Genomic DNA, 71626 nt, shown 5'->3' on the forward strand with positions numbered 1-71626 from the left:
GGCATTGTTGAATAGATCAGTTCTCTCGTGCATCCTGTACAGTAACAGGGACATCGCCCCCACACCCACATGTCCCCGAACAGGGAAACGTGACAGGGAAACGTGGCCAGCCCCCTGCCCCACCAGGGAACACAGCACTGGAGACAGCAAGTAGCGAGATGGCCACAGCCTTATACAGAGCTCCAGCAGCTCTCGCAGCCACAGCAGAAGGGAACAGCTGATTTTCTTGTGACATACGAGCATAAGACCGGCCGTCCCGGGTCAGCCCAAAGGTCCATCGAGTCCAGGGTCCTGTCCTCTGACAGTGGCCAGTGCCGGGTGCCCCAGGGGGAATGAACAGAGCAGGTCATCCTCAAGTGATCCATCCCCTGGCGCCCATTCCCAGCTTCTCATTCTTGTTGGAATCGGTGTTGTGTAGGTCCTGCACAAACACAGAGACAGGCCCTGCCCCAGGAAGCTGACGGGCTACGCAGACTCTACTTCTAAGTTGGCAAGTGGATACGACGATCAGCCAGGAGAGCCCACGATAACCACGCGATGATTCTGATCAGCACTCACAGGAGGGAGGCCACGGATGCAGCCCCCCAGAAGGACAATGTCCCCCGAGTCGTCCCTGCCCCTGTCTGCGTGACTCCGTCCCTGCTGGCGTGACCTCGCACGTGACCGCACAAAGGATGCTCTTTTGCTGAGCGTGCCAGAGGCGTGCGAGGGTGTGCCACACAGCGGATGCTGTTTTGCAGAGGGCGCAGAGTGTGCTGGGAGCAGGCGAGGTCATGCCACACGGAGGATGTCATTTTGCAGAGCGTGCTGCCCTGCCCCCCCACCATGGCTTGACATGTGGCAGGTGAGGTCAGCACCCGCTGCATGACAACCTCTGTACGGGATACCAGACACAATCCAGTCTGGTTTTATATCAGTACCAGACAGGAGCCAAACCAGACGCAACCAGGGCCGTGTGGCTTGAAACTGGCCGAACGGCCTGCCGAATTCAGCGCACGCCCGCTGCTAACCTGTCGCACCCGCCTGGTTTTAGCTTTGCTTACTGCCCTCACGGGTGTAGAGTATGGCACCGAGGCTCGCTCTTAACAGCACGTACGGCACGTGGAAAACAGGGAAAGAGGCTGCACCAGATCAGGACTCAGCGAATTAAAATTGCAAATAATAACAACTGGCTGGTGATGCTACAGATGCTGTTAGCCAAGCGAGGGGCTTCTGGCTTAAACCTCAAACCCAAGGCCCTGCCAGCTCTGCAGGGACGTGATTTGTTGCCACTGAACCTTGTGTGGGGGGAGCATGAACAGACATACATGGCCAGGAGCCAAAGGCCATTGCAGTCAATGGAAAGACACCCCCACCCCACACTGGCTTCAGTGGGTTTGGGATCAGATTTACAATCCCCACTGAGACTGGTGTCCTGTGAGCTACTGAGCGAGGGCGTCAGTGGGAGCAAAGGACGTATTCAGCACCTTGCAGAGCTGGGCCCGTTGTCCTGCCCCCCAAGTCGCTTAGATGCTAAGGGCCCAATCCGGTGAGCACTCTCAGTTACAGCTCCATGGGAACTGGGGGGTGGGAGGGACAGCACTTTGCAGGAGAGAGCCCTAAGGGGCTGCACCCCTCTCTCATGCTGTGTTGTCACTGCTGTATGCCCCTGCCCCCTTTCTGTGGCGCTCACGCTGGCTGTCACAGCCACAGCTGGGCAAGTGGCTTCACTGCGCCGTGCCTCGGTTTCCACCTCTGTAAAGACTGTGGAGAGACTCGGTGCTTCCCAGCCCTTCTTCCCACGGGCGGTGCCTATCAATGTGGGGAGAGTGCCAGAAGCTCCCTACGTCACTGGACTCCCCTAGCTCTGATCCACTGCCCGAGACCAACCTTTAGTTGATTGGACTTTGATTAGAAGAGATTTTAGCATTTGCCTTAGCAAAGCAACGTGGGAATGGCAGCTCCAGTGACCTTGGTCCAGGTCATCGCAGGATCCCTTCGCTTCCGTGGTTCTTTTAAAGAGAGGAAGGGCCATGTTCTCAGCTGGCATTAATCCTTGCCACCCCCTCACACTGGCTGATCCCTAGTGTCTATTTACAGCAGCTGTCCTTGACAGCCTGTGTCTCTGTCCCTTTTCCTTGCAGGCAGAGAACTCAAAGTCTAACTCAATTGCTCGGGAGCGCTTGTAACTAGAGGAGCGATTTTTCCCCTCTAAAGGGCTAACAAGGGGTTCGCCCCTCCTGCAGACCTTGGAAGGTCCATAGAGAGGGGAGAGGAAAGCTGCTTGATCTGTGCCCCCCGCCCCCAGCCTCCTCTTTGTAAAGCACTTTGATGCAAGTTCAGAGCTATATGTGCAAGGGATGTTAGTTACTACCAGAGTCAAGTGAATTTTCCCTTCCAGTTACCCCGTGTCTAAGATGAGTAGGAAGCGACTGGAGACTTCTTACATTTCTGTGGCATCTCCAGAATGATTACATCTGCCCTTGCCGTTCCATTCTCGGTGTGAGCCAGTCCGATCCGCCCCTCTGAGGCTATTTGGATGTTATATATCCTTTAGTTTCTTATCTTGCCAGTTGCACAGCCAGCAAGTTTGGGACTGATTTGGGAGGATCAAAAGCTTCTGTGTCTGTCTGGGCTCTCTGATCCCCAGCACTGCCGTGGGGGCAGGGATGTGGTTTCAGGCTGGAGTGGTATCGCGAAAGAAACTGGAACAAAAATGGTGCTGATTTCATGGCTTTCCCTTCCCTCCCAAACATCTCCTGCCGTCTGGCTGCAGTACATGGTGCATGGAGTGCACGCAAACAGCCAGCAATACCCTGCCTTCGGGAAACAGGGCCAGATTCTCCTCTTCGAGACAGTGGTATAAATTGGGAGTAATTCCACTGTCACGCCATAATTGCACGGGTAACTGAGATCAAAATCTGCCCCGTACTGGGTAAGGGATCTGGGACAGGACAACCAGCCCTGTGGAATTAGAGGGGGAGACCACTGTTGGAGTCAAGGATGTGCTAATCTCCCCAGAAAATTCAGCCTGAGGATTCCCTGCTTGCACACCTTGGGTGTATGACAAATGGTAGCAAGCCCACTGTGCACACACTTCACTAGGTTATGACTTGGGGAGCCTCAAGCTAAGCGGGGAGGCGAAGGAGAGGGAAAACAGCCCAGCCCTGCTGAAAATCGGGGCCAAGAGCACTTTCTGCCTCAGTTTCCCTGTTTGTGTATTAGGGCTAATAATGTTTCCCTAACTAACAAGCACTCTGCGGAGCTTAATTAATTCCCATTTGTCAGGCCTCAATGGGGAGGATTCTAGCAATGCAACGTACTGGTAGACACACGCCCCACCGTGCCGGGACTCGTTACTTTGATGCAATATTGAAAGAGACCCTGCACTCTCACAGCAGGTGTGTGTGTGTGTTGAATGCACACGCAGCACTAAAGTAAGTGTGCTTTATACAGAGAGGCCCAGAGCCTCAAAGGTATTCAGGTGCCCAATTCCCACTGAAATCATTCAGCTGGAGTCGTCCGGAGCAGAGCGCCAGGAAATATTTTCAAACCCGCAAGAGCCCCAGCGTCTCCCGTGGGGCTGAAAACCCGAGCCCTGGCGTACCCTGAGCCCCAGTGTGCTCTGTGGGACTGAAGCCCTGAATGCTGGTGGCCTCCCAGCCCCGCGGGGCTAAAGCCCCGAGACCTCCTGCCCCCCACAGCTGAAGCCTGGAGCCCCCAGTGGGAGATGGGGGGCTCTGGGAAATAATCTCTGAGAAGTTAAGCACTGAATGGGGAGTTAGACGCTTAAATGCCTTTGAGGAGCTGGGCCAGAGTTGCCATCAGGGAGCACAGGAAGAAATCACCCTGTATAATGGATGCTGTATTAAATTCCTGCCTGGAGGAAGTCAGAGCATCAGACCTTGGCATAATTTACTGTGTACTTAGAGGAAAAGTAATTAAGATAGCTACACCGATAAGCTAGGGAATACAGTTTGTCATGCTGTAGGTGTCTATGGAGAGCTCATTTTATCGACAGCATCTCGAGTTATGTCCAGCAATGGCAATATGTCAAGAAACCTTGGACAGCAGCAAACTAATACCAGGAGAGTCTCATGGCACTGAATGCCGAGGAAGGCAGGGGACTGGCAGATTTCCCCAGCAGAAGGGGTGACAGGCCCGGCATCTCCCTATGACACAGACCAACATTTGCCCTCCCTGTACTGTCAGAAGGGCGGCACGTGTCGCATACAGGGTTAATGGCCCGGGTGCTGCCAGGGGTCTAAGGTTAACACCATGGCAGGGGTGTCACTTAACGGTGCGAATGGAGCAAAAATTCTTTAAATCCGGGGTGGGTGCTTGTAGAGGAAAACCACAAATAGCTCCGTGAGCCAAGCTATAGACCAGCACAGGTCTCATCCACTGGGCTCCAGTGTGCAGTTGTATTAATTTAGCTGGAACGTCTGGGCTAGCGGTGCTAATATAACCCGTCACTGTCCACCATTAACCAGTCTTAAACAAGGTTTGGGGTTTGGGACACAGAGATCCCCAGCCTGCTTAGCACTACGGCAAACCCACCGTGACCCAGCCTTTTAACCCTTTCCGGACGATACAAGTAGGAAGGAAAAAGGATTTGCAATGTAAAAGAAGGCTTTTATTTTACCAGCATCTCGTGTTCCCGTTCCCTTTAGCTGGAGAGACAAAACCCCTTGTTTAACAGGCCCTACAGTGGTAATAAAACTGGCAATAGCTGGCTTTAGGGGGAACTGAGAAGAAGGTAGATAAGAGCGGTCACTGCGGCTGTTGTTAAAGTCCAAGCCCATTGCCTTTCAAACACACCGAGACACAAAAGGGGAAATGAACAGCGCAGAGAACCTGCAGCTTGTGACTCTGGTGCTCTCTCTCACTTGCAACCTCGCTGCTGGAAAAACAGCCTTAGCACATGGGCTGCTCAGGCACTCTGAGCCCTGACCAACTCGTACCAGCTGTTTAGGGCATGGCTTTTCCATGGTCACAGGCTTATAGGAGTGTTGCAGAATATACAGTCTTGGCAGGCTAAGCCAAGCTCGTATTAGATGGAAGGAAAAAGGCGAGAGAGAAGAAATGAGGTGGGGAAGGAGAAGGACACACTGCTGGAGGGAAGGGGGAGGAAGAGACAAAGTTTCACATCCCAGGTGGTGGCTGGGATTCACCTGGTGCTGGTAAAGGTGGTGCCACCTGGGTCCCGCTCTTTGGCCCACTCAAGACATCTCTCGGGATTAGGATGAAGATGGTCTGGGCGGGGTCCTGGGAGACCGGGCGGGCGATGGCAGCCATGATGGCGAAGTTGCTCCAGAAGCCAACTGTTCTCTCAAAGGCTCTGGCTTTAAGGCCCCGCAAAGGCGTGCTGGGTGGACTAGCTCACCCCCTGCATTATTCTGTCCACTAATTAGGCCTAGTTTCCAACACTCCAATGATGGTTCACTGGTTTCTGGTTCCCCACTTTTCTTGTTTACAAGGCATGAGTGTAGCACAGCCCTGGAGTTCTAGCAGGAGCCCGTTTTGGTTGCGCTAATTCAGGCTTTGTCTCCCGGGCTGTTTGTGCCCACCAGCATTTGCTATTATAGGTTATAGTGTCATCATCTGAACTTGCACTCGCTTTTCACACGTGCGCTCACCATTGGGGTCCCTGTGTAGGCCCACTTATCACACCCGAGCCCCGTCCCAGGGAGGAGACAACGGCTACGGTGACGTTCTCAGTGACAGTATAACGAGCTGGAGCCAGAAACAGCAAATCAGCTCCATCACCTTGGCCCTCCCTTCACCCGCTTCGTAACAGAAACATTGTGCCAATGAGCCCACAAGAAACCCTGGTTAATTGCTGGAACAGGTTCCAAGTTTACTGAACTGCATAGGTTTTAACTCTCGTAACAGTACTCTCCTGTACTGCACTCAGCCTTGCAAGATACCCCCTAGCCCTAGTATAAGGCTCTCCCATCGCTTTCCAAAGGCTCATTATCCCCCATTGTATAGCTGGGGAAACTGGGGCACGGCAAGGTAATAGGATTGGCTCAAAGCCCAGTTCCCCCTCTGTTCATCCCCTAATTGTTTCATGACCAAACTAAGCCACAAAGTTAAAAAAGAAAGGAAAACGTCCTAGTAGGTTCGTTCCTGGTGGGTTAGAAGCACCTCACACGGCCGCACAGCTAGCTGGCTTCCATCCTCTATACTGGCGAGGGTGACTTTCAACCGCGCTACATGCAGCGGACCAAGCGGGCGAGTGCCTATGCTCGCTACTGCCCCCCACTGGATGGAATCGAAGCTGTGGACTGGCATTCTGGATTCTGCACCGCTAACAGAGGCTTGGTCGACACTTAAAACTTGAACTCTGTTGGTCAGGGGCAGGCAGCGCAGCGGTCTTTCTCAGTGCTGCGTGGCCACATTATGTGGCCGTAGAGCTTTGTTACAGTGGATAATCTGAGAGGCCCTTTGCGAGCGACTTGGTAGATTTTCATTTAGCCCCGGGAACCGCGGCAGTAAAAATCATTTAGCTTTAATTTATGGATCAGGCCATTTCAACCCCCCAAACTTTATTTCTAATAGAACGTGATTTATTTGTAATGTGACTAACACTCCTTCCTCAGTGCGGGCGCCTGCTTTATTACCCCAGGGCTGGTGCTTTAAAACTGATGGGGATTTACGGCTTAGGCTGGCCCACTTTTTTATTCTTTTATTGCACATGTACGCTGAGTCCCCGCTCCTGGAGGCAGCCTGTTATGGGAAGTCGTGAAGTTGTGGGACCCCAGTGACAGCTAACTGACCCGGATGGGGCGGCGCGGAAGGGAGCCCTGGATGTTAATGGACTCAAAGGGATGGAAAACACACCAGGGAAGACTCTGTTACCATCAGGACTGCAGCTTTTGCAGCAAAAGCAGGGGCGTTGGCATTCTGCACTGAAAGGCAAATACCTTGGTGCCCTCTCCTTGGCTGCACAGTGTTTCACCTTGGGGGTTAGAGGACACCAGGGCACAGTCCCTAGGAAGGCATGGGCCAGATTCCCAGGGAGCAGCTTACATCTCACTTATTTCCCGGCTGTAGTCTCCACCACAGCCCCTGTACAAATAGAGCACCCTAGAGGCTGGCTGTAGTAACTAAGTGCATGTTCATACACTGCAATGTAAGCCTAGGGTTCGAATTCAGACACAAGCCTAACCCTTCCTGCCCTGCCGTCTACACAAATCCCGCACTCACCCAAGGCTCGGACCCAGGGTCCCAGGACCCCATAGTGATAGCATGGCTGAGCCTGAATCAAGCTGGGGCCCGGGGTTCAAGCCTCTATTGCTTTGCCATGTAGACACAGCCCAACTGGCTTTGTGCCCTGAAAATCCACCAAAAGTATCCCAAAGGCTGACCTTCTTTGTCCTTGGGACAGTCACGTGTTCCCCACATGCACCAAAAAGGGCTGGAGCAGCCCTATTTTGGGTGGGCACTAGGAAGTCTGAGATATGGTTGGCCAGACTGGGGCCCACGTACTGCAGTGCGGCTGCTGAAGCCCCAGATTGGGATTCATGGGGTCAACAATTCATAACCTGGGATGTGTTGTAGACAGTCAGGCCCTAGGTTAACACAGCCAGGGGCTGCTAACTTGAGTTCTGCTAACTGGGCTGACACTGTTGTGTGGCCAGACCCTAAGGGACTGTATGCTGAGCCGCATGGGTGCAGAGCAGAGCTGCACTCCACCACCTATGCTGTGGTGGGTACGTTGTGGATCGCCGGGATCTGGCTTTACCAGCATTGTGTCGGCTGAGAGCTCTCCCACGCCGGGATTAAGCTCACTGGAGCAGCGGGCCCAGCCTTGGGATCTTTTGCCCACTGGGGTGGTGCTGCAGGTCTGCAAGAGAGGGGCCGAACCTGGCCCATACGTCACACCCAGACCCCTGTAGCAGGGCTAGTGGCGTTATATGATCTTGGGCGGACAGGACAACGGCTCACAGTAAATATTGAACCAACCCTTTTAAATTCAGATTAGTGCCACTCCTGTGGATGGCCAAGTTCAGGCCCTTGGATTTCATCAACTGGGGAAGCTGATTCAGAGGGAATGGGTCCTGTCCTGCCCTCCCTGCTGTTACCTTCTTTCCCCAAAGTCCTGAGATGCTACAACTGAGGGGACAGAGCAGATGGCAGCTACAGCTCCAGGGCCAACGGTGGCTGGGCCAGGGGGCCTGGGCAGCAGGGGTTGGAACAGGCAGCATGGGGGCTTGATGGCTCCTGTCAGTGTCTGTCTGTCTTGTGTAAGCAGGGTCTGACTGAGCTCTCCCCCGCCGGCAAGCCACGGAGGGGCAAAGACTCAGGAGCCGCCTGTTTTCACATGAACACGGCTACTCTGCCTAGGTATCCAGCAGGCAGAGCAGCGTTGCCCAAAGTGATCCACTTTGTTGGGTTACAAATCAGTTTAGGACTGAATGCAGGGGTAGTGAAATGTTGCTATCTGTATTGTAGGAGTAAAGGGCAGCAGAACTGTGCATAGCCTGTCCTGATTGTGGGGCTCAACCGCAACTGAAATGAACTTGCTAAGCCAGGGGGCTTGGATGCAGACCAGGTGCCCCTGCCAGGAGGTGTGGGCTCTATCCCAAAGCCCCAGGCATGGTTTAACCTGCCCCTCCCCACTGTTCAAAGACAGAGCTAAGCAGGGCTCCATCAGGCGTCTTTGGCTAAGTGCTCACTACAGCTGAAATCACTTGTGGGACAGCATTTCTGCCCAGCTTGCTTCAGCAATGAAGTTCCCCCACTAGGAGCTGACACTGGCTGAGAGCATAGGCGCCGACGCCGTGGGTGCTCTGGGGCTGGAGCACCCATGGGGAAAAATTGGTGCATGCTCTGCACCCACCGGCACCCAAGCTCCCCACCCCGCCCCAGCTCACCTCACCTCCGCCTCCTCCTCTGAGCGTGCCGTCCCCGCTTCTCCTCCCAGCGTTTGCCGCCACGAAACAGCTGTTTTGCGACGTAACAAGCTGTGGGAGGGAGCAGGGAGGAGCGGGAATGCGGTGCCCTCAGGGGAGGAGGCAGGGAAGAGGTGGGGCTGGGGCCGGGATTTGGGGAAGGAGTCCAGTAGGGGCTGGGAGGGGGCAGAGTTGGGGCGGGGACTTTGGGGAAGGGGTTGGAATGGGGGCAGGGCAGGGCTGGAGGGCGTGAGCACCCACCGAGAGGTTGGCGCCTATGACTGAGAGCTGAAAATCACAAAGAACTGGGGGGAAACGACAAGAGACCAACCTGCAGAGGTCGCAGTAGAGAAGCGGGCCGCAGCAACAGGTGTGCAGTGCAGTGGCTGGCAGGGTGGCCAGTCAAGCAGCGAGTGGCCGGTGGAGTGGAACGGCGGCTAGCGGGGAGCCCACCGAAGTGGAATGGTGGCTGGCGGGGTGGCCAGCCAGAGCAAGTGCTCAGATGGCGGAGCAAGCCAGGGGCCTTTTTTCCCCCGCCACCTGCCAGGGTGGGAGGTGACCTCACACAGATGCACCTCTGAAGCCTGGGGCCTCCCTGACCAAGGGCAACCACTGTGAGCGGGGTGTGGTGAGGGAGCAGCGAGGGGCACAGAAAAGGGAAAAACGGCTATTCACTGTCTCGTAACTGTTGTTCTTCGAGATGTGCTGTTCACGGCCATTCCAATCCGCTGTGTGCGCACCGTGTGCACGGCAGCCGGAAGATTTTTTGGGCACGATGAAGGCGCGACTCCAGGGGGCGCCCAGACTGACCCTGTGGATACTGCTCGTGGTACAAGCTTCCGGCTGCCGTGCACGCACTTCGCGCACACCTGATTGGAATGGCCACGAACAAGCGCTCAGAGGACTTTGGATTGTAGAACTCAAGAACATGAGACAGACGACTCTGTCCCCACGCACTTGGGGGTGGGTGTCCGGCTCACTGGTTTATGATTAGAAATCCTACTTGTGGCATTTTCCCTAATTAATGTGGGGTGACTTCCCTCCTTTCATTAAAAGTTCCTTTTCTACACTCAGACTCTGTGCGGGCGAATGGGGAAGTATTGCCTCTCAGAGGTGCCCAGGGGTGGTGTGTAAATTTCCCAGCTTACTGGCTGGGGACTCGAGCCGGTTCTGTGTTGTATTGTTGGAAAGGAACCCCTAGATATTGAACCTGGCCCTGGTTGCTGCCAATGCCCCGTGGCAGAACGGTTATACTTGGATAAGCCCAGTAGTGCGTTTGTTTCTGGCACCCCTGTCCCTCTTGACTGATGATTCTTGTATGGCAGCTAAGCGGTGTGAGAGGTGGGAGGCAGGTTCAGGAGCAAATTCAGCACTGTGTTGGCTTGAAACAAACCACTGCCTTATGCAGACAGCTTACGCTGGCCCCACCTGAGCCCTGTTCTTATCAGGTGCCTGCCGGCTGTCCTGAATGAAGCGTGGCTGTGGGTGGGAGCAGCGTCCAGAATTAGCACTTCACGGACAGATGGACGAACCTACCCCCCGAGGGGTAATGAAGAGAACCAGTCAGGGAGTGAAGTAGGCAGGGTCCCTCCCAAGTGATCCCATTCATCTCGGCCACACAGCAAAGTATAAATGGGTGTTGTGGCCCCTGGGCTGGCATCCTGTTTATCGTGTATATCAAGGCTTGTTTGCAGAAACCACATTCCTTCCTTTGGAGGCCATGGTTTGAGCTGGAGTTTGATTTCAAAGGAAACAGGACTGGCCTGGTGGGCAAGCAAAGTAAGCAGTCATGGGGTAAGAGGGAAGGTGCTCTCATGGACTGGTAACTGGTTAAAAGATAGGAAACAAAGGGTAGGAATAAATGGTCAGTTTTCAGAATGGAGAGAGGTAAATAGTGGTGTCTGTACTGGGCCCAGTCCTATTCAACATATTCATAAATTATCTGGAAAAAGGGGTAAACAGTGAGGTGGCAAAATTTGCAGATGCTACAAAACTACTCAAGCTAGTTAAGTCCCAGGCAGACTGTGAAGAGCTACAAAGGGATCTCACAAAACTGGGTGGCTGGGCAACAAAATGGCACATGGAATTCAATGCTGATAAATGCAAAGTAATGCACATTGGAAAACGTAATTCCAACTATACGTATAAAATGATGGGGTCTAAATGAGCTGTTACTACTCAGGAAAGAGATCTTGGAGTCACTGCGGACAGTTCTCTGAAAACAGCCACTCAATGAGCAGTAGCAGTCAAAAAAGTGAACAGAATGTTGGGACTCATTAAGAAAGAGATAGATAATAAGACAGAAAATATCATGTTGCCTCAATATGAGTTCACGATACGCCCACATCTTGAATACTGCGTGCAGATGTGGTCGCCCCATCTCAAAAAAGATATACTGGAATTGGAAAAGCTTCAGAAAAGGACAAGAATGATTAGGGGTATGGAACAGCTGCCATATGTGGAATGATTAATAAGACTGGGACTTTTCACTTTGGAAAAGAAATGACTGGGCGGGGGGGGGATATGACAGAGGTGTATAAAATCATGACTGGTGTGGAGAAAGTAAATAAGGAAGTGTTATTTATTCCTTCTCATAACACAAGAACTAGGGGTCACCAAATGAAATTAATAGGCAGCAGGTTTAAAATAAACAAAAGGAGGTGTTTTTTCACACAGTGCAGTCAACTTGTGGAACTCCTGGCCAGAGGATGTTGTGAAGGCCAATGCTATAACAGGGTTCAGAAAGAACTAGATAAGTTCATGGAGGATAGATCCATCAATGGCTATTAGCCAGGAAGGGCAGGGATGGTGTCCCTAGCCTGTTTGACAGAAGCTGGAATAGGTAACAGGGGATAGATTGCTTGATGATTACCGGTTCATGCCCTCTAGGCCACTGTCAGAAGACTGGGCTGGATGGACTGGGCTGGATGGACCTGGATGGACCAGTATGGCCGTTCTTATGGCACTTGTCTGGCCTACATCCCCCTAGGATCTGAGCCCCTCACTCTTTAATGTGTTTACCCTTGCAACTCCCCTGGAGTAAGGCTGTCTATTGTCCCCATTACAGATAGCGTCTCTGTGCCTTAGGCCTATAAATGACTTGCCCAAGGTCACAGAGGAAGTCTGTGGCAGAGCAGGGAATTGAATCCAGAGCTACTGAATTCCAGGCTAGTGCTGTAACCGCTGGACCAGCTTTCCTCACAGGCATAGTAGCTGCAAAGCTGTCTCTCTCCCTCCCCTTTGCATCCTGCCTTGCCCTGCAGTGAATGCTGTTCTGTTTAAAGCGATTCATTCCTCAGGAAGAACAGTTCTCTCTGTTACCAAAAAAAAAAAAAAAAAAAAAGGCAAGTAGGAAAACTTTTAAACAAGAACTTTTCCCTCCACCGGTGCCTGCAATTCAGGTTCCAAGCCTCTGGCTCGAAATGGGAGCAGTGTGGGGATCTATTCAGTATTTAGTACCAGCAGGCCATCCTGTCCTGTGGGAGTAGCAAGCTTTACAAGCTACCATGGCAGAGGTGAGGATGACAAGAGAAACCCAATACTCCTCTTGGCCTGGACGGAGCTTAATTTAAAGCGTGGTGGCTCGGTTACAGGATTTTTTTCCATTTGCATCCTCGCTTCATTCCTCTTGCAAACATAGCAACTGCCCCCTGCTCGTGCAGTGGCAGCAACTGCTGCGTTGGCTGCAGCTTAGTCTGAAAATGCAATATGAACTCACTTGCATGGAGAGCCCCAACTTTTCATCCCCAAATTACCCAGCTAGGTGAGCTAAATCCTGCAGCCTTTATCCAGGCAAAACTTCAGCGGAGTGCCTACCCTGCTGCTGAACAAATGGAAGATCTCTTTTCTCCCACTGTGCCCACACCTAGGCCTTGCTCAAATCCCTCCTATAACCCACCTCTTCCAGGAGCCCCACATGTGGAAAAATATACCTAAAAAGAAAAGGAGTACTTGTGGCACCTTAGAGACTAACCAATTTATTTGAGCATAAGCTTTTGTGAGCTACAGCTCACTTCATTGGATGCATCCGATGTATACATCCGATGAAGTGAGCTGTAGCTCACGAAAGCTCATGCTCAAATAAATTGGTTAGTCTCTAAGGTGCCACAAGTCCTCCTTTTCTTTTTGCGAATACAGACTAACACAGCTGTTACTCTGAAAAATATACCTGTGAGCCTAATAACAAGAAGCAGCATGTTTAGCTGAAGGAATGGCTGCTTCCTGTTCCATCTGTGATCCCCTCAGACCTAGGCAGAGACTCATTTCACATTGGCCAGATAAGCATCAGGTGGGAACTGTATTTGGGAACTGTTTACCTGGGCTGGGCTGGGCTTTGCTTGAGCCAGCGACTTTAAGGTGAAAGGCAAATGTACCTCTTTACCTGAGCTTTCCAGTCCCTTGTAAAAATAGAGGACATTAATTTTAACATAAAGCTTGGGGTTAGGGCTGTGCACATTTAGCTAATTTCTACAGATTTTTACAATGGGAAATTTTTGATCCCAGGGCTGCCCCTTGGATCAGTAGCATTCAGGGTATGGAAGAAGTTTATATATTCATGAACCAACACTAGCAATAACCCTGTATGCTCTCCTATTAATAGTTATAATGCAACTCGATTCACATTGATGTTAATTGATCCTTTGAGCCACACCACTGTCATGATGCACATTGTTCTCAGACAGATGCCTTTAGGCAAATAAAAAGCAACTCCCAACCCACTCATAATGCTTTATGCTACTTTTGTTTCCAAGAGTTCTGATTGCACTGTTAAAAACTGTATCCATTCAACGGACAACTTCTGAAGTTCAGTAGAATTCCTACCTTCAAAAACAGACTCCAACGAGAGACTGCTGAATTGGAATTAATTTGCAAACTGGATACAATTAACTTAGGCTTGAATAAAGACTGGGAGTGGATGGGTCATTACACAAAGTAAAACTATTTCCCCATGTTTATTCCCCCCCCCCCATTGTTCCTCAGACGTTCTTGTCAACTGCTGGAAATGGCCCACCTTAAGTGATCACTCTGGTTACAGTGTGTATGGTAACACCCACTGTTTCATGTTCTCTGTGTATATAAATCTCCCCACTGTATTTTCCACTGACTGCATCGGATGAAGTGAGCTGTAGCTCACGAAAGCTTATGCTCAGATAAATTGGTTAGTCTCTAAGGTGCCACAAGTCCTCCTCCTCTACCTGCACAGAGTAGAGCAATCGATGCCCCCTTCAAGTTATGCTCTGGCCTTGTCTAGAGTAGGAAAAAAAGCGTGTTCTTAGCACATGTTGGCTAATGTGGTAAAATCTTGGTGAAGACAAGGTAGTTGTAGTTTTAATGCTCCTTAACAAGCTATATTCTACAGCCAATTTAAGAACCACCCACAATGCAGAGGAAGGCCAAAGCTCCGATACAGCAACAAGGTCAAGCAAGGCCTCAAGCAATTCAGCATTCCCATTGACAACTGGGAAAATCCTGCCCATAATTGCTTAGTCTGGAGAAGCCAGGTTAAGACTGCTGCAGTCACTGCGGAGAGCCATCAGACAGCCCAGGCTGAGGCCCCCAGGTGAGCCAGGAAGCAGAGTGTGCTCCAACCTCCATCTGGCGAGTGGACCAGTAGCCACTGTGGGAAGGTTTGCCGCTTGTGCATCGGGCTCTTTTCCCATACCATTGCTAAGCACCACTGACAGACCAACTTTGTCGCATCTCCTTTCATCTGTCAAGATGTTGGACAGCCATACAACAGGGTGATGAACCACTGGCACAAACTAGCAAGGGAAGGGGTAGATTCTTCACCTCCTGCAGTCTTCAAATCAGCTGGATGTCTTCCTGGGAGATATGTTTTAGCCAAACAAGGTATTCGGCTCAATACAGGAGCCTGTGTTATACAGGAGGTCCAACTAGGGAACATATGGTCCCTTTTGGCCCTAAACTCTGGGAATACACCCTTTTCCCTAGTGTGGACTTATTCTTTTAGTGAGCTGATTTACAGCAGTTGTTTGTTGAGGTAAGGGAGAACAAACCTGAGGGAACAAATAGCTCAGAGCTGCTGGGGAGGATCAGGGTCTAAACTGCCAGCTATATCATATAGTAAGGAAGCACTGGGAATACTGCGACATAAGCACTTACATAGAACCTCAATGGCTCATTTCTCTATTGCCTGCACCTGGTGTCATCGCTTACATCAGTGCAAAGTAAGCACCTCAGTGATTTGATAGTGCTTTACGCTCACTGTGCACCGGCATGAATGATGGCACAAGGTGCAGGGCAACAGGCCGTCAAGTCCTACAGCTTCAGAGCAATGTGCAAATGCGAGTCAATCCGGGCAACACTTGTGTGTGTGCTATAGATAGCATATAGCTATAGATGAGGGATCCAAAGCAGGAGTCATTTGCCAGAGGGCGTAAAGGGAATCTAATTCAGAGCAGGGCTTAGACATCAGGAGGTCCTGGCTTCCAGCCCTCTGCTAAGACCGCATTTCTCTCTAATGTGATGCAGCAAATTCACAAGGTTCCCCAACAGAGAAGAATTACTGATGAGTGAGTTACACCCACTATTTTACCTTGGATCTGACTTTTTCTTTAAGGCGTGTTGGGGTACTCTTTATTAAAAAAAACAAACTTTTTGAAAAAAATGCAAATATGCAAAACCCTTTCTCCCCATAACGTATCCACATGTTCACAAAAGGGACACAAATGCGCTAAATGAAAGGTGTCATATTTCAAAGAAGAGGTTTAAATAATAAAACATTAGGCTGTGTGTTCACTGAATAGGCTTACAAAAGCACATCGCTTTCAGATCAAACCATCTCTGGAATCCTGCAGCCCTCTGAGACATTCCACAACTCCGTACGTAACTTGGGCGAGCTTCACGGCAGTTCTGGTGTGAGCCCTGCTATCAAAGCACAAGGAAAGGGGACAAACTCTGAGGAACACAAACCAGAAAAGGAGCCAACTTGCCTCTTGCGTGCACTGCTTTTACATGCTGACTTCTGTGGAAGTTACTCCTGATTTACATCTCAGTGTAAGCGAGAGCAGAATCAGGCTCAGAGTCGCTAGAAGCAAGGTGCAGGCTTAAATTTAGCACCCAGCCTCATGGCAAGGTTTCTGCATCTGAAGAGCTCTTGCTGCAACTCAGCAAACTTTCTGGGTTTCTTTCCCCACTGCTGCAGATTGCCAAAATAGCAGAGTGTGAGCAGGAATGACTTCTCCTCCCCCCAATGCTACGTAATCATCGCCAGAGTGGAAATGTACATATCCATAGCAGTCTAATGGGGGTTTGGTACAATACGATTCAGCCTTCATTATCCAGACCTCAGCTGTTCAAAATACCATTAACCAAAAGGGCTATGTCCCCCGTGTTTATGGCAGAACCTAATAATGTCATCAGCTGTCCAGACCTTTCATGACATTTGGATATGGTAGATTATATGTGTTGTTGTTTTTAGGAGTCACAGCTGGCTCCATGATTTGCAACACCACAAGCTGTCACAAGGGGGAGAATGTAGGCCACAAACTGCCTCTTTCTTAGATTCCATTGGTAGAATGAGAAAAGGAGGACTTGTGGCACCTTAGAGACTAACCAATTTATTTGAGCATGAGCTTTCGTGAGCTACAGCTCACTTCATCGGATGCATGCCGTGGAAACTGCAGCAGACTTTATATACACAGAGAATATGAAAAAATACCTCCTCCCACCCCACTGTCCTGCTGGTAATAGCTTATCTAAAGTGATTATCAGGTGGGCCATTTCCAGCACAAATCCAGGTTTTCTCACCCTCCACCCCCCCACACAAATTCACTCTCCTGCTGGTGATAGCCCATCCAAAGTGACAACTCTTTACACAATGTGCATGATAATAAAGTTGGGCCATTTCCTGCACAAATCCAGGTTCTCTCACCCCCTCACCCCCCTCCCAAAAACCACACACACAAACTCACTCTCCTGCTGGTAATAGCTCATCCAAAGTGACCATTCTCCCTACAATGTGCATAATTAAGGTGGGCCATTTCCAGCACAAATCCAAACTTGGAGAGTGGTCAGTTTGGATGAGCTATTACCAGCAGGAGAGTGAGTTTGTGTGTGTATGGGGGTGGGGGGATGTGAGAAAACCTGGATTTGTGCTGGAAATGGCACACCTTAATTATAATGATAATCAGGTATAAACTGGCATAGCTCTGGTGGCTTCAAGGGAGCTACACTGACTTACACCACCAGAGGATCTGGTCCAAGATATTTAAAATCAACAATACGTGCTCTCAGAACACTGATAAGAACCTGTATTTTTTCTTCTTGGAATGTCCTTTCTAGGTCTTTGAGTTGGGGAAAAATTGGATTCTCCCCCAACAAAATTAGCCCTCCTATTAGGGTCAGCAACCTTTAGGGAACTCTGGAGAATTCTCTCAGGGGCGAGTTTTTGATGCCAGCCAAAAGATCTGGAGACCAGCGGCTAGACTCTGATCTCACTAAAACTGGAATAACTCCATTGCCTTCTCTTGTTACTCCAGCTCAGAACCTGATCCAAGGATGAAGAAGTGAGTCTGTAGCCTGCTTCTGAAATGCATGATGGTGAATCCTCTTTTTCACCTACTGTTCTGGATAGTGTCGGAGAACCTTCACGCCCGTGGAATGAAACACAATTAATCAGAACGAGAGGTGCAAGCTAATGGGCAAGGGAAAAGAAGATGCTTTTAAAAAAGGCTTTGAATGTTAAGAAACAGAGCAACTCTATCCAAAAGCCACTTACTACCCAGTTCCTATGCTATGCCTTTGCTGGCAATCTCTTCCGGCTGGCAGGCTGCCTGTTGATGCCTAATTGGCTTGCAGCTGATGTCACTTGTCTTGCTGACTAAAGTGCCGGGCTACAAGGATACTGGACAGAGACACTAGTATTTTCAGATCAAAACTCCTAGTCACTTTAGTTGGGGGACACTACCAGTGTGGTTGGTTTTTTTTCAGTGTCTTTGCTGCTGTTGATTCCAAGACAGACCAAGAGCTAAACTGCATGACAAATGTGTGAGAGCAGGCAATATGCTGTCTTCAGCTGAGGCCCAGAGCTAGCAGTCATTAGTCTGAAGCAAGTCTGGCTGATCTTGGGAGTAACCTGCAAGCCCCACTTACCAGCGGAAGCAATCCTGCCACAGCCGACTCAAACAGAGCACTCAGAGCCTAGGACAGGCAAAGAGCAAAATTCCATACCAAGTTCATTGCAGATGCTGGCAAGCAGAGCTAACCTACCTGTTCAGCGCATGGGTACCACAGTGAAGAGTGCTATTAAAAAAAATCCACCTTAGACAGATAAATATCAGTGTGCTACTTCTGGCCACTTAAATTAATTACAGACACTTAGCTTTAGCCCCCCTGGTTTCATAAAGCAGAACTTAAGGATGAACTTAATATGGTGAAAAATGTCCTATATTTACAGATAAAGAGAGCAGCATTCAGATACGGGGCCTGATTCAACGAACTCCCACTGCAACTCATGGGCGTTTTGCCCATATTAAGACTGCAGCATTGGAGCGCCATAGTGTGCAACAATTGCCTGGACAGTATTAAAAGGTTATGAGAACCCATTTCTTGTTGACTCTTACCACCAGGAATTTGCTGAAATACAAACTTTCAGTCCTTTGCAATATAAGGTTCAACTCTATTTCTCACCCTCTCCTGCAAGTGCTAAGGAAATAAAACAATCTGGGAGAATAGCTACATAATGACGCCCCGGCTGCATTTCAAATCACTGGAGCTACTGTTGGATTCTCCTCTGCTGCACTCCAAAAGTATTTTGAATGTCTTGCTTTAGTTCTTCTCTTGCTTCTGCTGCCTCAAAGCTTGTAGGAAGATCTCCTTCACCTGGCCCATTGTCTCTTGGTACAGTTTGAAGTCTTCCTCTTTCATGTTCACAGTGCTCTCCAGGGCAGTCTTCAAGGCTTCATTCTCATCCAGCTGGATCACAAGCCTATGTGAATGCAAAGGGGAAATTTTCATTCCCACTGCGGCGTGCTGGAGCAAATGGGAGCTGTGCATCAGCCGCAAGGACAGAAACACATGCTCACTGGGAATCTTACAACAGGAGTGGGAAATATCAGGCTTTTAAGCATTTGTTTCCCATCCCCTTGATACAAAGGGGGATAGTCTGAAGTCGGGATTCTTTACCCTGATATCGCTGAGAACTATTTTGCCACTGACAAACATCCAACTCCCATTAACATTCATCAGATCGATGGGTAATAAAAGGCTCTTTTCTTCTTAGTGGTTTATGTATACTTAGCATTCATGAAGCTGTGTTGGTATAATTATTAAGAGATTTTAAGATGGGAGTGGATGACCGGAGATGGATTACTCGATAATTTCCCTGCTCTGTTCATTTCCTCTGAAGCATCTGGCCCAGGCCACTGTCAGAAGAGAGGACGCAGGGCTAGATGGACAATTGGTCTGACCCAGCATGGCCATTCTTATGCTGCTGTCAGATTCCCGCCAACAAAGACAAAAGCACAGGGTATATCAGAGAAGCTCCCACTGGAGCTGATTTACACCAACTGAGGATGTGGCCCAGAGAATCATGACCCTAAAAGTGGGGTTGGTTTAATCTACATGAGGATGGGCTAATCTTAGCCCCATGTCAAAGAAGTTGAAAGTGACAAAGAATACGAAAAGAAAAGCCATACCTTGTAGTCAGTTCTTCTATCTGAGATTTTAGTGGCACCTCTGAGAGTTGTGCTGCAGTGAGATCTTTCCTATCACTTGCAGTCAAGGTATGTCGGGAGCTATCAGCAGACTGACCTGTAAATTTAATCACAGCATGGAGTTCCGTTACAGGACAAAGGCAATTCTTTGCAGTCAACAGCACACGGCTTTACAGTAGAACTCAGGAGATGGAGGATAAATAATAGGAGGGGGTTGGTCAGTCTGAGTACATGCATTCATTTAATGTAAATACATAGGGTAGATTTCTGTAATCTCCTTTCAGTGAAATTGTAAACATGATTAGTGGTGAGTTGAGCGAGGAAAGAATAAAATGATTCTATATAAAATAATGTGCAAGTGGCCAAACCCCTGGGAGGTGTGAAAGAATGTGACTATTTTTTAAGCTTATCTTGAAACTGTATTTCACTCCGTACTATAGTGCCTGGTGCTCTCTAAATATCCGAGAGAAATGAATATCTGTGGTTATTCATAAAGCACTTTGGGATCTTCACAATGAAAGCAATTATGGCGTCAGTTCAGGAAAGTACTTAAGCATGTGCTTAAAGTTACATGCTTTCCTGAACTGGCGCCTGTATGAACATGAACGTTCCCAACAATTAAAATAGACAGGGAAACTAATTGCCAAAGCAATTCTGAAAGGTGCTAGGTCTTGATCCTTCCTTTTGGAAATGCAGCAATTGGTGAGTGGGGAGGGAAGTAAACTACATGAGAAAAACTTCAGAGTGGAGAAGATGCCTTTGTCTTGCTATCTTATCTCAGAACTGATCAGCAAACACTACAGTCATTACCTATACCCCCACTGGATTTTACTCAGCAAACTGCTCTCCATTTTTTTTCTTTGAACAAGGAAAACAAAAACAAAAACAGGAGCAATTTTACAGACAAACAAATGTGTTGCTTTCGTATTATACCAACAATGCTCTGCTAGCACTAGTACCTACATTCTCTGCCTGCGAGAGAATAAAAGCATTAACATTTGCAATTAGATCAGCTCTTCCCAATTTAGCACTTTGAATAAGGAAAGGGAACATTAATGGGTACAGTAGTCTCTCCTTTATGCAGTTAGTTTTCCTGAATTATCTGGCAGAAACACCATTAGGAGAAACTAAGTTCTCTGCTAAAGGGGTATTTTTAAGATTTGTCAATTTGCTGCTTGTATAAACTCCAGAGTTTGTTTAAATCACTAGGAGGGCCTGAGAACAATTTGAAAAAACAAAACAAAAGAAAAACCCAACAGACTTTGGTGAATAGGGTTGCAATCCATTCAGGTTATGTTTAGGCCCAGAGCCTCAAAGGTATTTTTAGGGTCCCTGTTCCCATTGATTTCAATATCTTTATGTACCAATTCCTGTCATTTAATAGCTATGATATGAGTCTTTATTTAAACAAAATGCTGGTTTGGTCCCGAAGTATACAGTGATAATGAGCTAACTTTTAATATACACAGAAACTTTCATCCCAAAGTGCCTTACAAACTGATATGCACAGGCTGTGCTTCATCCAACTATGAAATGCCGACAGCTCTGGGGTGAAGCACAGAACTGTTAATGTAGCACAATAACTGGATAAAATGGCTTAGGACAGGAAGTGCAGAAAACCATCTCTATTTGTGACTCCAGGGGAAATTTAAGTGGGTAGCATATAGCAATACATCTAAGGGCACAAGCGGTCAGGACCTCTGTTTTACATCTCCTCCAAAAGATAGCCCCTTCAGCACCACAATGCACTCTAATAGTTTATGGGGACATGGACTCAGAGGGACATCCAGTGAATAACCAACACCACTCCCTGCATCGTATAGACATTCCTTAGAGCTTTCTCAGTTAAATATGGACCTGACCAAGTACACCACACCTAGATCAGATGAACTGCAGAGAAGTGTGCTGTGGCCGCAATAGAATCTCTCCCTTCCATCAAAACCAAGCAAACTACTCCAGGCCTAAAGAGCAAAAGTAAGTGTGTGTAGGGAGAGGAGAGAGATGGACAATGTATAGAGAACATAATGAACCAAAAAGAAAAGGAGTACTTGTGGCACCGTAGAGACTAACAAATTTATCTGAGCATAAGCTTTCGTGAGCTACAGCTCACTTCATCGGATGCATTCAGTGGAAAACGAATGCATCCGATGAAGTGAGCTGTAGCTCACGAAAGCTTATGCTCAAATAAATCTGTTAGTCTCTAAGATGCCACAAGTACTCCTTTTCTTTTTGTGAATACAGACTAACATGTCTGCTACTCTGAACCAGTTAGCAAGAAGGAGATGAGTTCCTTACCAAAGAGAAGTTCTGATCCCTGGTAACATCCTCTATATATTTAAAGTATATACAAAAAGGGAAACTATTGTTAAAGTTTCCATAAGAATATATACAGTTTTATTGTTTTTAGACATTTTATAGGATTATAGCCCATAAGTAATAAAAGGATCTAATCAAGGAAATAAAAATTTTACAATCCACAATGAACTTTTCTTCTTTAACTATGTTAGTGAGGCTTTCATATTTATAGCAGCAGATTATCATGTTTTAGTGGTAATAAATGACACAGAATCTAATTACTTAAAGACCAGCAATAGTTTTTCATAGACACTGACAGGCCTTACATTGGGATGTATCATTTAATTCTGTTCTCAATTTAACCTTCAGCTGAACCTTTCACGCGAAACAGCAGAGAGAATACAGCGTTAGAATTGGTGGCCCTTATCCTGCAAAGGCTTGCACAGTGTGGGTGAAATCCTGGCCCCACTGAAGTCAATGGGAAGCTCCCCAAGTGGGGCTGGAATTTCTTCGTTAGTAGTTCCACTGGCTTCAGCAGAACTGAGTGTGTGAAGTTAAGCACACATATAAGTCTGCACAAGCTCGGCGTTCTAGATGTTATTCACATTTCCTGGCTACCAAATGTGGAAGTGGACTAGATGACAGACACTCCCTAGCACTCCTGATACCATGCTGCTCCTCACCTGTTTTGTTCCTCGGGAGGGGTTTCTGGGTGTTTGCATTCTTCCCTACATCCATTTTCATTTTTTCAAGACGCTGCTCCAAAATGACTGATCGACGTCGCTCTTCTTGAAGCTTCTTCTCAGCTTCCAAAACTTTATCGCTGCTTTCGACCACCCTGATGTTCAAAACAAGTGTTTAGGTTTTTTTTATGCTCAGGCTATCAGGACTCCAGTCCTGTCCAGTCTTAGTTTCAAATTTTTCCCTTGGATGCACAGCTCACAATAAGATGAATGGATGCATGCGCTTGTCTCCCAAGGGCAGATATTCCAGATATTCATCCAAAAGGCATCCGCCATGTTTGCAAGATGGAGTTGGCTAATGAGCATGGGGTTCAATTATATTTTATAAAGAATTGTTTTGTTGATGGAAGTTGCCCAGGTCCCTCAACAATGGACACCACTGTAAGCTTCCCATACAAATAACCACTGATGTTACAAGTTGTTGAGGGCAGACCAATAATTATGTAAGTAACAAACTGCTTCTATTTTTAATGCATTGGACTAGCATAGAAGCAAAGTCGTAAAAATGGTCTAACAGCATTATCTGACATTTACTTGTTCTGGTCTCCTATGTAAATAGCAAACATTTCCACAAGCATCTCCTTGAAAGGAAGAGAAACTCATAGACTTCAAGGCCAGAAGGGACCATCACGATCATCTAGTCTGACTCCTGCATGCTGCAGGCCACAGCACCTTGCCCACCCGCTCCTGGATGTTGCCTTCTATTACCTCAGCCACTCGAAAATACTTTGGAAAAAAGTATGCATGGGCCTGAAGGCAATGAGACACCATGAGACTTTACACAGCAGTTAATGGGCAGCATGCAGTGCTGAGCTGTTGAAGGTCATTCAGTGGGAACACGTCTTTATTTCATAGTTATCCCATGCAGCATCTTAAGCGATTAATCAGAAAATCTCACACAGGACCACAGGAGCTGCCAAACTGCATCAGACCAATGGTGCATCCTACCTAGGGTTGCGGCTGATACCAAATGATTCATGGAAAGTTGTCAAAACTATAATGAACCTCACCTATTGTACAGTGCTATACAAAGGAAGAGCAATTTCCTTCTTGACCTCTGGGGGTGATCGCTGCTTACTTCTTGAAACAATAGATTTGGTTATTTTTATTACTCCCTTAGCTTGCCTAGCTAAAAGTGTTATAATAAGCATAAAATTATACAGTTCCTTTAGCAATCAATCCAGAGTAGGACAGACTCTGACCTCTTGTAGCAGTGAATCTCCACAGGCTGCTGACATACTGCATAAAATAGTATATCTTTTTAGTGCTTCTCAATTCACTGCCCTTTCATTTAATCGAGTGTGCCCTAGCTCTCATATTAGACAGAAGGGGTGACAGTGAGGGACTGATCCATTTTTGCAAGAGCTTCCACCAATATGAATAACTCAAATCAAGTCCCCCCAAGCTGTTCTCTTTTATGAAATCAGGGTTCAATCCTGCAAATATTTACTATTGAGTATAGTTTCATTGACTTCAGAAAGTACCATGTTCAGTGGTTAAGTGTTCGCACAATGGAGTCCTAAATCATGGCAATCTGTGCAGTCTCTCATCAAGTCCCACTTACCTAACCACTTCCATTGCTCTTTCTTGACCTTAACCTTATCTACATTACTTGAGTTTAGGCAACCTATCCCCCAAGTGTGTCGGGGGGAAGTGGGAGTTAATCATTTTTCTATACATTAATGGTAAAAATATTAATGGAACACTATAATATTATCCAGAGGTCTTGTAAGTGAATTTTGTGAGACTTTTGCAATAAGTCTTGGGAGAGCCCATGATAATGTGTGAGGATTGTGGAATTGCAGTGACCATTATATGGTACACATCACCATTAGCTGTGAATTTCATTGACTCTGGCGGTTTTGGTCATTATTTCATGTTAATTTGAGCCTAATCCTGCAAACACTTACACGTTTATCCTTACCTACTCAAGCAGTCCCTTTTAGTCATTGGGACTGCATGCGTGAGTACAGTTGCCTGTGTGTGTTTGAAGGCTCGGCCTGTAAAGAAACAGTGAGTGATACCTACTTTTTTAAAGTTTGAAACTGTATATATAGCTGTCTACAGTGGAGTTCACACACCAAAATATAGGCAAGTGGAATAACACACAATATTCAATGTAAAATAAGTAAAGAAAGCAAACAAACTTACTGCACTACAAAGCAGACAAAAATTTAGTGTGTAGACTAGAGAGAGTTTAGGATTTAGAGCATAGGACTGGGAGTCAAAACTTCTGGATTTTATTCCTGTGCAAAAAAAAAATGCATCTTGAATGTTTCTAAAGAGCAAAGGGTATGTTTACTTCACCCTCTTATAACTCAATTAGATTAATGGGTTTTACTAAAACTTCCAGAAAAAAAAAAAAAAGAGAGTCGCCATTACATTGAAGCGACGCATGGGAAATATCAGCTGGAAAGGAGAATTACCAAGTAAGTTATGAGCATGTGAAAAGCAAAGGGTTTGGAATGGAAGTTGGACTAGAATTGAAACTAGAGCATTTGCTGCTGCTAAGTACTGTAATATTACTGCATGCATAGTCCTGCAGACACACCAATACACCAAATTCTGGGCCTAACAAGCTTGATGATGTCTCTGTTTTTTTCTGCCCTTCATTCCAACAGGACGAAAAGGAAGTAATTCATTATATGGTGAGCAAAGCAAAAAGTACCCACTAAAAACAAAATATCACACCAACTATATCTGATGGCATGCTGGGTTACATACTACAGAGCGTTTCAAATGCCTGTAGGTCTAAGGATTTCTTAACCACTAGATATAATAATATCACAAAGGGAAATATCAAAATCAGCTGCTACCTTTTCTGCAGGACAGTGACTAGTTCTGTAAGCCTGTCTCTTTCCACCTCAGCAGCATGGCAAAGAGCCTTGTACTCTGTGATCTGTGTTTGCAACACTTTCAGATCTGAGCTCTCGGTGTCTGCAATCCTAAGAAACAGCAAAAACTTTAGGGATCAGTTTATTTCCCATGATAGAAAGCAACTGAAACAAAGACAGGCTTGAAAAATGTACCAAATGCCTACGAGCATGGGGACTAAGCCTAGTAGCCAGGGTACAAAACAGAGGTGCCACCAATCTCTGAGCCCACCGACTCCAACCACCACCCAGCCTGCACTATGGAGAAATAAAACAGTTGTGGGACTTCACTTAGAAGGGCCTCTCACCCTTCACTGGCTAAGCTTCTTTCTCCAACTTCAGATCTCTCCCTCAAAATCACAGGTCTTTTGTTAAACCTTCCAACGCTGATCTACTCACCAACACCTGCTCCCGTCCAAGTGCTACAACCCATTGTAGTGAGACTGTTCTTGTATTCTGCAAAGCACTGGGCATACCTACAATCATCTATTAAATAACAGCATTTCGGCTGGCAATGATTTTCCCCAACAGAAAGGCTTCAAACGTTTAGTGCAGGGGATTTACATTCTTTTGCCTGCAATCTGATGCAAGAAGCCAGGCAGATATCCCAGGTACCCCATCGAGCGCTTCCCTCCCATTGACATACACAGGAATGTCTAGGGCAGATGCCTGTACTGCGAGCACTGGGAGGTGGGATAGAAACCCAGCATTTATTTTCAGAAACTAAGAGAACACAAACAAGAGCTAGCCTGAGCCAAAACACTGTGATGTGATCAACTAGAGAGGAGCATTTCTGCTACAAAGATCAGGGCCCCTCACTAGGTGTAGGGTCATTAGCTGATGCAGACAAGGCTAAGAGTATGCTGGTCTCTGTCTGGTGGATGCCAATGAAATTCTCCTCATACCTATACAAAAGACGGTAAACGTACCTCCCAGATGCAACACTGTTACTTGGAGGCGAAGGCTTTGTAGCTGAAGATTCTACAAGTGTGTGTCCCATCTTAGACACAGTGCTATGAGGAAGAAAACAAACAACTCTACGTCAGCCGTGTAATAAAGTTTGAGAACCCCTGCTCTACATAATAAAGTCCTAGGTCTGGTACAGTCTGCGGTCCTACAATGTGTGTGTTCATCACTGCCCTCTACTGGACAGAATGTCAGACCAGCTTATGTTTCAGAGTAGCAGCTGTGTTTGTTTGTATTCACAAAAAGAAAAGGAGTACTTGTGGCATCTTAGAGACTAACCAATTTATCTGAGCATAAGCTTTTGTGAGCTACAGCTCACTTCATCGGATGCAAGCTTATGTGCATGTGATCATGTCTCCCCTGCTTGGGGCCGCCGCCAACAGGAGTAAAGTAAGCTACAGTGCTACAGAACAAGCACAAATCTCTCAAGGGTGACAGCTGGTTAATCCTTTTCAAGACTAGGTAAGGCTGGTAATGACAACAGTGCTCTGAGCACAGATGAAGTATTTCAGGTTTGGAATTCCCTAGGGTTGTCTGTATCCCCTCTTTATAGCATTTTTCATTTGATCTTTTCTGTAAGTAAAAGAAGATCCACTTTCAATTTTTTTTAAATAAATGGAAAGGATCGTGCATCAAAATATTAATAGTAAGGGAGCGAGCAGTGCCCATTAGCTAACAACAGCTCTTGCAGGGTTTGGCCTTGTTCAGTGCACACCTGGTATATAAGTATTTTCTTTACATAGCTATGTGTTAGGCTAAAGTTAATGCATTGCACCTGGGTGCTTTTATAAAGTGCTTATCAAAGTCAGGAAGCTTACTTAGCCTAATTTTACTGGTGGCCTTCCTCCTGTGAAGAAAGAGTTGAAGCAATTTGGATAATATACAGATAATATACAGGTTTGACACCTAAAAGCACGAAAACTTGTTTTGGGGAGTTACAAGTGAGAGAATCAAAATGATAGGGGCCATACCTCTGGAGACACTTCCACTCCACAATAAACCACGGCTCCCAAATCAGGGCCGTATCAACAGTGTGAGGGGAAGTGCTTTAGCTGCAGAAGGATCTTTATGTCTTTTCTAAGCTACAAGCCAGTACAAAGCAATATGCTCACAACACACACACAAAGATTGTGATCCTGCTTCCATTAAAGTCAATGCAGAAACCTACCATTGACATCAAAGGAAGCAGGATCAGACCCAAATCTATCCAAAGCAAAAATTGTTCACAGTTTTATTTAACCTCAGCGGTCTATTTGCTTCAACTACAACAGGTGCACGTGCAAGGATATTTTATGAAAACCCTGGTGGCCTGAGTCTCAGTTGCACAAAGGCCACTTTGTACCACACTAGCAGCACACAGGAGCCTTTAAGTGGTTGCTAACATAATTTACTCGCATTTGTATTGCACCTTGACACACTGCCAGAGTGCTGTAAAGCAGCCCAAGCGTAAATGAGACTCAGACCCTGTATTTGTTGCAGAATGACCATGGTAAACAAAAAGAAAGCTCCTTAGGTAGGGTTCGTTGGTGGGTACTCAAGAAAAACAGATTACTGAATGTCTTAAATCCTTCTAATTTCTGTGATGAAATCCTACCCAAAGCAGCTTTATTGATTTATACAATACACAACTGATTTATAGCTTATGTAAAACAGAGTTTCATATTAATTTTCAAGGCCACCTACAGAAGCCTGCCCATTAGCTGCCCTGTTTCTCTCAGTCACAAAACCAAAGGCACTTAAGCCAACCATGGGAATATTATCTGAGTCAGAGAGAGAATGAGCTGTACTATAAACATGCCAAATGCATAATATCGGTGGATAAGTGGATCTTTCTGTGTCCCAGGACAAATGTCTAAGTGATAACATGATTAAGAGATTCCCTTATAATGCAAATGAGCTGCCACAGTCGTCTTGAAGCTGCAGTATTCTTTTGAATAATTCATATCTATTTTAAAGACTTAAATTAAGTTTTTTTTACCAAGCAGACCCAATCCTTCCAACATGATCGCCTGCTGATGCTGGTGGTTTGATTAGAGTAAAACTCTGGTCTTCTAAGTGCTCTGAAGATGGTGTATCTGCAACATCTGAACTGCCCTCCGCAGTGGTCTCTTTCTTCTGATGCTGCTGAAGCAAAATAGAAAGCTAATCATGCTTTGTGCAGGTTTGGCTCAGCTAATGCAGCAGACCAGAACTGGACCCAGAGCTGATACGTTGCTGATACGAGTTTTTGGTTTACAAGGTTTCATGGGAACCTTTGGTTCCTGTCCATCGGGGGAAGTTTCTACCCCAGGAGTTCCACTTTGAGGTTCAGGTTTGAACAACCCCCCCCCCCCCCAAAAATTTTAAGTGAATCAATTGAAACTCCAGTTTCATATCAAACCATAATCTGGGTCCACAAAATTAATATGTATTCTGCTCCAAGTTCTCTCTCTCCGGTACTTATACGGCTCCCATGACTGCAGTTTCTGAGCACCTCACACTCTTTAATGTAATTATCATCCTAACACCGATGTAAAATAAGCCAGTGTAAAATAAGCCTATTAAAATGTCTCCAGTTTACAGATGGGGAACAAAGAGGCTATGTAGCTTGCCCAAGGTCCCTCAGGAAGTATTTGGTGGAGCAGGGAATTGAACCCAGATGTCTGAAAACCTAGGTTAGTGCCCTAACCACTAGACCATCCAAGATTGCAAGGCATCCCAAAACAGATGAATGCAATAGCCCAGGAAGGCTATGAAACTTTCATTATATTAGTCTGCTGGCAAAATAATCCAGAGACTAGTAGTCACACGAGAGGACTAACTGCTCCTTATCTCACACCAACGCAGCTTTTTTACTTTCTTTACAACTGCAATTTAACAGCCAGTATGACTCCACGTTTTGAGTTTTCCAGACTTTGGCTAGTTTGTGCCACAGGTTTTATAGTATTTACATGTGGCTTTTCTTTTCTGTAACTCAGCTTTGACGATCACATTGCAAAGCTTGGATGTGACTTACATTTAAGCCACCTCCACCTCCCAAAAGCTTTGAAGAAATGCCACACAGGTGTGGAGGAAACTCAGAGGAAGTCTCCCTGATAGATCACCCCTGGCGCCGGTGGAAGCTATTGAAACAGCTGAGTGCTGGTATTCTGAACTAGCAAAAATCTCAGATTAAGTGGGGAAAGGAGCATTTTTAGAAATGGGAACAAAATTCCCTCATGGAGTTGCTGTTATAGTTAATATCTTTTGCTAGGTTTACCTGAAGTGTGAGCAGTCCCATCTCCTCCTCTAGCTCTTTAATCTTGGCTTCTCGTTCAGCCACCATCTGTTGGAGCTGCCCTATGAGACTGCTCTGTTTCTGAGCCTCGCTGTTCAAATGCTGGCCTAGACTCTGCTGGGACTCCTTGTTCTTCTCATCCTGCAGGCTCAGGTGCTTTAAGATCTCATGCATTTGCTTCTGCTCATTCTGGTGAAGCAGAAATGACACGTGGTATGTTCTTTTTTGTATATAGTGAACATTAAACATGCATAAAATGGTATTTCCCGTCTAAATCTATTCCCACGTAAGACACATATTTTGGTATCAGTAGTGCAATACATGGCCAGAATCCATATCTTGTAGTACTAACATACCATGCCAAACTCATCCCTGGTGTAAGTCCATTAAAGTGAATAATGTTACTTCAGGGATAAATTTGGTCCACCACATTCTCAGCTCCTACTGTAATAGTGCTTTGGGACCAGCTTGCCTGTCAAGTACTTTCAGCATCTGTCCACTGCGAGGATTTCACATTTTGCATAATGCAGAGCAACATGCTGCAGAGCGAGATAATTCAGTACTCAGAGGTCTCGATCTTGTAAAGCCCTGCACAGTGCATGGAAGAGTGTGCATGGCTGATGTGCAAGTGTGAATGGAGCCTGTACATGTAGGTACAAGTAAGGTTAAGTGTTTGGCAGAGTTCTACACAATGAGTGATAATAATGCATACTCCTTCATGATCATACTAAAAAGGGGTGGGGCCTGGGCAAAGAATGTACAGTCACTCCTCGCTTAACATTGTAGTTATGTTCCTGAAAAATGCTACTTTAAGTGAAATGTTGTTAAGCGAATCCAATTTCCCCATAGGAATTAATGTAAATGGGGGGGGTAGGTTCCAGGGAAATTTTTTTTGCCAGACAAAAGACTATATTACATATATATATATATACATACACACATATACTTTTTAAACAAATGATTTAATACTGTACACAGCAATAATGATTATGAAGCTTGGTTGAGGTGGTGAAGTCAGAGGGTGGAAGAGGGTGGGATATTTCCCAGGGAATGCCTTTCTGCTAAATGATGAACTAGCACTCGGCTGAGCCCTCAAGAGTTAACACACTGTTAATGTAGCCTCACACTCTGCAAGGCAGCACGAATGGAGGGAGGGGAGACAGCATGGCAGAGAAAGACAAACACACATCATGTGTGAGAGAGATGCGCATTGCCCCTTTAAGTACACTGCCTTTTTAAGTAGATCAGCAAGTTGAGACAGCAGTTGCTGCCAAGAAGCTCCCTCCGTCCTGAGCCCTGTCGTGTCCCCCCGCTCTGTGGAGATGGGGTAAAGGATAGGTGGGGAGGGGGATACATGATTTTGGTAGTTGAATATTCATGGCCTGTGATGGAATATTAGATGGGGTGGGATCTGAGTTACCAGGAAAGAATTTTCTGTAGTATCTGGCTGGTGAATCTTGCCCATATGCTCAGGGTTTAGCTGATCGCCATATTTGGGGTAGGGAAGGAATTTTCCTCCAGGGCAGACTGGAAGAGGCCCTGGAGGTTTTTCGCCTTCCTCTGTAGCATGGGGCATGGGTCAATTGCTGGAGGATTCTCTGCTCCTGGAAGTCTTTAAACCACAATTTGAGGACTTCAATAGCTCAGACATAGGTGAGCGGTTTTTCGCAGGAGTGGTGGGTGAAATTCTGTGGCCTGCGTTGTGCAGGAGGTCAGACTAGATGATCATAATGGTCCCTTCTGACCTAAATATCTATGAATCTATTAGCACCCCTCTTCCCTTGCCCCTGCACAGCGAGCAGGAGGCTCCCGGAGCAGCTCCAAGACAGAGGGCAGGAGCAGCACACGGCAGTGGGGGGAGGGACAGCTGAACAGCCTGGCAACTGATAGCCTGCAGGGCAGCTGCCGCACAGGGAACGTAGGGGAGCTGATGGTGGGCTGCCTGCCCACCCAGGTTCCAAGCCCCCACCAGCCTGCTCCAATGGGCTGCTCTTCCTGCAAGCAGTGGACAAACCAGGTGGCTGCCAAACAACATTATAAGGGAGCATAATGCAACTTTAAAAGAGCATATTCTCTAATTGATCAGCAACATAACAATGAAACAACATTAACTGGGATGACGTTAAGTGAGGAGTTACTGTATTATTGTTATCCCTATTTTGCAGATTGAAAAACTGACACACAGAGCTGGGACTCTCTAGATTCCATTCCCACTGTGTGACCTGGAGAAAAACTTTCAGTGTCCTCTGATTCGGACTGCCAGCCTAGGCCTTTATTTCAGAGGTCCTGAGCACTTACAACTCCAACTGAAAGTCAGTGGGAATTGTAGTGGCTCAGCACCTCTGTGAATCAGGCTTTGTGTATCTCCAGTTGGGCAACAAATAATTGAAGCGCCCAAAATTAGTAAGCATTCCTGACAAATGTTGATGAAATGCCCAGGATCACACAGTGAGTCAACAGCAGAGCTGGGAATAGAATCTAAAGAGTCTTGATTCCCAGTCCCTTTTTCCACCCACTAGACAATCCTGTCTCCACCTTTTATTACAATTCTGCTGGACATTTCTTATGAAACATGCAGCCCATAGCCACCTCCAAATGTGTCACCCTTTCCTTTGTGCCAATTCTAAATCTTTACCAGTGTCTGAAGACAATTCAATATAAAATGCAGAAGTTTTGGATCATTCTTAAACCTAGGATTGTGCCATGGATTTTACAGGCCTCTAACTATCGTAAGTGTATATTTTGGTCACTGTGTTGTAGTATGTCTACACTATCGCTATTTATAGCTAGAGCACTAATTCCGGAATGGCAGGGTGGGATTGCAGTAGTCAGACTGTACCAGTAAGGCATCTATGAGCTCATCGTCGTGCTTTCCTTTCTCCAGCAGTGTTAAGATTTGTCCTTTCAGAGCTTTCACCTCATTGGACAGCACTTTGTTCCTGGCTTTTGATGCATCTAGTTTTTTTTTCACATCCTCATGATCTTTCTGGAGAGCGTTATGTTCCCCACTGAGTTTCTGCAATTATGTAAACAAATAATGTGAAATGACAAAGAGATCAATCATATCATAGTCTACATGCATCTTCTCAGTTAAGGGAGCACAGGGAAGCAGACACAGTCCTTTAGAATCCAGAGCTGTGCACTGGCTTGGCAGTCGAAAAGTGACTCACCTCTGTGTAAATAGACATATAGATATATTGTTATTGCATGTTTCACTCATCACTTGCTCACTGGCACTGTTTGGATTTAAGCAGATTCAGTTTTTGCAATGAAGCAAATTATAATTTTGTATCAAAACCTGAAGCATTGTGTTCCTGATCTGCCATTTGCCCCATAATTGAAGTGACTACACTGTTGATTAACATCCTCCTCTGAAGAATAAAGAGCATCAAAATATAAATACATATAATTATATATTACAAACACACTGGCGACACTGATCCAGATTCCAATCTCAGTAAGACCAGTGGAAATCTGGAGGAACCCCAGACTGGTAAACTGGGCGCAAGCAAACACTATGTGTTTTAACAGAGCTAAATGTAAATGTATACCTCTGGGAACAAAGGAAGTAGGCCATGCTTACAGGATGGGGGATCTATCCTGGGAAGCAGTGATTCTGAAAAACATAGGGGTCATGGTGGATAATCAGCTGAACATGAGCTCCCAGTGTCACACTAAAAGAAAAGGAGTACTTGTGGCACCTTAGAGACTAACCAATTTATTTGAGCATGAGCTTTCGTGAGCTACAGCTCACTTCATCGGATGCTGTAGCCAGACAGCCAGCCCCCCCCCCCCTCAGACCAGCATTGCTGGAAACACAGGAGGAAGCCGGAACAGGGCACTTAACATATATTCCAGCACAGCCTTTGAAGCTGTGAAAGCACAGGTGTGCTGCTACAATGTGCCTCTGGGAACAGATAGGACGATTAAGCTCACAGCAGGCAGAGGCCCTGTGACAGACATGGCTCTTAGTCCCTACTAAATAGCGTGATGCACACACACCAACATCCTAGGTGGGAAAATATTTACCCTGATAAAAGAAATGTCCAGTAGTCTAAACTTATTGTTTCTCTCCCTTGCAAGTGTAAACTACTCTTGCGAAAGCTGGTGTCACCCGGACAGACCAGCCTCAATTTGGCATAAGAAAGGAGAAAGAGAATAAAGGAGTACAGAGGTATAAGTAGGGGACCTACAGCACCATGATTTTTGAGTGCTTTTCACTATCTATCTGCTGGTCAGATAAGTGACAGCCTCCCAAGGCTTCTGCAGCTAAGAGGGTCCCTACGCCTTGTCCCTTATTCGTCTTTCCGCGGAATTGAGTGACCGATCCTGGCTTGGCACCGCTGGAATCGAGAGATGCAAGGAGGGTAAGAAGCACCCACACCTGATCTCCTATCTTTAGTGTACACATATTTTGAAATAGAGCTCTATACTTTGTTTTCTTTCTTTGGGATTGTGGCTTCAGTTTTGTAACTTGTTTGTGTGTGTAACATCTCTACATTTAAATAAGTAGGCACTAGCAATTTTGTAACCACATGATTAGAATCTAGCTTAATAAATTTTGGTAACCATTTATGCATAAGCCTGACTTGTTTTCTCTGGTTTACTGTAAAGCAGCCAACACAATTAAAGAATCTCAGCCGTTTTGGCTCTAAAGCCTGGCCATTAGGTGAGAGTACTAAGAGCCTAGCGTTGAGTTGTGCCGCCTCCACGGGGCAAACTCTTGGGGCACCTGTCAGTCAATCCTGGCTGCCCGCTGCAAAGGAGCTCTGAGCTCTAGCAGTTAAAGTCACGGGTGTGGAGAGGCTCTTAGTGCTGCCATTGGGGCACCTGTCAGTCAGTATTGACTGCCCGCTGCGAAGGAGCTCTGAGCTCTAGCAGTTAAAGTCACGGGTGGTTAGGACCTTGGGGCATCCGTCAGCCTAGCCCGGGCTGCCCGCCGCGAAGGGACAGTGCGTCCTAGCGGTTAAAGTCACGGATGGTATAAACGGGCATAGCTGGCACCTCACCAAACATCCTTGGCCGTCGGCTAACAGATGCATGCCGTGGAAACTGCAGCAGACCACAGCATGCATCCGATGAAGTGAGCTGTAGCTCACGAAAGCTCATGCTCAAATAAATTGGTTAGTCTCTAAGGTGCCACAAGTACTCCTTTTCTTTTTGCGAATACAGACTAACACGGCTGTTACTCTGAAACAGTGTCACACTGTGGCCAAAAGAGTGAATGCCATCTGGGGATGCATAAACAGGGGAATCTCAAGTAGGAGTAGAGAGGTTATTTTACCTCTATATTTGGCAGTGGTGCAACCGCTTCTGAAATACCATGGTCCAGTTCTAGTGGCCACAATTCAAGAAGATAATTGATAAATTGGAGAGGATTCAGATAAGAGCCACAAGAATGATTAAAGGATTAGAAAACGTGCCTTATAGTGACAGACTCAAAGAGCTCAATCTAGTTAGCTCAACAAAGAGAAGGCTAAGGATTGACTTAATTACAGTCTATAAGTACCTACACGGGGAACAAATATTTAATAAATGGAGTCTTCAATCTAGGAGAGAAAGGTGTAACATGATCCAAATGGCTGGAAGTTGAAGCTAGACAAATTCAGACTGGAAATAAGGTGTAAATTTTTAATGGTGAGAGCAGTTAACCATTGGAACAATTTATCAAGGGCCGTGATGGATTCTCCATCACTTACAATTTTTACAATTTTAGATAGGATGCTTTTCTTTAAGATCTGCTCTAGGAATTCTTTTGGGGAAGTTCTCTGGCCTGTGTTATACAGGAGGCCAAACTAGACGACCACAGTCGTCCCTTCTGGCTTTAGAACTATGAAGTTCCACTCTGAGCAACTATTGTGAATGGTGCCTGAGACAGGAAGACAACAATGGAGTTATTCCAGATTTACAATGGGGTAAGAGCAGAATCTGGCCCATGGGGTATGTAATTGTGGGCAGCAGAATGCCAATTTTATCCTCATTGTCAAGAGTGAGAGGCATATGTACACCTAGGTGCTCAGTTACGCCAGCTACAAGGCTGAACTGTGGTGGGGAGGGGAGAAGGAGGTTCTCAGCCTCAGTGCTGGTAGCAGGAGGCATTCTAACAACTGGTGGTGGGGAGAGTCTATAGAGAAGTGCACTTGCTGTACCTTTGTACTGTATGTAGCCCATGCCTCTCTGCACATCTTGCTGCCATGGCCCTATGCATCCCCCATACCCGCTGGGGCCACTAGAGCATTCAGCAGTGCTAGCCACTTCTCCAACTCCTGGGCACTGAGACCCTACTTATATTTAGCCCCGGGTGGGTGTGACAGTGCCCTATCCCTTCTCTAGTGCACCTACACAAAGGGAGGCAGAGTTCTTACATATTACGTATTATATGCAAATCTATCACAACTCCCCGTGCCTTACCTGCAAGGCTTCTTTCTTTTCTTTTTCCAAGCTGCGAATCCGTAACAGGTTTTTCTCTTGGGCTGACAGCTTCTGTGGATCTGTAAGGGCCAGCATTTCCTCATCAACATTATTCACTGATGCTCTGCTCTTGCTCTGACCCAACTGATTCTCCAGCTCTCGAACCTAGGGGAGAATGTGAAAGTACACTCAGGACCTAACTCCGGCTTTGGCTGTGTATGCATTGCTTCTATTGATGTCAAAGATGCCAAAGGTTGGATCTGGTCCAGAGCGGAGAGTCATGTCATATAGTTATTGACATTACAAATCACAGTTAACTGGCACAGCAGCAGGGCCCACTCTTTCAAATTCCCGTTCATAGATGTCTACACCAGGCAGGTGGGCACAACTAGACACAGGAAGGTATGTCTTCAGGAGGGAAGACCCATTTTGGCCACAGAAAAGCTGGAATTTACCGTTTTAGCCAATGAAAGTGAAAAGTCCCTGTTCAGCTGCATGCACCTAACTGCAGTGGAGTGACAGCTCACAAGAAAACAACCAGAGAGAAGCCTTATGTCCTGTGTCAGCAGCTTGTCTCCATTTCCCAAGTGGCAGTAAGGTGGATGAAGCCCCTCAGAAGTAATGGAGAGTTAAAGATGTCACTAGAAGGTTCATTGCTAAGCATCTTGGACCAGGATTCTCATTGTAAGTGCAGGATTCCCAGTACCAATGGAGCTGAAGTTTGAAATAGTTTAATTAAGAAAAAGAAAAGGAGTACTTGTGGCACCATAAAGACTAACCAATTTTGCAGTTGATAGATTTCCACTCCATACGGCTAAATGCAGTGCCTTGCATAATGACAGGTTTCAGAGTAACAGCCACAAGTCCTCCTTTTCTTTTTGCGAATACAGACTAACACGGCTGTTACTCTGAAACCAGTTTAATTAATGTAACACAAAATTTCCTAGGGTGGGTGTGTTTAAAAAAAACAACCAAAAACTCAAACCCCAGATTTCAATATATTGTAGAGCTGTTTATTTTAATGCCTGTTTATCTGAGCACTAAATGACTGGCCATTTATTTGCATTAAATAATTTCTGTATACTTGGCCACATGCTGCAAGCAAGTGATGCTCCTGCAACTGCTACAAATTAAGAATTAAATAAATTAGGGACTAGCAATCTTTCTTCTTCATTCTCTCCCTTACTCAGTCACAACAATATAGCCCATGGTTATGGACAGTGCTCCAGCACCTGACTTACACAGCACTAGATGCTGCAAGACTTTTTAAAAGGCAGAAATCAAACTTTTAAAAAAATGTATTTTCTAAACAAACCAACCTTCTCCAACCCCCCAAAATACATGTCAAGTTTTCACATCGCTTTGCTTTAAGGCGTGATTTTACGCCTTATATGATCATAACATCATACCATGCTTGTAACACTATCATGAAAACTTACCAGCCAAATACAAAATTTAGAATCACGAAATGTAAGGTAGGAAGAGACTTTGAGAGGTCATCCAGTCCAGCTGCCTGCACCGAGGCACGACCTAACCTGTTCTTAACATCTCCAATGATGTGGAGAACAATTGATTGCCTTCCTCTTTATAACAGCATTTAACGTGGCTGAAGACTGTTATCAGGTCTCCCTTCAGTCTTCTTTTCTCAAAACTAAACATCCCCAGTTTTTTTTAACCTTTCCTCATAGGTCAAGTTTTTTAAACCTTTGATCATTGTTGTTGCTCTCCTCTGGACTCTCTCCAATTTGTCCATTTCTTCCCTAAATGTGGCAACTAGAACTGGACACAGTACTACAGCTGAGGCATCACCAGTGCTGACTGGACCAGGACAATTACCTCACCTGTTACTCTAGAATGACATTAGCCTTCTTTTTGTGACTGCACTACTTGCCTAGCATTGATTGTGACTTATTGATAACAAGACAGCTAGTGATATTTACTTGCTCATCAGAAGAAAAAAAAATACTCACCACAGGTGAACGAACAGGGTGGGATTTTGCAGGACTGCACTATACAATATGTCCATGTTCAAAATGTCATAATTTCAACAAACATGGAGGCCCAGTATGTGTTTGCAAGTTTGCACTCAGCTCTAAACACCAAAAAGATAACTTTACATATAGATTAAGAAAAAGACCCAGAGTAGTAACTTACCTTGCCTTGCAGAACAAGTATTTGCTGGGCCCGTCCACGCCAACTGCCAGAGATGGTCAAGAGATTCTGAATGTTCACATCTTCACCAACTTCACTTGCTAAAAGCTGTGAATAAGCCATGAATATTAACAGAGAGACTGGGCTATATGTGTGTGTGTGTGTATATAAATGTGGCCCTTCTCCTAGCAAACACAAAATACTGAATTTATATACATACTTATTGTATCCCTTTGGTGCCTGTAACTCATATTCAGCCCATATGAAGCAAGCTCTGTCAGATCAATACTACAACAGAGAACTGTTTGTGACCAGATTTTGGCTAATATTAATGGCTTCACTGGGAACCAAAGTACCAACAAATTCTTGCTGAAATGGGTATTTAAATACAATTCAATATTTAAAGGTTGGATATTCTTCTTTCTTTAGAAAGGAACCACTCAATAAAATGTCTGAACTGTCCTTACAGTGAAAGGTGAATCAATACTATATATATGTGGAGGGGGCGTTCAAATTGTACTACATGGCCACCAGTATTAACAGATAAAAATCCCTTTAGTAACCATTATTAACAAGGAAGTATCATGTGGGAACAGTGCAGAATAATGCACTAAGGGGCCACAGTGAATCAGGAAGGAATAAATTGCTCTGAAGCCCCAGTTCAGCAACTATAAGCATGGATTTAAATCCCATTGACTTGAATAAGATTTAAGCCTATGCTTAAAGCTAAGTATGTGATTAAATGCTTTGCTAAACAGAGATGCGCTTAGGCACATGCTTAGCGTTAATCACAAGTTTAACTGTTTTGTTGAATCAGGGCATAAATGTCGTACAAGATTCAGAACTGTACCATCAATAGAAATATTGGAAAGTGATGGTGGCATTGTTAGATCAGGAATTACATGTAGCTCAGTGTTCTCCACTTTAGAATCCAACCAGTGTTATCACCGCTCTTGTGCCTTCCTTCCTGGTGCATCAAGGAGACTAATCAAAACCAAGAGAAAACAAAGCACCATTCTTGATTTAACAAACAAACGGTCTCCCTTACAGAAACCAGGCCCAGATCACGATGTACATTACAAGATGTGGACTAGTACCTTTTGCATCATCTTTAGTTCCTGTTTTGTGGTTTGGAGCTGATTGCGATACTCCATTGCTTTAAAGTTGGCTGCAGTTAATTTTTCTTGCAAAGCTTTCAACTCTGGACTTTCAGGCTTTGAGAGAAGGAAAATGTGTTTGATAAGGATGGAATCCACTATAGAAAACAGAACTGACTACCAGAAAGGACAATACATGACCAAGAGGAAAGCTCAGACGTGTCTCAGAATGGGTTGATACAGAATAGCAATGTACATGTACATTCTGAGAGATATAGTGACCTTTCAGCAAAGGAGGTCTCAGTCTACAAATAGCTCCTGATCAAACCCATCTGTCTTGAGGAGACAGAGGGACACCCTTCATCACAGACTGAGTGCAATATCTCCACTGGACTCCAAGTCCTAATCAGCCCGTTCGCCTTGCTTGTGTAGCAGTGGATTGTGCTTCCTCTAATAATAATGATACTCTGTGCATCTTGTGAATCCTCAAAAGTGCTTCTGCAAACAATAATGAATTAACCCTCAACATTGACGTGAAACAAGTAACTGTTATTATACCCCTTTTACAGATGGGGAAACTGAGTGTTCAGTGGTTTGCCCTGGATCCCACAGTCAGTCTGTGGCAGAGCCCGGAATACAGCCTAGATCTGCCTGACTCCAAGTCCTGTGTTTTAGCCTCTGGGTCATCCTGCCTCTCCAATGCCTCTTCTACCATCCTTCCACTAGGCTCCCAAGCTGTGGAATAACCCCTTAACTGAGTTGTGTTATTGAAAGAAAATAAAAACAAACCACAATGCAACTCTGACAGAACTTGGCAGGGACCTCTTAAAATTAACAATTATTGTTTCTTTTATCTATGGAAATAATTATCAATTCTCCTGTAAACCCCCCCTCCTCCCCAATTACGATGGTATGTGGTAGATCATGGTTTGCTTGGTGAGCTCTGAAGCTGACATGTACTATAACCCTTGTTTAATCGGAGGCCCTGTAAAGATGCAGCAGGGAGAAAGGAAATATCAGTTGACCAGGTCACAAAACTTTTTCTTTTCCAACACTATAACCACCCACTCAAACTCACTCACTGAGTTTGAACATACAGCAATTAGGACAGATTATAATACCAGTGGCAAGGATAGATGATTTCATCATGATGAAAGAGACTGTACAACAGAAAGGAACAAATTATTAGTTGTCATTTTGAATTTTTCTATAAAAAACATAGCTCATGAAAGCTTATGCTCAAATAAATTTGTTAGTCTCTAAGGTGCCACAAGTACTCCTTTTCTTAATTCATACCGAGTTTCCTTCCATCGTTTTCAACATCGATTGCTTGATTCCTGAGTCATTGCCACCAAGAGACTGGATTTTTCCGAGGGCTGTTTGCAGCTGAAACACATGCACACATTACAGAATGCATACAGTGACCAGAGCATAACTCCAAGGAAGATTACGCTGAAGAATAACAGTGACTTCAAAAGCATGTGTAGCTTTTAATTACTCCAGCAAAAATGTCTTCATCTTCCATTAAACTTTCCAGGTAGCCACATAAATACATATTTCAAAAACACATAATTAAATCTTCCCTGAGAGAAGCTGTGCTATTTTACTAAAAGAAAGAACCGCAACCAGCTGCTGACTTGCAATTGTGGGATCAGTCGTCAAATGTGGGCACCGAGGATGCTCACATTCAGGAGTTAGGTACATAAAGCAGGTATCTATGTACTTAAATGCAGATCAAGTCTAATAGAGATCAATGCATGGGATCAGAACATCCTATTATGATGCTGTCATAAACATACAGCTAAGGGTAGCATAAAATCCCTCCTTTACCTGTAAGGGGTTAAGAAGCTCAAATAAACTGGTTGGCACCTGACCAAAAAGACCAATGAAGGAAGAAGATCCTTTCAAATCTATGGGGGGAGGTTTTTTGTTTGTGTTTTCTTTGTTGTTCTCTCCGGGACAGAGAGAGACCAGGGCAGAAAAAACACCCCCTCCTAAAACCCTACTTAAAATGAGCATCTAGATTACAAAAATTGTAAGTAAAGCAAGGAAATGCATTAGATTATCTTTTGTTTTAGCTTGTGAATTTTCCCTAAGCTAAGAGGGAGGTTTATTCTTGTTTTTTTGTAACTTTAAAGTTTTGCCTAGAGCGGAATCCTCTGTGTTTTAAATGTTATTACCCTGTAAAATTACCTTTCATCCTGATTTTACAGAGGTGCTTCTTTTACTTTTTTCTTTATAATAAAGTTCTGTTTTTAAGAATCTGATTGGCTTTTAGTGTCCTAAAAACGCAAGAGTCTGGTCTGTGCTCACCTGGTTTACCTATTTGGTTGGTATATGATTCTCAAGCCTCCCCAGGAAACGGGGTGAAGGAGTTTGGGGGGATATTTTGGGGAAACAGGAACTCCAAGTGATCCTTTTCCTGAATCTTTGTCTAGCTCATTTGGTGGTGGCAGCAGTACCCATCCAAGGACAAGGAAGGATTTGTGCCTTGGGGAAGTTTTTAACCTAAGCTGGTAGAAATAAGCTTAGGGGGTCTTTCAGGCGGTTCCCCACATCTGTACCCCAGAGTTCAGAGTGGGGAGGGAACCCTGACAGATGCTCACGTCTAAAATCGGTTTGCTCAATAAAATGTAGACTTTTGAATTCCAATTCACCCATTTTATATGAAAATCATGCAAAATTGAATAAAAGAAATTATTTTACTTAACCCTATGACTCCATAGGTATTTTAAAGGGGAAAAATCCTACTGTGTAATACCCCATGACTGAGCTTCAGGAAAGTTAGGGCTCCTTTTGGATTAGCTGGGACAGTTCTACAGGTCTGTGGCCTCATTCTCCAAGGTGCGGAGAAATAATTCCTACCAAAAAAGAGCCACCCCAGAAGGCATAACTAGAAGATTGCTGTGATTACCCTTTGGACAAGCACCTGCATTTTCAGATTTCTAACTGGCATTTCATGAATCTCTGGCTCATTATACCTCATTCCCATCCTTCCAGAAAGGATGGAAACTGCTAAAAGAATGAACCCATCTGTCCTTCCAAGGGCAGGGATGAAAAGAACCCATGGCAAGAACTGATGCTGTAACAAGCCGACCAGTAGCAACAAGAATCAAAACCAGTTTCTCAAGCTGACATTGCCCTCAGAAAGCTACTGGCCTGATTTCGAAGCTCTACCATGACAACAGAAGAGACCGTACTTCTTTTTCAAGCTCTTTGACTTTGTTATTCAGCTGTTTCACTTTGGCTTTTTCACTCTCTGTCTCAGCAGTTAGCTCACGATTCTTTTTGGACAGTTCAACAATTTTAGTAGCTGCAACATCCCCTGCTAAACCAGACATCCCTGAAGAAAAAAAAGAGAAATACATAAAATGAAGGAAAAATCTTAGCTGCAGGATCCAGATTAACTAATGTTTTTCTTCTCTACCAAGAGCATACTGTATTTTTATGACCAAACCTCCTTCATTTAGATCTGTACTAAGCACAACTGCATGGTTAAAGAGAGAGTGCATAGCAAGGGAGAGAGAGAGGCATTCATGATCCAACTTATGCCACCCAGCCCTCAGTTAGTGCTCACCCAATATCTTATCATGGTGCTGGAGGCACTATGTTCCTGGAGGTACCGTCTTTGGCATGAGACATAAAGCAGAGGCCCTTTCCACTTGTGGTCATGAATGCCTTGTCCATGCTAAGCTATAACCCACATTTCGACAAACATCAGCAAGAATGCAGCTGCTCTAGGAGTAGCAATGGCGTAAGCACTAGTATAGACAAGGCTCAGCTAGTTTGCTCACGGTATTGTGAGAGCCTGTTTTGAGTAGGTTTTCGTGACATGGTGGTGAAAATACCAATGCCCGGTTTGCACTGGCAGCTTAGCACTGGAGCAGTTGCTGAACCAAAGGTACCAGTTTTGCTCGATCCCTTCACTGTTCTAAAGGGTTAGAGTCCTGACTATATGCCAAATGGGTAATTACACGGTTCCTATTAAAAAACACCTTGTACTTTCACATGGGTTCTTAATAGTTCCACAATGTTACTGTACACTGTCAAACAGATGCTACATTCTCCCGAGTTGTAGATAAAGTAATCTTTGCATACCATTCAGACTGTCATGTAATTTAAGTGATGAAAAGGTACTATGTACAAGTACAATAATAATTAAAAACATGTACAAGAATATCTCTATCTCTACAATAATACACAGGAAGTAAAAACCCTGAGCAGTAACTCTTCCGCAGGTATATGAAGATTTTGCTGGGCTACTGCCATTAGCTGCCAAACCCCCATAGTTCTGCTGATCTGTCCCCTCAGCGTTTCAAGCTTTGTGATGACCTGTTTGCCAATGTCTGTAAGGATCCTCGGTATCTCATACCACATGAATTCTGATGCAATGTATGGAACCCCAATTAATTCTAAATCTCTTACGAAAATGTTATGCCTCGTACAACTCAATTTACTTAAAATGGATTACACAGAGTGTGGGTCAGGGGAGAAAGTGACCCCATATGTGTTACTATTGAAAATCCTTGCAAAGAAACTAATTAATCTATTATTGAAAAATGTGTCTGCATCATTCTTGCTCTTTTGATCTGGTATAATACTTCCTCCCATCTCCGGGAACTATTACTCCTCCTCCTCCTCTTCATAATAATTAACAATTAGTGATAATTATTATAATAAAAACAAATAAATAGCATTTTCATACAAGAGGCTTAAAGTGCTTTATACCTCTGAGAGATGGGTGATGATCATTATCTCCATATTACAGATATGGAAAATTGAGATACCGAGGCCAGATTTTTAAAGGCATTTAGGTACCTAATTCCCATTTAAATCAATGGGTGTTAGGCACTTAAATACCTTAAAAATCTGGCCCAGAGTGACTTGCCCAAGGCTACCCTATGTGTCAGCTGCAGGAGCAGAAACAGAATTCAGGAGTCCTAGCTCCCAGTTTCTAGCTCTAACCATTAGACATACTGTCTTTTGGTTATTAAATATAAAATGCAAGGAATAAGAAAGCATGAACGTATAAGGTATGCGTCATTCAGTCGTGCTTATTGCAGTTATTCTCCTTTCCTATTTTGGTCATCGCAGCTACTCTGGGCAACAATGACGCCTGGTGGAAGAAGCTAGGACTGCATGTCTAAATTGTTAAACACCCAGTACCATTTAAGTTTTATGCAGTTTTAATCATAGCTGTCCACCTAGCCAGGGCCCCAAGTGTGTGTGATACAAGCATTTAAACAGGGCAGAGATGCAAAATGAGGAATGCAACACAAAATAACAGAGGAGGAATTTAAGAGTCTGTGGCATTTGTTTCTTCAACATGAATAAAGTTTCTAAAATTTGACTTCCAGGATTCATCATTTTTGATGTCAGTAATAAACAATTAACAGATCTGTGTGAACTGAGGTTCGTTTATGTCTCAGATGTGCCTCCTGTAAGATACAATAAATAAAGAATAATATTTTGCCTTTTTAGAGCACCTTTCATCTAAGAATCTCAAAGCTCTTTTACAGACATTAATTCTTAAGTTTCAGAGTAGCAGCAGCATTAGTCTGTATCCGCAAAAAGAAAAGAAGGACTTGTGGCACCTTAGAGACTAACAAATTTATTTGAGCATAAGCTTTCATGAGCTACAGCTCACTTCATCGGACACATTCAGTGGAAAATACAGTGGGGAGACTTATAATTCTTAGAATATCCTTCCCTCTGACATAGGAAATATCATTACCCCCATTTTACAGATGAGGATACAGAGGTTGAATGACTTGTTTAAGACCACATAGTGCATCAGTGGCAAATCCAGCACTAAAACCCAGAGGTCCAGGTGCCCATTCCTCTGGACAAGAGTATCAGAATAATGATTCAATGGCAGTGACATCAAAGACAAAGTTTAGGAGCACAACCTCTAATCCCCACCAGCAATTCCACTATGTCTCACTGTACCTGGAACAGGCACACATAAGTTCCCTGTGACAAGAAGCCTGCTGTAGCCAACATGAAGGCCTGTGGTAGCTGAAGAAAGATGCTTTTGGTAGCCAAAAGGAGAGGCCCACAGTAGTCAGTGAAAAAAGGCCCAAGGCAGCACACTGAAGAGGCCTGTGGAGGCGACAGTGAAAGGCCACTGGCAGCTAGTGGAAGAGGCCCAGTATGACCCTAAAAGGATTCAGCCAGGGGAAAAGAACAATACACATGCAGCACAAAGAGCATTTTTTCCTCACATGAATAAAAGCACAGAGTGCTGCAGAGATGCTGCTCATCAGCCGTGACTACACACACGCCACTTTTTGATCTGCTTTCTCCTCATTTTAAAGATGTTCCGGCCTGAAGTTACTGGGCTCGCTCTCCCTGGCTGCCATTTCAGTTGCAGGAATCAGCCAGAGAGTGGAAGAAAAGTGACGTGCAGCCTAAATTTGATACCACCATTCCCCAATAATTTCTGATATTCAGGAAGAAGAAAAGCCTCTAAGCACTCTCACATGATTGTTGAGAAACCCTAAAATATAATAGCAATCAGAAGAAAGAGGGTCCCTTGTAACACACCTCTGTGATATAGCTGGGAGTTAGGGACAGCTCCAAATCCTCTCAGGCAATTAGTCTCTTTTAAAAAGGCCTAACTAATTCACCAGACCCAGAGCCCTCAGTTTCCCTCACTCTCTCATACAGCATCAGTGCAGGGGAATTACTATAGCCCTAACACCGCAGGGCATGATTTTCAAAAGGCTGAGAACCTGCAACTCCAAATGAAATCAATGGAAGATGTGAATGCTGAAAATCCATAGTCACTCCTGCAGGCTGGGTAGTGCTACGTGGAAGGGATGAAGGTGCAGAGTATTGGGATCAGTACCATGTAGGAAGTGAAGAGATGACATATGAAATCATTGTTATGAACTAAACTATTACCACAGTCCTGTTACCAGCTATTGTTATGAGCATCAAGCAACAAGTTCCTACAAGATGGCCTGTCTTGCTGCAGTAGTGAGTCTATACATCTGTTCCGTTTACCTTTCAGGGCTAATCTCTCCTCCTCTATTTTCTTTCGAAGCTGCCGGATTTCAAAATCTCTCTCCTTCACCAGTTTGTACAGCCTGCCATTTTCATCTACAACCTCTCGAAGCTGATCCTGAAGCTGCTCGTTTTCATCCTCAAGCAACCTAGAAAACAAATCAGCAATTATGGCAGATACCAGCTTCAAATATATGCTCACAATAATAAAATTAATAATAAGTTTGATTACACATAAAACCATACCTAATGAGCTATGTTCACTAGGGGTAAGTAAATTAAGTTTTGAGAGTCAATAAATTCAGTTAACTTCAGTGCTTCTGGTCTTTGTCTGGGACAAGAAGTGGAAATACCACAAGAAAGTTAGCTCTGGTAGGACTCCTGACTAAGTTACTGAGTTAACTTTGTCCTATAACTGCACAGATGTTCACAGGCCACTCTACCTAGAGTGGTCCCTTACAATATTATACTAAACAATCTGCTCCACCTGTTGCATTTACTGTGATGCTGGGAGTTCCTTTCTCACACCTGAAGAAGAGCTCTGTATGGCTTGAAAGCTTGTCTCTCTCACCAACAGAAGTTGGTCCAATAAAGATATTACCCTAACCACCTTGTCTCTCTAATATCCTGGGACTGACATGGCTTCAACTACACTGCATACAATGGAACTTAAGATCTTAGGTACTTAGATGGCTCCCATCCCCACAGTACCTGAGCACCTCTCAATCTTTAATGTAGTTATCCTCACAGCACCCCTATGAGGAAGGGCAGCGCTATTATCCCTATTTAACCAAGAGCCACAGAGAATCTAAGTGACTTCCCAAAATCACACAAGATGCTGGCAGAAGAGTAGGAATTGAACAAGGATCTCCCAGAGCCCAGACTAGTGCACTAGCCACTGGACCATCCTTCCTTGCCTTTCTTAAAGGGTCCCCATAAATGTCAGTTTCTGAATGGAGACCAAATCATGCCTGTGCAAAAAAAGATGCGTTTTCTCTGCCCAAATCAATTTCTGGTTTTAGGTACATATTCCCTGTATAAATATAATAAGCAGAACCAATTTAAGGAAAGCTTCAAAACACTCATAATTAAGTGGTATATTCCTGGTGTAAACCCCCAGATTAAAGGGAATTCAAAGCCTTCTGCAATATTCAAAAAGAAGAAGAGCAAACAATGCCGCAATCCACTCAGAGAGGTGATTCCCAGGTTTCTATCCAATTCCATAGAGACTCATTCTCATACGTCATTCCCAGGTTTCTATCCAATTCCATAGAGACTAATACAGTAAAACAGTACCGTTTTTTGCTGGACATAAACTTGTGCACAAATACATTTTTAAACAGTTATGAAGTTAATCAGGAATAAAGTTTCAAAATCTAACCCTCCATTTCCAACTTTCCACATAGGTTTTCTTCAGAGCTGTTTTCCAAAATTTGACCAAAATTAGTTTTGCCAGAGGAGGATTAAACTCCTAACAGCATATAAACAAAAAGAAAAGGAGGACTTGTGGCACCTTAGAGACTAACAAATTTATTTGAACATAAGCTTTCGTGAGCTACAGCTCACTTCATCGGATGCATTCAGTGGAAAATACAGTGTGGAGTTTTATATACATCGAGAACATGAAACAATGGGTGTTACCATACACACTGTAAGGAGAGTGATCACTTAAGGTGAGATATTACCAGCAGGAGAGCGGGCGGGGGGAAGGGGGTGGAGAACCTTTTGTAGTGATAATCAAGGTGGGCCATTTCCAGCAGTTGATAAGAACATCTGAGGAATGGTGGGATGATGACATCTTCATCATCTGGACCCATGGAAAAGAAGCCCTTGAGGAATTCCACCATGATTTCAACAATTTCCATCCCACCATCAACCTCAGCCTGGACCAATCCACACAAGAGATCCACTTCCTGGACACTGCGGTGCTAATAAGCGATGATCACATAAACACCGCCCTGTACCGGAAACCTACTGACCGCTATTCCTACCTACATGCCTCCAGCTTTCATCCAGACCACACCACACGATCCATAGTCTACAGCCAAGCTCTACGATACAACCGCATTTGCTCCAACCCCTCAGACAGAGACAAATACCTACAAGATCTCTATCAAGCATCCTTACAACTACAATACCCACCTGCTGAAGGGAAGAAACAGATTGACAGAGCCAGAAGAGTATCCGGAAGTCACCTACTACAGGACAGGCCCAACAAAGAAAATAACAGAATGCCACTAGCCATCACCTTCAGCCCCCAACTAAAACCTCTCCAACGCATCATCAAGGATCTACAACCTATCCTGAAGGACGATCCATCACTCTCACAGATCTTGGGAGACAGGCCAGTCCTTGCTTACAGACAGCCCCCCAACCTGAAGCAAATACTCACCAGCAACCACACACCAGAACCACTAACTCAGGAACCTATCCTTGCAACAAAGCCCGTTGCCAACTGTGTCCACATATCTATTCAGGGGACACCATCATAGGGCCTAATCACATCAGCCACACTATCAGAGGCTCGTTCACCTGCACATCTACCAATGTGATATATGCCATCATATGCCAGCAATGCCCCTCTGCCATGTACATTGGTCAAACTGGACAGTCTCTACGTAAAAGAATAAATGGACACAAATCAGACGTCAAGAATTATAACATTCAAAATCCAGCTGGAGAACACTTCAATCTCTTTGGTCACTCGATTACAGACCTAAAAGTTGCAATTCTTCAACAAAAAAACTTCAGAAACAGACTCCAACGAGAGACTGCTGAATTGGAATTATTTTGCAAACTGGATACAATTAACTTAGGCTTGAATATAGACTGGGAGTGGATGGGTCATTACATAAAGTAAAACTATTTCCCCATGTTTATTCCATCCCCCACCGTTCCTCAGACGTTCTTGTCAACTGCTGGAAATGGCCCACCTTGATTAACACTACAAAAGGTCATTCCCTCTCCCTCCCCACTCTCCTGCTGGTAATAGCTCACCTTAAGTGATCACTCTCGTTACAGTGTGTATGGTAACATCCACTGTTTCATGTTCTCTATGTATATAAATCTCCCCACTGTATTTTCCATTGAATGCATCCGATGAAGTGAGCTGTAGCTCACGAAAGCTTATGCTCAAATAAATTTGTTAGTCTCTAAGGTGCCACAAGTCCTCCTGTTCTTTTTGCGAATACAGACTAACACGGCTGCTACTCTGAAACCTGCATATAAACAGACTTTCCTCTGAGAAACATCTCCATCGTATCATATCGCTTTATTAGTTAGATTTGAGAATAAACTAAAGCAAAAAGGAGGGAGTAGGTCACAGTGTAGTAGAGATGAGCTGTGGAGAGCTAATGAAAAGCATCAGTGAGGCCCTGGGCCTTGGCATGAGTTGGCACCTGGTCTATAAGCATTACAGACAGCACCTCCCTCCCTCACTGGGGTGTTATGAGGATAAATACATTGAAGATTATGAGGTACTCAAATACTACACTGATGAAGACTTGATAGCCCTTCAGATAGATTGCCAATCCGTGATGTCAGTAGTGATTTTACATATTAACGTCAGTGGGAGTTTGTAGGACGAGGTGCTAAGTATAGTTCTGTATCCTTTCTAACAATGTGAATTGTACCTTTACCTTTTGCTGATCTCTTCATTTGATAGTTGTCCATCTACTTTAAACAGATTTAAATCATCCTGGACTCCAAAAGTCTCCTTTGGGTTGTTGCTGCTGTCTTTCTGAATGTGCTGCTTTTCTTTCTTTTTCTCCATAAGATTTTGTAGCCTCCTCTGCTGTTGCTCCTGTAAAGCCTTAAACTGGATTTTTAAATTTTCATTCACTCCTTTGTCAGAGTCCATGGTTTGCTAAAAACAAAACAAGAAAAAAAATCAGAGCAGAAGATTACAGAATGAGAACCTTTTCAAAACTAGCCTCCCATCTAACTGGCTTCTTTGTATCCTTTCCCACTCTCTCCTCTGCTCTGTCATAGATGCCACAAACCAATCTTCCCCTCTGGTAGCGGTTTACAAACCAGACCGCAGGTAGCCTTCCCCCATACTTGAAGTTTAAAAAACAATGAATTAAATAATCATTTTAAAAGACAATCCAAATAAAAACCACAGTACTAACAAGATATATGCTATACTTTACTGATTAATAGGAACATAGGAATTGCCAGACTGGATCAGACTTGTGGTCTTTCTAGTCCAATCTCCGGTCTCTCACAGTTGCCAGTACCAGATGCTTCAAGAGGAAGGTGAAAGAAACCTCACATTAGGCAGATGTGGGATAATCTTGTTAGGTTTCCTCCTAATTCTCAAAAGGTAGAGATTTACTTAAAGCCTGCAGCGTGTGGGTTAGTATTGCTTCCAAAATCTTTTAGCATGAACTATTATAACTCTGGATATTCCTGTTATCCATAAAAATGTCCAATCCCTTTTTGAACCTTGCTAAATTTTGGCAATTTGTGATCACTGCCTTCTGCTGCATTCCACCGCCCTCCCTGTGTTTGACATGAATCTAGAATGTAAGTTCCCTGGGCAAGGAGAGTGTCTTCAAGTATTTACAATGCTTTTGGTACAACATACATAAAAGATAATAACTTTTAAAGTCATGGCCTCCAAAAAGTAATTTATACAAATATATTTATCTTAGAGCAGTAGTTCTCAAAGCTGGTCCGCTGCTTGTTCAGGGAAAGCCCCTGGCGCGCGGGACCGGTTTGTTTACCTGCCGCGTCCGCAGGTTCGGCCAATCGCGGCTCCCACTGGCCGTGGTTCGCCGCTCCAGGCCAATGGGAGCTGTGGGAAGCGGCATGGGCCAAGGGATGTGCTGGCCACAGCTTCCAGCAGCCCCCATTGGCCTGGAGGGGTGAACCGCGGCCAGTGGGAGCCGCGATCGGCCGAACCTGTGGACGCGGCAGGTAAACAAACCGGTCTGGCGCGCCAATGACTTTCCCTGAACAAGCGGCGGACCGGCTTTGAAAACCGCTGTCTTAGAGAATATTCCATTTTTCTTGAATGAAGCCTTTAGTACTGTTTTAATGAAGAATTAACCAGAAGTAACGATTAAGGGATTTGTTAATTAGAAAACCCTCCACTCCAAGGTCAGTGGTTTGTGTGAATTAAATGAGTTTGGTGGCCTAAGTCCAGTGCCCCCACCCATCCCCTTTTTCGGCAGTATCAGCAGGGCTATGAACTGAATCAGGCCATGGAAACTGAACTGCCTTCTCTCACCCCATTAAAGTAGAGCTCACCAGACCCAAACGTGATTGTGGCTCCATTGTGCTAGGTGCTGTACAAATTGTTCGGTCTATAATAATCTCACTCAAGTTCCTAACAAACGTCATTCCTTGCAACCTGTGACAATTTGGGGAATCTGTTTATGTACAACTTATGAATTCCGGTTAATGTTGTGAAGTTATTGTTATATCATGGAATACACCTCTGTGTGAATGTGGAACCCACCATTTGCTGATAGGGGCTGTAGCTCATTCCCACCAGAGCAGGGACAATGCAGAGTCATTAACCTTCATGCCTGTGCTCTTACCACACAATGGGTATACTAAGGAGGCTGCCTGAGCAGAGAAGCAGGAGCGGAAAATCCTCAGCAGAAGAACAAAGAAACAAGATGTAGGTAAGACATATAAACTTGAGACACAGAGACACACACACAGGAGAAAGGAAAAGACAGGAGGAATGCTTTCATAGTGGGGGTCCAGTTTAACTGCAAGACCAGCAAAGGATCAGAAAAAAATTAGCTGACTTATTCAGGCTCTATGTTTCTGGAGAGAAACCATGAGGTGGAGGGAAGGATTTCAGACTTCCCAGAGTGCTCTGCTTAAGCCCAAAGAGCTCTCCAGAGGGGTACGAAACTGAGGCAGGGAAACATACACCTGTGTTCATTATTTTGAAAAGATCTTTATGTTGCTTGTGCTAAGTAAAGAACGATGTTTAAGAATCCTGTGCAGAGTCTGGGTGTCTGTTGGTGTTCACTGTCACGGGCCGCTGAAGAGGTAAAATGTAAACCAGAAGGTTCACACCTTCAGTGGAATTCTGGGGAACACAGAAGTGCTGCTGGGAAGGCTTGGGGGAGACAGCACTAGTTTCAGAACTCAGGCAATTGGGCTGCAGGGTCCCCCCTGCCAAGAGGGGTGTCAGATGTGAGGTCTACAGCAGGAGTGCATGTCTAAAGACCCAAAGTCAGAAACAGTACCTAAATTCTGTCCAGCTCCAGCAAGCTAAAGGCACGTGGGATTCAGTGTTTGGATCCCTTCATGACAAACGGCTGAGTGTCCAGCAGGGGAAGCATGACCAGAACTGTGATACAACCCCCTGACAGTCAGCTATTGTGCATCCTTCTTGACAAATAGGTTGATGATTTCACAAGCATGAAGAACAAAGTACACTTTCCCTCCAGACAGTCTGATCAAAATAGGATTGAGGCACTAAATAGGGCAGTGTGGGGAAGGCTGTACTGCTGTTGTCTGCGGGTAGCAGATTTAAATCTCCAGGACGGTCTACCAATGCTAGACACGTTCCAAGAGTGTTCTTTAAAAGAAAAAATAATTCAGACACGTTCTTAAAAAAACAACAACCCCAAGGTAAGAAAACATCTACAGTGATGAAAAATTATTTCATATATTATACATACATATATTATATATGCGAGCATATAAACACACATCTGAATACATGAATGGCAACCATTCTTCTCGAAAGACGATGGTGTAAGTGTTTGTAGTTCAGTTACTGTGTGTCATGTTGCATCATTGCAAGCAGCTAAAGAGTCCAGTACATATATAATGTAAATCTCCACAGACATATGCAGGGGTTCAGGGGGCAAACGCACAGAGGTATAGCAATTATTTGTGGCCATATTGCATTACACAGGCATCCTACATTACAATTCAGCATCGGTGTCCTCGCTTAGCACCCCCCGCCCTCAACCCAGGTGTATAGGCTGAAGCCAGCTCCTGCCACTGTGAAGGCACTGGCTGGGGACACCCCCAGCGCACAAGACAGTGCCAACCCTTCCCCGCAGGGGCAGAGGGAGAAGTCCTCGCCCCATGGGCATAGAGAGGAGTACTCCCCCTCCCCCGCCACAGAGGCCTGGCCTGGAGCCACCCCTCCCGCCAGGGGCACAGAGAGAAGTCCTCACCCCCCCACACAGGCATAGGGGGGACTACCCCCCCAACCTCGGAGGCCTGGCGTCACCCCTCCCCCCAGGGACACAGAGAGAAGTCCTCACCCCCTCCATAGGCATAGGGGGGACTACCCCCCCACCCCAGAGGCCTGGCCTGGAGCCACCCCTCCCGCCAGGGGCACAGAGAGAAGTCCTCACCCCCCCACAGGCATAGGGGGGACTACCCCCCCAACCCCGGAGGCCTGGCGTCACCCCTCCCCCCAGGGACACAGAGAGAAGTCCTCACCCCCTCCATAGGCATAGGGGGGACTACCCCCCCACCCCAGAGGCCTGGCCTGGAGCCACCCCTCCCGCCAGGGGCACAGAGAGAAGTCCTCACCCCCACACAGGCATAGGGGGGACTACCCCCCCAACCTCGGAGGCCTGGCGTCACCCCTCCCCCCAGGGACACAGAGAGAAGTCCTCACCCCCTCCATAGGCATAGGGGGGACTACCCCCCCACCCCAGAGGCCTGGCCTGGAGCCACCCCTCCCCCCAGGGGCACAGAGAGAAGTCCTTGCCCCTCCATAGGCATAGGGGGGACTACCCCCCCCCACCCCGGAGGCCTGGCCTGGAGCCACCCCTCCCCCCAGGGGCACAGAGAGAAGTCCTTGCCCCCCCATAGGCATAGGGGGGAGTACCCCCCCACCCCGGAGGCCTGGCCTGGAGCCACTCCTCCCCCTAGGGCCAGAAAGAGAGTCGTCCCCATGGGCACACGGAGGAGAGACCCCCCCCGGGGCACGGCCTGGACCCAGCTCCACCCGAAGCCCAGGGGCCCCCCTGCCAGCCCCCGTTCGGGGTCGCTGGTCCCGCGGCGCCCCGCACCCACCTCCCGGGCTGCGACTCCCCTGGAGCTCCCGCGATCCGCGTCCCCTCAGCCCCCGCCCCGCCCGGGGGGCCGGGCAGCGTCACCAGCCCAACCCGAGAGCCCGCTCGCCGAGCCGCCCCCCCGCAGGAGGAGGACGCGGGGCGGTTGCCCCGGCAACCATCCCCGCGGAGACGGGGCGGCCGGAAAGCAGAGGAGGGCGGCTCGGAGTGTTACGACATCCGGGGCCTTTCCTGAAGCGACGCCGCTTGGGTGGGAGCCGGCGGGGGCGGGGCCGCCGTGCACGTGCCTTGTGCGCCGTGGGCGCGGGGCCGGCTGGCGGGGCCGCGTGGCCTGGCCGGCTGATCGCTCTCTGTGCACAGCGGTGCCGGCCAGTTCCATCTCCCGCTTCCTGCGTCCCTTGCTCGATCCCTTGGGCTTTCGTGTGAGACCCGATTGCAATGCAGTTCCCCTGAATCGCTCGGGGAAGAGAGCTCCCTGTGGTCTGGTACCAAGATTAATAGAGGCCAAGATCGAAGCAGGTGTCAGAGGGGTAGCAAGTGCGAGTCGGTATCAGCAAAAACAAGGAGAGAGGCCTTGTGGCACTTTAGAGACGAACACATTTTTTTGGGCATAAGCTTTTGTGGGCTAAAACCCACTTCATCGGAGGCATGGAGTGAACATACAGTAGGGAGGTATGAATACCTTACACGGCATAGGAAAAGATGGGAGTTGCCTTAGAGCTTCCACTGAAACAACAAGAAAAGGAGGACTAGCGGCACCTTGGAGACTAACCAATTTATTTGAGCATGAGCTTTCGCGAGGTACAGCTCCTCCTGAGCTACAGCTCCGACGAAGCGAGCTGTAGCTCACAAAAGCTTACGCTCAAATAAATTGGTTAGTCTCTAAGGTGCCGCTAGTCCTCCTTTTCTTTTTGGGAATACAGACTAACACGGCTGCTACTCTGAAACCTGTCATTGAAACAACAGTATCACCCACATTAATTTAGGCACTGACTGTAATTACGTACCAAAATGTTTCACTTCAAGTTCAGGTTTAGTTTTCAAAAAGTAATCTAAAGAATTATGTCATACGCCCATCACTTCATTAACCTGTGCTGCTTCATCGACTGAACTCTCTGTTTCTATTAAACCTGTACCTTTCCTTTCCATAAGGTGTTTTAATTTTAAATCAAGGGGTGAGATAGACGCATGAAAAGTTGGTGAACTCTGCATAGCTAGATCCTGATAGTCGGGACTAGAAAGAATAACTGGTTTTCGAATACAGGGACTGGAGAAAGTGCTACATACCCTGTAAGGACATGTTGGGGTGGAACAAAACAAAAGTTTGGATTTGTGACTGGATGCTCCAATCACCCATGATTAGATTTTTGGTAGTTAGTAACTACATGATACTGTCCCTGTTCACCACAGGCCACTTTCTCTGTTGGTGCCTTCCACTTGGTCAGTCAGAGTGAGCAAGTCGCTGATCTATTCTGTTGTTGGTACGCATACTCCATTCCACATAAAACTGCATCTATCTCAAACACATCACACCTGCTGCAAATGAACTGACATCCTTTTTCAGAGCAACAGACCATCCATAGGATTTTCCAAGTTTGAGTTTCTGGATGGAAAACCACCAGGGAGGGTACGTTGAGATGCTCTCAGTAGATGTCATCTTCAAGGTGACCTGTTGAATGGACATCCCCCCGATTCCAAATTGACATTCCTGTTCCAAACAATCCTGTTCCAGATCCAAATTCCCAAGGAATCAAGACCATGTTTTTGCATATGGGTGTACAATGTGTTCTGATGCATCCGATGAAGTGAGCTGTAGCTCACGAAAGCTTATGCTCAAATAAATTTGTTAGTCTCTAAGGTGCCACAAGTACTCCTTATCTTAATGTGTTCTGAGTGTACCCCTAAGTTGGCAAGATCCTGTACTCATTGCTGATAAGGTGTTATCTTATCCACAAGGAGCACTGAAAAGAAAGATGCAACCTTGGTATGTTTACAATACTCAGATTCTCCCATGTGCCAACAATCAGGTTTAACACCACTGGGATGTGCATGAATTAAACTATGTTAACCAGAACTCTGGGGAAAGGGATGGTAGTGAGTCCACTAGTCGTCCTGAATTCAGGATGGGACATCCCTCAACCCGGGCTGGATATTGTTGGGACTTTGGTCAATTTTGGGTTCCTGAACCGTGATTTCAAACAATACACTAAAAGCATAACATCAAGGTCCAAGTTTAGTTGGAAGTGTGGTCTGAACACAGGCCTTATATCCCCCTACATCTTCGTTTTCCAAATTATGCCATACCAATTCTCCTATTATGGAGTTTTCAGTGGGCCTTATTTTGCCACATTCCATAAACAATTCCATGTACCAAATAAGGCATGACCATATGTTTCACCAGATCTTCCTTTTGAATCATTTTCTACATGTGACAGGTTTCAGAGGAACAGCCGTGTTAGTCTGTATTCGCAAAAAGAAAAGGAGTACTTGTGGCACCTTAGAGACTAACCAATTTATTTGAGCATGAGCTTTCGTGAGCTACAGCTCACTTCATCAGATGTTTACCGTGGAAACTGCAGCAGACTTTATATACACACAGAAATCATGAAACAATACCTCCTCCCACCCCACTGTCCTGCTGGTAATAGCTTATCTAAAGTGATCAACAGGTGGGCCATTTCCAGCACAAATCCAGGTTTTCTCACCCTCCACCCCCCCACACAAATTCACTCTCCTGCTGGTGCTAGCCCATCCAAAGTGACAACTCTTTACATAATCAAGTCGGGCTATTTCCTGCATAGATCAAGGTTTTCTCACATCCCCCCCACCCCCATACACACACAAACTCACTCTCCTGCTGGTAATAGCTCATCTAAACTGACCATTCTCCAGGTTTAAATCCAAGTTAAACCAGAACATCTGGGGGGGGGGGGTAGGAAAAAACAAGAGGAAACAGGCTACCTTGCATAATGACTTAGCCACTCCCAGTCTCTATTTAAGCCTAAATTAATAGTATCCAATTTGCAAATGAATTCCAATTCAGCAGTTTCTCGCTGGAGTCTGGATTTGAAGTTTTTTTGTTTTAAGATAGCGACCTTCATGTCTGTGATTGCGTGACCAGAGAGATTGAAGTGTTCTCCGACTGGTTTATGAATGTTATAATTCTTGACATCTGATTTGTGTCCATTTATTCTTTTACGTAGAGACTGTCCAGTTTGACCAATGTACATGGCAGAGGGGCATTGCTGGCACATGATGGCATAGATCACATTGGTGGATGTGCAGGTGAACGAGCCTCTGATAGTGTGGCTGATGTTATTAGGCCCTGTGATGGTGTCCCCTGAATAGATATGTGGGCACAATTGGCAACGGGCTTTGTTGCAAGGATAAGTTCCTGGGTTAGTGGTTCTGTTGTGTGGTATGTGGTTGTTGGTGAGTATTTGCTTCAGGTTGCGGGGCTGTCTGTAGGCAAGGACTGGCCTGTCTCCCAAGACTTGTGAGAGTGTTGGGTCATCCTTTAGGATAGGTTGTAGATCCTTAATAATGCGTTGGAGGGGTTTTAGTTGGGGGCTGAAGGTGACGGCTAGTGGCGTTCTGTTATTTTCTTTGTTAGGCCTGTCCTGTAGTAGGTAACTTCTGGGAACTCTTCTGGCTCTATCAATCTGTTTCTTTACTTCTGCAGGTGGGTATTGTAGTTGTAAGAAAGCTTGACAGAGATCTTGTAGGTGTTTGTCTCTGTCTGAGGGGTTGGAGCAAATGCGGTTGTATCGCAGAGCTTGGCTGTAGACGATGGATCGTGTGGTGTGGTCAGGGTGAAAGCTGGAGGCATGCAGGTAGGAATAGCGGTCAGTAGGTTTACGGTATAGGGTGGTGTTTATGTGGCCATTGTTTATTAGCACTGTAGTGTCCAGGAAGTGGATCTCTTGTGTGGACTGGACCAGGCTGAGGTTGGTGGTGGGATGGAAATTGTTGAAATCATGGTGGAATTCCTCAAGGGCTTCTTTTCCATGGGTCCAGATGATGAAGATGTCATCAATATAGCGCAAGTAGAGTAGGGGCTTTAGGGGACGAGAGCTGAGGAAGCGTTGTTCTAAATCAGCCATAAAAATGTTGGCATACTGTGGGGCCATGCGGGTACCCATAGCAGTGCCGCTGATCTGAAGGTATACATTGTCCCCAAATGTGAAATAGTTATGGGTAAGGACAAAGTCACAAAGTTCAGCCACCAGGTTAGCCGTGACATTATCGGGGATAGTGTTCTTGACGGCTTGTAGTCCATCTTTGTGTGGAATGTTGGTGTAGAGGGCTTCTACATCCATAGTAGCCAGGATGGTGTTATCAGGAAGATCACCGATGGATTGAAGTTTCCTCAGGAAGTCAGTGGTGTCTCGAAGGTAGCTGGGAGTGCTGGTAGCGTAGGGCCTGAGGAGGGAGTCTACATAGCCAGACAATCCTGCTGTCAGGGTGCCAATGCCTGAGATGATGGGGCGCCCAGGATTTCCAGGTTTATGGATCTTGGGTAGTAGATAGAATATCCCAGGTCGGGGTTCCAGGGGTGTGTCTGTGCGGATTTGATCTTGTGCTTTTTCAGGAAGTTTCTTGAGCAAATGCTGTAGTTGCTTTTGGTAACTCTCAGTGGGATCATAGGGTAATGGCTTGTAGAAACTCGTGTTGGAGAGCTGCCGAGCAGCCTCTTGTTCATATTCCGACCTATTCATGATGACAACAGCACCTCCTTTGTCAGCCTTTTTGATTATGATGTCAGAGTTGTTTCTGAGGCTGTGGATGGCATTGCGTTCCGCATGGCTGAGGTTATGGGGCAAGTGATGCTGCTTTTCCACAATTTCAGCCCGTGCACGTCGGCGGAAGCACTCTATGTAGAAGTCCAGTCTGCTGTTTCGACCTTCAGGAGGAGTCCATCTAGAATCCCTCTTTCTGTAGTGTTGGCAGGGAGACCTCTGTGGATTAGTATGTTGTTCAGAGGTATTTTGGAAATATTCCTTGAGACGGAGACGTCGAAAATAGGATTCTAGGTCACCACAGAACTGTATCATGTTCGTGGGGGTGGAGGGGCAGAAGGAGAGGCCCCGAGATAGAACAGCTGCTTCTGCTGGGCTGAGAGTATAGTTGGATAGGTTAACAATATTGCTAGGTGGGGTGAGGGAACCATTGCTGTGGCCCCTTGTAGCATGGACTTCTACATAGAGTGCTTCCGCCGACGTGCACGGGCTGAAATTGTGGAAAAGCAGCATCACTTGCCCCATAACCTCAGCCATGCGGAACGCAATGCCATCCACAGCCTCAGAAACAACTCTGACATCATAATCAAAAAGGCTGACAAAGGAGGTGCTGTTGTCATCATGAATAGGTCGGAATATGAACAAGAGGCTGCTCGGCAGCTCTCCAACACGAGTTTCTACAAGCCATTACCCTATGATCCCACTGAGAGTTACCAAAAGCAACTACAGCATTTGCTCAAGAAACTTCCTGAAAAAGCACAAGATCAAATCCGCACAGACACACCCCTGGAACCCCGACCTGGGATATTCTATCTACTACCCAAGATCCATAAACCTGGAAATCCTGGGCGCCCCATCATCTCAGGCATTGGCACCCTGACAGCAGGATTGTCTGGCTATGTAGACTCCCTCCTCAGGCCCTACGCTACCAGCACTCCCAGCTACCTTCGAGACACCACTGACTTCCTGAGGAAACTTCAATCCATCGGTGATCTTCCTGATAACACCATCCTGGCTACTATGGATGTAGAAGCCCTCTACACCAACATTCCACACAAAGATGGACTACAAGCCGTCAAGAACACTATCCCCGATAATGTCACGGCTAACCTGGTGGCTGAACTTTGTGACTTTGTCCTTACCCATAACTATTTCACATTTGGGGACAATGTATACCTTCAGATCAGCGGCACTGCTATGGGTACCCGCATGGCCCCACAGTATGCCAACATTTTTATGGCTGATTTAGAACAACGCTTCCTCAGCTCTCGTCCCCTAAAGCCCCTACTCTACTTGCGCTATATTGATGACATCTTCATCATCTGGACCCATGGAAAAGAAGCCCTTGAGGAATTCCACCATGATTTCAACAATTTCCATCCCACCACCAACCTCAGCCTGGTCCAGTCCACACAAGAGATCCACTTCCTGGACACTACAGTGCTAATAAACAATGGCCACATAAACACCACCCTATACCGTAAACCTACTGACCGCTATTCCTACCTGCATGCCTCCAGCTTTCACCCTGACCACACCACACGATCCATCGTCTACAGCCAAGCTCTGCGATACAACCGCATTTGCTCCAACCCCTCAGACAGAGACAAACACCTACAAGATCTCTGTCAAGCTTTCTTACAACTACAATACCCACCTGCAGAAGTAAAGAAACAGATTGATAGAGCCAGAAGAGTTCCCAGAAGTTACCTACTACAGGACAGGCCTAACAAAGAAAATAACAGAACGCCACTAGCCGTCACCTTCAGCCCCCAACTAAAACCCCTCCAACGCATTATTAAGGATCTACAACCTATCCTAAAGGATGACCCAACACTCTCACAAGTCTTGGGAGACAGGCCAGTCCTTGCCTACAGACAGCCCCGCAACCTGAAGCAAATACTCACCAACAACCACATACCACACAACAGAACCACTAACCCAGGAACTTATCCTTGCAACAAAGCCCGTTGCCAATTGTGCCCACATATCTATTCAGGGGACACCATCACAGGGCCTAATAACATCAGCCACACTATCAGAGGCTCGTTCACCTGCACATCCACCAATGTGATCTATGCCATCATGTGCCAGCAATGCCCCTCTGCCATGTACATTGGTCAAACTGGACAGTCTCTACGTAAAAGAATAAATGGACACAAATCAGATGTCAAGAATTATAACATTCATAAACCAGTCGGAGAACACTTCAATCTCTCTGGTCACGCAATCACAGACATGAAGGTCGCTATCTTAAAACAAAAAAACTTCAAATCCAGACTCCAGCGAGAAACTGCTGAATTGGAATTCATTTGCAAATTGGATACTATTAATTTAGGCTTAAATAGAGACTGGGAGTGGCTAAGTCATTATGCAAGGTAGCCTGTTTCCTCTTGTTTTTTCCTAACCCCCCCCCCAGATGTTCTGGTTTAACTTGGATTTAAACCTGGAGAATGGTCAGTTTAGATGAGCTATTACCAGCAGGAGAGTGAGTTTGTGTGTGTATGGGGGTGGGGGGGATGTGAGAAAACCTTGATCTATGCAGGAAATAGCCCGACTTGATTATGTAAAGAGTTGTCACTTTGGATGGGCTAGCACCAGCAGGAGAGTGAATTTGTGTGGGGGGGTGGAGGGTGAGAAAACCTGGATTTGTGCTGGAAATGGCCCACCTGTTGATCACTTTAGATAAGCTATTACCAGCAGGACAGTGGGGTGGGAGGAGGTATTGTTTCATGATTTCTGTGTGTATATAAAGTCTGCTGCAGTTTCCACGGTAAACATCTGATGAAGTGAGCTGTAGCTCACGAAAGCTCATGCTCAAATAAATTGGTTAGTCTCTAAGGTGCCACAAGTACTCCTTTTCTTTCTACATGTGGTAATACTTTTTTCCAATTTACATACAGTAAACATGTAGGCCCTTTTAAGTGAACTAAGGGTGATACTTTCCCTTCCAATACCCTTAACATGTTGTATGGGATAATTTACATACTGAGGTGATAACTCCTGTTTTGAAATCAGGAAAACAAAGTCCCCCTCTTTTGAATGATAAACAAACCATCCCCTGGCAGCAGTCTCATCCTGCACAATTAACAATATATGTACCCTAAGCAGATCTTCATGCTATACCTGCCTGACATATGGACTAGAATTTGGTAGATAGTTCTATTAATCCACACAGTAAATCTGGCCCTATCCCACATTTTGTTATGCAATTCCTCAGGGCCACAGATACATCGCCATGCTAAAATAGTTTCATATTGTGAGGAAAGGGTCGTTTGCGTGTGTGTCAGGCTGCAGCATCAGAAAATGGCTAAAGAGGCCAGTATGTATATAAATATCCATAGATATGTGCACGGCCACACACACACAGATACATCTATTTGTGGACATATTGCATTACACTGGTATTCTACATTACAATTAAGCATCAGTGCCACTGACAACCCCTCACCAGGACCCAGGCTCAGTTCCTCCACACATCCTTCAGGCACAGCTCAATGCTATCCTCTACCAAGGGGTTCAGTTTGGTGCCACCCTCATCCCAGCACCCCCAACCATCAGTCTATAGACTTTGGTTGAGACCAGACCCTGCCACTGCAAGGGCCTTGGCTAGTCACCCTCTCCTGCCCCAAAGGTACAGGATAAGTCCAACTCCTGCCCCCAGGGCATCAGAGAGAAGTGCTCCACCTTCCACACACACACATCCCGTGATATGACCTGTAGCTAGCTCATCAAAGCCCCGGTGCCCCTGCCAGACCCAGTGCAGACCCCACAGCACGAAGGCGACCATACATCCTGTTTTGGCTGGGACAGGACTTTTTAAGCCCTGTACTGGCCATCCTGACTTTTCTAGCAAAAGTGGGCCTTTGTCCCCTTTGCTCTTGCCAGCTTGATCAATTAGCAAGAACAAATGGGACAATGCCCTGTTTTGTCAAAAGAGTGGGGTACAGGGAGGCAAGCGGTGATGCCAGCCCTGTACAGGGAGGCAGTCACGGCTCAGGCAAGCACCGATGCTAGCCCCAGCCTCACACAGGTAGGCAGGCAGGGCTTGAGTGAGAAGCAACACCAACATCAGCCCCGCCCAGGGTCTCTGGCAGCCAGCAACACCAGCACCAGCCCCATGTAGGGAGGAGGGCTCAGACAAGCATCTTGGACAAGTGCCCCATAAGGTGTCCCATTTTCATTTTGAGGAAATACGGTCACCCTACACAGCACCCCCAGGATCCCAGCCCCCCACAGGGTGCAAGTAGTTGAGCTCCTGTGATCTATATCCCCTCAACCCTCCCCCCAGGGGCCAGGCTGAACCATGAGCCCACCCCATCAGCCTGCTCGCAGGCCATCTCCCATCCTGGAGTAGGAGACAGTTCCCACAGCGACCATTCCCATACAGGGGACAGGACAGCCAGAAAGCCTGAAGGTAGATTTGAGTTTCACAGCATCAGGGGGATTCCCTCATACTGCTTGTGTGTGAACCCAGCAATGCCCCTCAGCTCTCCCCATGTTACATGCACAGTAAAAATTAGACAGCTTGGAGTTGCTTACTGTATTTATTACAAATACTGTATTAGACACCATGCTATCTCCATGGAATGCCACCAAGTTCAAGAAAGTGGAAGTTTACAGATTCGTGTATCACTTGATCAATATATTTGGCGATGAGGCTAGATTTTAATGAAGTTACCATAAATCACTAATGGAAGAGCACTCCATATGATCTCACACCAAGGATAATAAAGGCAAAGGTCTAAGAAGTTTAGAGCTTCCATTGAAACAGCAATATCACACAAATTAAGTCAGGCATTCTAATTACATACTTAAAATGCATCACTTCAAGTACAGATTTAGTTTTCAAAATGTCATTTAAAAATGTTACATCATACACTTAATACTGCAAAAATAAATGAGCAGTTACCAAATTCAATAATCTGAGAAGCTGCAATCCATAATGTATTAAAAATTAAAAAGCTTCTGGGCCTTGATTATTAGTATTGTGTAATAAATATGTTTAAATAGTTTTATCCACTAGTGAATGCTCAGCTCGTACTTCAAATAAAACTAAAAATAGGTCAGAACAAAATGTTTTTAAATACAAATTTAAGAACTATTTTGAGTGAGTTTAGTGCTAGTGAAAGTGCTAGATTACAGCCTTGGAGACTGAAGTCCTTTTATCTACAGGACAGAGATAACAGGCATGAGTACAACCTTCTCCACACAGACTTGCCTAGGTGCTTCAGCCATGAGCTGGAGGGACCACCTCTCCAATATAAGAAGGTTGTTTGGGCTCCAGGCCTATTTACAATTACCAGTTGTGTGTGGGGAGACTGGGTGGGAAAGGGAAGAGAGGCATTATGCTGTACAATAGACAAGTTGCTAGTGGGTATGGTAGTCTCAGTCCAAGAGAGCCAGCAGACTGTCACCACCAACTTGTGCTAGATTCAGACTTGTAACCTAAAGGTTCAATACCAGGCACGAGACATGTACAGTATTGTAGAACCACATCCTTGAATTTTTTATTTTATTTTTATTCCCCACCCCTCTTTTTTCATTATTAAAAAGAAAATGACACCTCAATGTGAGGTCTATAACTAAGATACATAGACCACCACCAAGCACACAGATTTCAGTCATCTTTTTTCAACTCCTTGGGTTTTGCCAGGTATTCCCGATACATTGAGTAGAGCACACCTGAAATACAAACACAGGCAAAACAGTTAAATATACATCCTTTATTAAAGTAGAAGACTATTTCAAGAACTGTCTGCAGCCAGGAAGACTACTAGCATGAGAAGAAAATATGGGTGTCTGTATTCTTTATAATCTCACTTCCCATCTAGAATTTCAGTAATAGCCACAATTCATTTGTTAAAATGAAGGACATAAACACACATACATCTCTCTACATACTGATGGTATCAAAGCTAGTATGATTTATAGTCTAGCTATACCTTCAATTTAGATGCAAGCTGTAGACAACTGCTGATCTTTCCCATGGAGAAATGAGTTTAAGAAAGTTAAAATTAATAATTGTCAAATAACTTTGGAGAAAGCAGAAGAGTTCAGAAACACCTTAAAATATCCACAACATGCATGGGGCAACTGTATTCTTTGTTTTCCTCACTGACTTAGCACCTTTGGAAAAAAATCAAGCTAAGTGCCCCAAACGTGAACACACAATTTCATGCGTTGTGTAGAAAGTCAAGGGAGAAACTGGAGAGATGTGTTCAAACATGGTTACCTAGATACCAGGCACACTAATTTTATGATACTGAGCCAAGAAACCAGTTTGCTAGCTCAGCCTCACTAAAAGAACTTACTATGTTTGCAAGTTTCTAGTGCAGTTGGAAACAGTTAATGGTTTACAAGCTAGTCCAAGGTATTTATCCTTTAGTGTAAAGAACACTTTTAAAGTAAGTCTGCCATCATTAAGAGGTAACTAGGGCTCGACAACAGCTGTCTGTTTTATACATACCACAAGTCATTGCTCCAACAACAAAGCCCTGGGCTGCCACACGCATGTGAATCAGATGAATAGACATTTTTGTATTGCCTCTGTGCTTCAGTTTGTACAGTCCATAGCTTACAACTGCAACCAAGCCTGCCATCCCTATAAGGCAGGGTAAACAAGTGTTTAGTAATTACATGATTTTACATTCCTCACTCATAAGACTTGCTTTAAAAGTAAAAGTCAACAACTTAAAATTTAACAAAAGCTATTTATAACCCCTCCTCCCCACACACAAGTGTTTTAGCCCCATCATTAACACCTAACAGTAACTACAGTTTTCAGAGTAACAGCCGTGTTAGTCTGTATTCGCAAAAAGAAAAGGAGTACTTGTGGCACCTTAGAGGCTAACCAATTTATTTGAGCATAAGCTTTCGTGAGCTACGATGAAGTGAGCTGTAGCTCACGAAAGCTTATGCTCAAATAAATTGGTTAGTTTCTAAGGTGCTACAAGTACTCCTTTTCTAGTAACTACAGTGTTAGCTTATGTTCAGTAGAATTAGTTAATAGGCAATTCCTTTCCCACCCAAGTAACGTCTAGGCTGACCCAGAAGCCAGCCCAGACTGGACCCCCAACAGAGTTTTGGTATTCCATTACTGGAGAACTGAGTTAAAAAAACTAAGACATGGCATATCATTGCACAACATTCGTTCCAGATAGACAGCTGGGGATAGCAGCCTTGATGGACGTCAGAGCTGTTTTGATACTGGTCAGAAACTTCCGTAAGAGCAAATTAACTGCCTCTGCTTTTCAGAGGAATGCTCTTAGAGCTGTAGTTCAAAAACAAACAGGAGTTCTCAAATGCAACTCTGAACAAAGTTCAAACTGCATCCATGCACTAATAGCAGTACTAGATTTCTTGGTCTAGACACCCACAAATGAAGATTGTTATTGTTTGTATCTGTCAAGTTTGACCCTGGATTCACTTGAATACTGGCATTGGACAGGTCATGTTATTTCTCCTGTGCACTGGAGCATTAGCTCAACAGAGGACACATTTAATTGCCTCACCAATCTACTAGAATTCTTTGAGGGAGTCAACAAGCATGTGGACAAAGGAGATCCAGTGGATGTAGTGTGTGGGAGGGATAGCTCAGTGGTTTGAGTACTGGCCTGCTAAACCCAGGGTTGTGAGTTCAATCCTTGAGGGGGCCATTTAGGGATCTGAGGCAAAAATTGGGGATTGGTCCTGCTTTGAGCAGGGGGTTGGACTAGATGACCTCCTAAGGTCCCTTCCAATTCTGATATTCTATGATTCTATTTAGATGTTCAAAAAGCCTTTGACAAGATCCCTCACCAAAGACTTAAGTAAAATAAGCAGTCATGGGATAAGAGGGAAGGTTCTCTCATGTATTGGTAACTGGTTAAAAGATAGGAAACAAAGGGTAGGAATAAATGGTCAGTTTTCAGAATGGAGAGAGGTAAATAGTAGTGTCCCCCAGATATCTGTACTGGGCCCAGTCCTATTTAACATTCATAAATGAACTGGTCTGATGTGAAAGTCCATTTCTTCAACCAGAAGACTTCAGCACCTACAACTGTCAGTTTAGCAAGAGGCAAGTTCACACTTTTTTAAAGAGTCTAGTCACTTACTAATTTGGGAGAGTCTGAAGTGACCAGATGTAGTCCCTGTGACATATGACATCCTGGAAAAGCCTTATGGAATTAAGTATTTTAAGAATCCATTGCATTAAAAATCCAATTGGTTATGTAGCTTCCCTAGGAACGTAAGTAATGCAATCTCTGGGAAATATTAGGAACTTCAAAGGACTTTTGGGGACAATGTGTGAAGTAGATTTCCTAGGAAATACTTGGGACTAGGGGGATGGAAGTGACCCACCCCTTTTGAAGCTTCCTTTGAGCAAAAAAGCCCACTGCCTGGCTGATTACCTACACGGTCTCTTCAAAGGTCCAGACGGGATAAAGCAGTGATTTAGAGTCATGAGGGTGACAGTTCTGAGCTGAGGCTGATGTGAACTTGTGACCATAGAAGAGATCCCATTTTGGGGTTTGAAGGACTAACCACCTGCCAGAGTCCATGTTGGAGCTGGGGTGATCTCTGGTGAGCATGTGTGTAGGTCCTTTTGTTGTTTTTAATATGTTTTCTCTAATTCTTTTATCCTAAGAATAAATAAGCTTGCATAGAAAGAGCTGTATGGTACCTAAACAATGGGCAGTTAACACTGCTATTAGTCTCTGAAGAGAAAGCAAACAGGTCTGCTTAGGCAGTCTGTCTTGCTGGGAACAGTGAAGGCTGGGAACTGTTCAGCCTGGAAGTATCCAGGTCAGAAGGGAGACACTCATATCACCATCCAAGAGAGGTGACGGCCATGAGAGTCAGAAGCCTAGAATGGGTGCCCTTGCTGGGCCACAGAGAGGGAATACAGGTGCAGTTACCCTGAACTGTGACAGCCCTCTACTGCCAGGCCTCTGGGCTTGCTGCAAGGTATGTTTCCCCAAGTATAGGATCCACTACCCAAAATTTGAAATAAGGGGTGTGTAAGCAACTATCTTTTAAATGGAAGACAGAGGGAATTACAAGGAATACATAGACATTTTAAGTCTACAGTGTTTGATAAAGCTACCAGATAAGAGTATTAATTCAGGTAGAACACCATAATAGGTTCAAGAGGTAGGGCAAAATTATCACAGTACTATACCGAATGAGGAAGCAATATTTCACAGTAATTTCCTGTTGGTAGTGTGTGACTGCATTTACTATAATCACCGCCCATTACATGAACACTTATGCAACCATGTATTTTCCCAGATTTACTGGTCTTACTCCACGGCATCATTGCACTGTGAAATTGAAACTTACCAACAGGTACAAAGGGTGACTCTTTAGATTTTCTGATCAGTTTTGATGCCTGGCTGTTATCAGTCTCATAGCTAGGAAGAACGGATTTCTGACTAGATGTCATGTTGACTGCGGAGAAGAAGAAAATCTGCTTTAGAATTTAGGAGTTTTTTCACATTTGAGAGTTCTGTAGAAGTAAGACCTTGAATGTACCACAAGTATATAAAGGACAGTAACTTCCACTGTATATTCAGTTATAAACAAGATACAAGTTAAAAAACTTTGAACTAATAAGATGGTGTATGGCTTAATCCACACTAACTACTACAATGTTTATCTATACCACCAAGCTAAATTCAATTTTATGAATATAAAAACCTCAGAATGTAGGCATGGCTTTTACAATACAAGAATAAGCTTTGGTAGTAATTCCATATCAAACAGACATATCAAAAAGCCATTAGGCAAAAGCTTCCTGTCGTACTTTCCACACAAAGAATCGAGTTCCCAGCACCTTCATGAAAGGCACAGTCAATTCTGGTTTTTCACAAACTAAGCCAGTGAGAGCTTAGATCAGAAGCATTTCCTTGCAAAATTTCTGTCCTCCACCATATTGCTTCATTTCTGTGGGGCTACTCATCCATGCTGGCACTGGATTTTAAGTGGGAGGAGGGGAAGGGGAAGAGTCCCTGACATATTTTGTGAGGAAAATCAGTAAGCCACTACAGAAGGTCAGCCAGCACATTTGACAAGCAGGGAAAAATGCACCTCCAGTATACTCTACTTTAAGTTTAAACTATCTCAATTCAGATTTTTACTGAAGAGCCAGAAGCCTAATATTTAAAGAGAGAGTAGGTACTGGGTCTAGTATTGATATCAGACCTGCAGGAGTTTGTTTGATGGACACACCATAGTTTGCATATGGGACATGTCAACCTTTTAAAAATAAATGGATCATCATTCCCAAATCAATGAATACTTTTCTCATGCAATACTATTTCATCTACAATTAAAAAGTTCAAGTTGAAAGATGTTCTATCTATCAAGACTGAGGGGCGAGAAGGAACAGCTGCTAAGAGTAGACCACCACTGTTCAGACTGATGACTACCAAAAAAAAAAATGAAGAAAACCTGATATCAAGGCTTGCCAGTGACCCAATTTCAATATTTCCAGCAAGCATTGATAGGGAAGGATTTAAAAAAAAGAAAAAAGCATGTATGTCACCATAGATCACTTCCTTCTTCAGACTTTGGCACTAGCAGAGAATTAATTATATTCTTCCTGTAATTCAGGAATGCTGGAAAAAAAGCTGACTTTAGATGGTCAGTTCAGTAACTATTACAGACCTCCTAGTCAGGCTGATTAGGCTGTATTTTTATTGTTTGAGTTTTCCTAACAATGTGCTCAGCACTGCAAGGCATAAAGAGAGTGTGCCTCACAAAGCTTTCCATCTCAGACAGTGCAGTGTAAATGGACTCTCATGAGAATAAATGCCCCATGGTATTTAAGTCATTTGTAAAGCACTGATTTACTCAAAAAGCAAGCTACCTATATGCATATGCCAAATAATAATTTTGATGCCATTCACGTTTAAATATAGACGTATACACCTGAATTTGAAAAGACTGGCTTATTTATATTTTCACAACCAAGTTTACACCACTTTATCATACATATCGTGGGCAAGGAGAGAAAGGACAACACTTTACGAACAGATCCAGGTCTAATCTGATTGTCAGTATTGAGAAGCTATCACAATCTTCTTAGTGGAGAAGTAACAATTTCGAATGCCCTTAACTATAAAATACCCTTAGCTATAAAATGGGACCTACAGCACCGATAAAAAGATGCAGAACAGCACCTGACATCTCGGTAAATGCGGAAGGGGAAGTCAAAACTAAATGCTCTCATGTTCTCCCACAGGGAGGGCACAGTAGGATGTTTAGTCAAAGGCAAGGTAACGTATTTGTTTCGCCATGACCTTCAACTCCACCAGAGGTCCCAGGAAAGGCTTTCAGAGCGAAGACCCGTGGGGGGTGGAGGAGGAAGTGGAATCATGCTGAGGAGAGCACCCCGAGGCGGCCCTCGTTTGGCACGGGGCATTTTCAGGTCATGAAGGGCTCAAACCCCCTCCTCAGCGGGAACGCTTCGCGGGGTGCGGGAGGGGTGCGCCCCTACCCTCAGGCAAGCTCCCTGGAGCGGGTACCCCGCCCAAGCCCCAAGGCAAGGCGCCCTGCTGGGGGCGACCCCCACAGGCCCCCTTTGTTACGACACCAGGAGATTTACCCTTCGCCCCCGGACAGGCAGGGACACCCTCCCCCGGAGGCGACGATACCCCAGGCCTAGCGTAGCCCAGCCCCCTCCTCATTGCATCACCCCCCCCCGCCCGTTACCCGTATCCCAGCCCCCCCCGGCCAGCTCCCTCCGCTCCGCCCCCGCGTCCTTCCAGCTTCCCGAACCCGCCCGCCAGCCCCGCGGCCACCACAGGCCCCCTCCAGCTCCGGGTCAGTACGCGGAGCCCCCCCCCACCGCGGTCCCCCCCCCCAGACCCCTCCCCCTCGGGCCCGCGACCCGCACTCACGCGCTCGCGACTCCCCGCTCAGCCCCTACACGACACCAACGCTGAGGGAGCTACGCAGCCGCTGCCACCCGCTCCGAGACCGGCCGGCTTCTGCTGCCTGCGCGCGCGCCACCCCCCTGCTCTTATTGGCGGACAGCGTTCAGCCCACCCGGCGCGGGCGGGGGGACCGCGGCTGGGGCGTTACCCGCCTACGGCCTCCACCCCCGAAACTACAGCTCCCAGCGTGCCTCGGGGAAACGGAGGCGCCCTCCCGCGTGACCCCATGCCGGTGCGTGGGAAATCCGTCCCCGCCTCCCCCGTTATCAGCCAATCACATGAGAGGCTGGTGACGCCAGGTCCTTATATGGTCAAAGGAGGGGCTCGCTCCTCTGCAATGCAGGGGGCGGTGCTGCTGAGCCATCGTGACTCCGCTGACCCTGGGCCCGGCTGCGCCTGCGCCCGCCCGCGTGCGCGCGCCCCGGCCCACCCCAGTCATTCGCAAAGCACGAGCCTGGCTTGAGAAAATCCCCTGCGAAAACCAGCCATTGGGGCCTTTCCGTGGCAGGGCACGTAACCTTCCCAAGCCTTTCTCCACTGCTGAGTGGTCTATGGAAGCTGTCTGTTTAAAGCAGAAGTAGAGATGTCACCCTGACCCAATC

General features: G+C 45.7%; 2 protein-coding genes across 4 annotated transcripts; both read right to left on the reverse strand.

Annotated features, from left to right (window-relative positions):
* Window positions 1–18171: 18171 nt before the first annotated feature.
* On the reverse strand, window positions 18172–54549 carry CCDC13 (coiled-coil domain containing 13). Of its 3 annotated transcripts, none has more exons than XM_073334801.1 (16): window positions 54366–54549; window positions 49994–50220; window positions 46356–46504; window positions 42548–42690; window positions 40644–40733; window positions 39348–39464; window positions 38254–38358; window positions 36100–36264; window positions 32528–32704; window positions 29671–29877; window positions 28411–28556; window positions 26396–26479; window positions 25410–25538; window positions 22534–22688; window positions 19538–19652; window positions 18172–18828 (listed from the first exon to the last, which is right to left on the reverse strand). In XM_073334801.1, the coding sequence occupies exons 2-16, from the start codon at window positions 50212–50214 to the stop codon at window positions 18669–18671; spliced, it is 2163 nt and encodes a 720-aa protein (XP_073190902.1). In that variant the 5' UTR covers window positions 50215–50220; window positions 54366–54549; the 3' UTR covers window positions 18172–18668. The 3 variants fall into 3 exon arrangements, with proteins under 3 accessions (XP_073190902.1, XP_073190904.1, XP_073190905.1); XM_073334803.1 differs by having other exon boundaries at window positions 28411–28553; window positions 54366–54548; XM_073334804.1 differs by lacking the exons at window positions 25410–25538; window positions 26396–26479.
* A 9082-nt stretch (window positions 54550–63631) lies between these two features.
* Window positions 63632–71164, reverse strand: HIGD1A (HIG1 hypoxia inducible domain family member 1A). The gene is made up of 4 exons (XM_073334805.1): window positions 70989–71164; window positions 68428–68535; window positions 65573–65707; window positions 63632–64788 (listed from the first exon to the last, which is right to left on the reverse strand). Exons 2-4 carry the CDS (start codon window positions 68528–68530, stop codon window positions 64724–64726), a joined length of 303 nt encoding a protein of 100 aa, XP_073190906.1. The 5' UTR covers window positions 68531–68535; window positions 70989–71164; the 3' UTR covers window positions 63632–64723.
* Between the last annotated feature and the right edge of the window lie 462 nt (window positions 71165–71626).

Source organism: Lepidochelys kempii, chromosome 2 (assembly GCF_965140265.1).
Source record: "Lepidochelys kempii isolate rLepKem1 chromosome 2, rLepKem1.hap2, whole genome shotgun sequence".
Taxonomy (NCBI): Eukaryota; Metazoa; Chordata; order Testudines; family Cheloniidae; genus Lepidochelys; species Lepidochelys kempii.

What these genes read in the sequence shown, in the direction of transcription:
- HIGD1A (XM_073334805.1), bottom strand. Translation starts at nt 68,530, where the DNA reads ATGACATCTAGTCAGAAATCCGTTCTTCCTAGCTATGAGACTGATAAC. An exon ending in GTCACCCTTTGTACCTGTTG is followed by an intron (nt 65,708 to 68,427) that starts GTAAGTTTCAAT and finishes CCTGCCTTATAG; the next exon opens with GGATGGCAGGCTTGGTTGCA. An exon ending in TGTTGGAGCAATGACTTGTG is followed by an intron (nt 64,789 to 65,572) that starts GTATGTATAAAA and finishes TTTGTATTTCAG; the next exon opens with GTGTGCTCTACTCAATGTAT.
- CCDC13 (XM_073334801.1), bottom strand. Translation starts at nt 50,214, where the DNA reads ATGGACTCTGACAAAGGAGTGAATGAAAATTTAAAAATCCAGTTTAAG. An exon ending in GGAGAGATTAGCCCTGAAAG is followed by an intron (nt 42,691 to 46,355) that starts GTAAACGGAACA and finishes TTTTTTCTTCAG; the next exon opens with GGATGTCTGGTTTAGCAGGG. An exon ending in TACTTGTTCTGCAAGGCAAG is followed by an intron (nt 36,265 to 38,253) that starts GTAAGTTACTAC and finishes ATTCTCCCCTAG; the next exon opens with GTTCGAGAGCTGGAGAATCA.